Below are 72,089 nucleotides of genomic sequence, written 5' to 3'. Positions count from 1 at the left end.
GCCGGAATCCACCTGGCTTACTGTCTTCCCATTTCCCATGCACCGTATCTGATCCAATTAGGCCACCTGGCCTTTGCCTCGCTCTGGCAGTTCCCTACTTTCTCATAACAACTTCATCTCATCCCTCTGTTCTTGTGACCACGCTGCTGTAATTTTCCACCAAGGCAGCATAGGGAAGATGCAACCGGACATCTCCCCCCTATTCCTAAACACATAAAAAATTAACAATAACCAATTAAGCAAAACAAAACTAAAAGCCAAATAATGCTTCCTCAATATATAAGGCTTATCCATAACCATGCAATTCATAACATACAACACCAACAACATCAAACAAAACAAACATAAATACACAAATTCAAACACATAAATGGTATAAATTCTGCAGGGTTCCCCCAATCTCTATTGCACACCAAATCGTGACAAATTTCTATTACCAATCCATCCCCCATGTGTCAGGTGATCAAACTGACACTGGGGGGGGGGGGGGGGTCCTAGCAGGAAAAACACAACATAAACCACATAAACATTTTAACAAAATCACAATTCTTTCTGGCCAGAAACACATATCACAAACAAACATAAAACATGAAACATAAATTTAAACTCCATAAATAATTACATGGTACATTAAATGCTATGCAGCTAACACCAATTTTCTTTAATATCTAAAAAACAAAAACAAAACTACCCCTACTGGGCAATTAATCATTACTTAAAATATACCAAAACCCTATATAGCTAGCAGGCAAAACAAAAAAATTACTTCATCAAATAAATCATTTACATTAATACAATTGCTTCCTAGCTTACTCCTAAAATTCAAAGCTAATCACAGCTTAAAAGTTCTTACTATTAGCTTCTAATTTTAAACACTAAAAAAAAAAACCATCACCACTTATATGCCCTTAGCCTAATACAATTACAATTACATAGCACAATATACAATCTTCAACTAATGCAACAAATATTCATGGCCAAACAATTGCAAACTAATTTCTTGCCTAAATTTATTTACAAACATTTCAAAACACCAAAAACTTTTCTCTAAGCATTTTTACAAAATTCAACCTTTATTCCCTCTGGCAACCATAGAGTTAAACTTTTAGTCTCGCTACGCCCTCAAGAGTTTTTCAGCCAGCTTTCCAAGCCTTATCTGTTGCCTGTCCGCTTGGGCCCGATCCTGTTTTCCCTTCCAAATACGCTGTCTATTATAATATAAACCACATCTAATATCAAGCAGTCTACAACGGCCAATAATCAGCACATGACACAAAATTAACAAAAAGTCTAAATAAACTAACAAAGGCACTTTACATAAAAATTCTTAGGGTCACATAAATTCAAAGCCATTCTCCCAAATTACCTAAATTTATGCCTAAATAACACATAACTCCCCCCTTGAGAATACTCAACAAACCCTTTGGCTGAGTTTTCTCAAACTTGAAAAACAAAAAACAATTAAACTCTAAAAAGCTGGGGCAATTAATTCCACAATCATCCTCCCCATGAACCCGGCAGGGTTCGATATGTAAAAGCCCTCACCCCCCAACTCAACCGGTTTACATGCTGGGGAGGGGCACTGCAAATATTTACACTTTTACTTAAACAGTGTCTAAATATATTTTTACAACTCCAGATCAGATGGTACTCCTAATATATTTATAAGGGCAGTGGGCTATCCTGGTGCTCAAAATCACTCCGAATGGCCATCAGCTGGCCATTCAAAAATTCAAACATACTAGCTCCCACGGCAATGCTTTCTCAGCCTCAATAAAATAAGGACATATCATTTACAATCCAATTAGGGTGGGCTATACATACTGAAGGATTTATCCAAAACACAGGGCGCAGCCTGTAGAATAAACCCAAAATCCAATTAATATCACATTTCTCAGCAGGAGTCCCAAATTTCTTCCTGCCAGTGTACAATTCTTTGTCCCTTCACCAGGATCAGTTCTCAATGTCTTTTCTGGTCAGAAATTCCTGGACTTTGGCAATGTCAGTGGAGTAAATGTTTTTTTTCTTCTTTCCCAAAACAGATGTAGTTTAGCAGTCTACAGGGAAGAGATTATGAGTACATCACCCTGTAATGGTTTTGCTTCTTTTAAAAAAATTCAAAGGCACAATAGATTTGTCCGTGGACAAGGGAGAGGTTCAACCAGCACATTACCTTGTCCTTTTACCATGCTGTTCAGAAGCACAATAAGACTAAAAAATTACATAGGCCAATCATCAGTAAAAAAATTCTTCTGATGTGGAGGGGTCTTTCTGCAGTAAAAATCATGGGTCCAAGCAGTCAGTCTTTTTGTAGCATTTCTTTACCCATAAAAAAAAATCTAACACATTCCGGTAATGCCAGGCCGAGTTTTACAGCTATTCCAGCGGCCTGAGCACAGTCAAGCCCCCCCCTTTCTCTTGGCCGTTCGCCAAGTCTTAGTTGCAAGCAATGTCCTTGGCTGGGCCAAAAAAAAAGGAATGAGCTTTCTTGCCTTGTTAACTCATGCTGTTCCTTTTCCTTCCCTGCTTGGCTTCTTTTAATCTGTAAATCCTGTGTCAGCTATTGCTGCTCATACCGGAGAAGCATAATGATTTTCCCAGCACTGTCCCAGGCTCAAACCAGCCAGCGTGGGATGCCTTCTCCGGGCTTCTGTAGGTCCAAACGACCTCCGGGGCCCCGGCACAAGCCTCTACCTGCGCCGTGCACTCCAACGTCTTCCCGTCCAGGGCTCGCTTCCAGCGAAGCACCTCCTCGTCCTGTGCCCGAAGGCCGGTCAGGAGGAGCCTCCACAACTCCCCCTCTCTTCTTAATAAGTAAGATAGTGCAGCAGGGGAGATTCTTTTCCCCTGTCGGTTCATAATGTACAACAAAGGCTTCTGTGTTATCTTTTCTTCAGCTGATACAGCGGTACTCACGTTAGCTGCTCTGCCCTTATCCACCGCGGCTTATAGCCGCCCTTCTCCTCCGCGGCTTGTAGCCGCCGCTTATCTCCGCGACTTATAGCCGCCCCTCTCCTCCGCGGCTTATAGCCGCTCTCCTCAGGGCTCAGGTGCGTCTCTCTTTTCGGACGCTCGCGGGCTTCTCCGGCACTCCCCGCCGCAGCTCCTCCCCGCCTCTGGGCTCAGGCTCCCAGCCACTCGCCTCTGGGCTCAGGCTCCCGACACTATCATCATTCGATACGAATCACGTCGGAATCCGGGGGCTTCTCAAGCACTCCCCGCCGCGGCTCCCAGCCGCCCGCCTCTGGGCTCAGGCTCCTGGCCGTTCGCCTCTGGGCTCAAGCTCCCGACACTATCATCACTCGATACGAGTCACGTCGGAATCCAGGGGCTTCTCAAGCACTCCCCGCCGCGGCTCCCAGCCGCCCGCCTCTGGGCTCAGGCTCCTGGCCGTTCGCCTCTGGGCTTCTCCGCCTGGGTCAGGCCACCGACACTTTCATTCGATACGAATCACGTCGGGGTCACCATTTGTTGCAGCGCAGGCGTGCGTGGACAGAGCTCGACCATCAATATGATTTAAAGCAGAGTCCTTTTATTTCTCTCCAGCATACATCTTTATACACTTAAAGCAAGCAATCAAGCAATTGCTAATTGGTTAATAAGGTACAAACAAGCACAGCTGTAACTTCATTGGCTATTTAACATCCTGGCCAACCCTTTAATTTATTATTCTGTTATTGCCTCCCAGCAGATAAGAACGAGCCTCATCCTTGAGACTTGCATGTCAGTTTCCCACACTCTTATGCAAAACAATCCGACACACTGCTTTCCTTTTTTCCTTGTGTCAGGATCCTGAACTCGACCATCTCATGGTCACTGCCTCCTAGGTTCCCATCCACTATTGCTTCCTCTACTATTTCTTCCCTGTTTGTGAGCAGCAGGTCAAGAAGAGCTTTTCCCCTAGTTGGTTCCTCCAGCACTTGCACCAGGAAATTGTCCCCTACACTTTCCAGAAACTTCCTGGATTGTCTGTGCACCGCTGTATTGCTCTCCCAGCAGATATCAGGGTGATTAAAGTCACCCATGAGAACCAGGGCCTGTGATCTAGCAACTTCTGTTAGTTGCTGGAAGAAAGCCTCGTCCACCTCATCCCCCTGGTCTGGTGGTCTGTAGCAGATTCCCACCACAACATTACCCTTGTTGTTCATACTTCTAAATTTAATCCAGAGACTCTCAGGTTTTTCTGCAGTTTCATACCGGAGCTCTGAGCAGTCATACTGCTCTCTTACATACAACGCAACTCCCCCACCTTTTCTGCCCTGCCTGTTCTTCCTGAACAGTTTATATCCATCCATGACAGTACTCCAATCATGTGAGTTATCCCACCAAGTCTCTGTTATTCCAATTACATCATAATTCCCTGACTGTGCCAGGACTTCTAGTTCTCCGTGCTTGTTCCCCAGGCTTCTTGCATTTGTGTATAGGCACTTAAGATAACTCGCTGATTGTCCCGCTTTCTCGGTCTGAGACAGGAGTCCTCCCCTCTTGCAGTCTCCTGCTTGTGCTTCCTCCCGGTATCCCACTTCCCCACTTACCTCGGGGCTTTGGTCTCCTTCCCCCGGTGAACCTAGTTTAAAGCCCTCCTCACTAGGTTAGCCAGCCTGCTTGCAAAGATGCTCTTCCCTCTCTTTGTGAGGTGGAGCCCGTCTCTGCCTAGCAATCCTTCTTCTTGGAAGACCATCCCATTGTCAAAGAATCCAAACCCTTCTCTCCGACACCATCTGCGTAGCCATTCATTGATTTCCACGATTCGACGGTCTCTACCCTGGCCTTTTCCTGCCACAGGGAGGATAGACGAGAACACCACTTGTGCCTCAAACTCCTTTATCCTTCTTCCCAGAGCCACGTAGTCTGCAGTGATACGCTCAAGGTCATTCTTGGCAGTATCATTGGTGCCCACGTGGAGAAGCAGGAAGGGGTAGCGATCCGAGGGCTTGATGAGTCTCGGCAGTCTCTCCGTCACATCATGAATCCTAGCCCCTGGCAAGCAGCACACCTCTCGGTTTTCCTGGTCAGGGCGGCAGATAGATGACTCAGTCCCCCTGAGGAGAGAGTCCCCGACCACCACCACCCTCCTCCTCCTCCTGGGAGTGGTGGTCGTGGAACCCCCATCCCTAGGACGGCGCATCTCATGCCTTCCAATCAGTGGAGTCTCCTTCTGCTCTGTTCCCTCAGATGTATCATCCACTCCACTCTCTGCACTAGTACCTGCGGAGAGAACACGAAAACGGTTGCTCACCTGTATCTGTGTTTCTGGTACATGGACGTTTCTGGTACTCTTTCCTCTTCTGGATGTCACATGCCGCCAGTTATCCTCACTGGCCTTCTGTCCCCCCTGTGTAGCCTGCTCTGAATCTTCAGAACATTGTGCCCACTGAAGCTGATCCTGACGTCTATCCAGGAAATCCTCATTTTCTTTTATGGAACGCAGGGTTGATATCCGTTTCTCCAGACCTTGAATCTTCTCCTCCAATATGGAGATCACCTTGCACTTTGTACAGACAAAGTCGCTTCTATCCTGTGGAAGGAAGACAAACATGGCGCATCCTGTGCAGGTCACAACGGCAGATCGCTCAGCATCCATGGTCTCTTCCTTCTAAGAGCTCTCTCCAGGCAAACTCCTTCTGTTTGCCTCTCTGCTGTTCGCTGCTCAGCTGGTTCGCAGCTGACTGCCTTTTTATAACAATCAGGCCCAGCTGGAATGGCTTTGCTGCAATGGGATTCCCTAACTGTGGTGGGCTGAACGAACCCATATCCCTATCTTGCGATTGGACCACCAAGGCCGCCAGTACATAAACCGCAAGGGGTACTTTTCAATAGTGCTGCAAGTACTGGTGGATCACAAGAGATGTTTCACCAACATCAATGTGGGATGGTCGGGAAAGGTTCATAACACTCACGTCTTCAGGAACTCTGGTCTGTTTAAATGGGTGCAGGAAGGGATTTACTTCCCAGACCAGAAAATAACTCTTGGAGATGTTGAAATGCCTACAGTTATCCTTGGGGACCCAGCCATACCTTAATGCCCTGGCTCATGAAGCCGTACACAGGCACCCTGGACAGTAGTAAGGAGCTGTTCAACTATAGGCTGAGCAAGTGCAGAATGGTGGTGGAGTGTGCATTTGGATGTTTGAAGGGTCGCTGGTGCAGTTTACTGACTCGCTTAGACCTCAGCGAAACCAATATCCCCATTGTAATTGCTGTTTGCTGTGTGCTCCACAATCTCTGTGAGAGTAAGGAGGAGATATTAATGGCGGGGTGGGAGGTTGAGGCAAATCGCCTGACTGCTGATTACGCACAGCCAGATGCCAGGTGATTAGAAGAGCACATCAGGAAGCGCTGCACATCAGAGAAGCTTTGAAAACCAATTTCATGACAGGCCAGGGTACCGTGTAACAGTTCTATTTGTTTCTCCTTGATGAAAACCCACCCCCTTGGTTGACTCTAATTCCCTGTAATCAAACCGCCCTCCCCACTTCGATCACAGCTTGGAAATAAAGTCACTATCATTTAAAAAACATGTATTCTTTATTAATTGATTATAAAAATAGGGAGATAACTCACAAGGTAGTCCGGGAGGGGAGGAGGGAAGGAAAAGGCCACTTCAATACTTGCTGAATGACGGCCTTCTGTCCACTGGGGTGGAGTGGTTGGGTGCCCGGAGCCTCCTCCCTCCCCCCCCCGCATTCTTGGGCGTCTGAGGAGGCAGCTACAGAACTTGGGGAGGAGAGAGGGCGGTTAAACAGGGGCTGCAGCAGCAGTCTTTCCAGCTGATGTTCCTGAACCTCCACCAGATGCCAGATCATGTCCATTTGTTCCCACAGTAGCCCCAGCGTTGCATCGTGCCTCCTCTGATCTTCCTGCCGCCACCTCTCCTCACGTTCACTGGCCGCTTTCCTGTCCTGTGCTTTTGTGTCCCTCCACCCTTTCTGCTGATCTCTTTCAGTGCGGGACGCCTGCATGAGCTCAGAGAAAATTTCATCGCACGTGTATTTTTTTCGCTGCCTTATCTGAGATAGCCTTTGGGACGGAGGAGGGAGGCTTGAAACATTTGCAGCTGTGGGAGGAAGAAAAGGGAGAGAAGTATTTAAAAAGATAGATTTTACAGAACAATGAGTATACTCTTTCACGGTGAACAACACAGCATGTGATTTTGGTACAAGGTCATTTTTTGCATTTTATATTGAGTGCCTGCAGCTTTGGTGTTAGAGATCAAGCACGACGGGCAACAGAATTCAGCTTGCAGGAGGCCATGGTAAGCCATAGTCTTTTAGCTTCTGCAACCTTCATAATGGCAGCACCCTCCTTTCCCATACCAAGCAAAGCCCGTTGAGTTGTCCATTTAGGGCTGTGGTTTCCATGTTAACGTGCAGCAGCAGAAACCAAACTCCCCCACCCCCATCCTTTTCTCTAGGATGACCGCTTTAACCCTCCCCCCACGGCACTGCATGGCTGGTATCAGGGAATATCCCGGCTAGCCAAACACGAACAGCTCAGTGTGAAACCCCCCTTATCCTTTTCTCTGCGATGATTGTTTTAACCCTTCCCCCACTGCGAGGCTGGTATCAGGGAAGATTCCTGCTAGCCAAACACGAACAGCTCAGTGCCAATGCCCGTCCCGCCCCGTCGCCCACCACTTAGCTAATTGCAGGGAGGATTTCTTTTCAGCCACAGGCAAACAGCCCAGTAGGAATGGGCACCTATGAATGTCCCCTTAATTAAATTCCCGTATTTCAACCAAGTTACCATGAACGATATCACTTTCCTGAGGAGATAAAGAATGGATGTTGCTTGAATGCCAGCAAACACTGGGACCATACACTGCCAGGCTTTGTCGACTTTTTGACTCAAAATATTCAGGTTTTGGATGAAAACCAATTTTTTTTTTCAAATTTTGGGGCATTCGTTTTTTTGATAAAATATCAAAAAATTCTGTGCAACATAGACACTTTATATGAAAAAATGTTTAGTCAAAGACTCAATTTTTCTGTCAAAGAGTTTCAATGGAAATTTTTTGACCACCCCTACTTTCAATCCTTTCAACAAACATCCATATCACCTAATGTCATTTTTAATTTGTCAGTGTCTAAGCCAAAAGTACCACATGCAGCTATCCATTTCCAGTTTAGGAGTTCATCTAAGAAGAGGCAGTATTGAGCAAAAGAGTATTTGTCATACCTTCCTAGATTTTTAATCTTCTTTTGAGTTCCTTGGGATATGTGCTTAATGGTCAATGTCACATGGCCCTTTGAAAACCATCTTCTGTTTCTCCCAACTAACTGTAGATGGAAAAACTTGAACTCATGTGACCTTGGAGTATGCATCTGACATATGCATCCTTCATGCAGCATTTAATGAAATCACTGATTAATGAAAACACTTTTCGAACAATCCCAAATTAATTTAACTGTTATTACCTTCAGCAAATGTAATGATCTTTTCTTGTTTGACACCTGATGCCAAACTGCACATGATCCCCTCCTGCCTCTAGACCTGCCAAGTCTTACTCATCTGGAGAAGAAAAGCTCTCTCCATGGGTCTAATTTTAAGGTACTTTTGAAAGTCTTGCTATTTTGTTATGAAAGATTTAGCTGTGTGTTTCAATAAGAAATTTCAAATCTCCCTCATTTTCATCTCAACTACTGCAACTTCTGTCTTTTTGCATCTTAAATGCTATTGCTTCAACCATCTTCATTTCCCACCCTTCTAACCATTTCACTTTCCTCTTTGAATCATTTCACTGGCTTACTCATGCCTTCCACATCAAACTCAAACTTCTTATCCTCATCATATGTTGTCCATGTAGTTTAATAGGAAAAGTGTATAACTATCAAATATGGGAAGTTATGTGTGTATAGCCTTGCATTTTAAACTGACGAATATGTGTAATTTGTGTGTACCTTAATGTTGCTTTTTCAGAAGGATTTTGTGTTGTGTTTATATTTTGAGATTACTCATAGGCGAACAGTATTTACTTTGGATCTACTATTGTGATAAATATGCATTTCAAAGTTGTACCATTGTCATAATTACAAGCATTTCCTTTATAGTTGATATGGATAGAATTTGCTTATTATATAGGCAGCATAAAATTTATGATGTCCTTAACTATTCATTTCCTTGCTCTCAGGTGCTTGGGGTCTCAAAATGTTGTTATGCCACAATTTTATTATCAATTAGCAACCTTAATGGGTTTTTGAAGCAAAAATTTTGGATTTGGGAATTTATCAAAGGTATTTTATTTTTTTAAACTATTTTTTTCTTTTGTATAAGAAAATACAGAAATAGATTTAAAAATTTTCAATTCATGCAATAGAAAGTTCACCTGATTATTAAATCAACAAAGCGAGCAGCACTATTGAAGCTAATGAACCTCCTATGGAGCCCTGCTTCTTTCAATGCACAGTTGACATGATGCACTGATTCATAAGGCCCTGATCCTGCAAAGATTTATGCATATGCTTAATATTATGCATATGGGTAGTTCTGTTGAAGCCCAGTCTTAGCAGGATCATGAGCTAGGTATGCCTGCATAGCACAGCCTACCTTCAGTTTGAATCCTGAAAATCTGTATAGGTATTAGTAAAATATTTTTGAGCGACATTAGCTATATGTAAAAAATAAAATCAGGGTAATTTTAAATGGCCTATAATTCAAAACCTAATTTGTTAATTTTCTTCATGCTTCGCAGAAAAACACCCTTTTGCCTTCAGACTAAATGTGGCAATTTTCAGGCATAACACATTTTCATAACCAAAGTTATAGATGTGCTAGAATAAACTTTTATCACAGAGCTGTTCACTACCTTAATATATGGAGAGACTATCACCTCTCCGTACTATTATTCCAGTCTTTCCACAGACTCGAGAAGACACCATTACACTAGTTTATGTTTGGTTCACATTTGGAAGTTTTTCCAACCATAAGGGATATTAAAAAACAAACAAACAAACAAACCCGAATTAAAGTTTAGATTCTGCAGAATCAGATGGGTCCACTTGAAATGTACTGGTGCTGTGTACTGCACATTACTAACTTAATTAAAGCTGAACCTTGCATTCTTAATCTACAGGGCTAGACCCTCAACTAGTATAAATTATAGACGTTAAGGGCAGAAGGAACCATCATGATCATCTAGTCTGACCTCCCACACTCTTGTAATTGGTCTATAATTGAGTTATTCATGTCCTCAAATTCTGATTTAAAAGACTTCACGTTGCCGATAATTCACTATTTACTCTAGTTCAAACCTGCAGCACTTGCTGAGGAGACTGAAAATCCCCTACGGTGTCTGCCAGTCTGACCTAAGCCAAAATTCCTTTCTGATCCTAAATATAGTGATCAGTTAGACCCTGAGCATGTGGACAAGACCCACCAGCCAAATACCTGGCTTCATGGAAGAAGACATGTAGGCAAGGATGGAAGGACACAAAAAGTATGATCAGTTATCTGGCTTTGCCAGAAGACAGGAGGCAAGGAGAGGAATACAATACATGCAAAACAAACTTATACTCTGCCTTGCACACCACAGAATGCCATCTGGCAGTGAGACATTATCATCATGTCTCGCATGACCTTCTCATAACCAAACTAGAGAAATACAACCTAGGTGGAGCTACTATAAGGTGGGTGCATAACTGGTTGGAAAGTCATTGCCTGAGAGTAGTTATCTGTGGTTCCACAGTCATGCTGGAAAGGCATAATGAGTGGGGTCCCGCAGGGATCTGTTCTGAGTCCGGTTCTGTTCAATGTCGATATCAATGATTTAAATAATGGCATAGAGAGTACACTTATAAAGTTTGTGGACAATACCAAGCTGGAAGGGGTTGCAAGTGTTTTGGAGGATAGGATTAAAATTCAAAATGATTTGAACAAACTGGAGAAATGGTCTGAAGTAAATAGGATGAAATTCAATAAGGACGAATGCAAAGTACTCCACTTAGGAAGGAACAATCAGTTGTACACATACAAAATGGGAAATGACTGCCTAGGAATGAGTACTGTGGAAAGGGATCTGGGGGTCATCATGGATCACAAGCTAAATATGAGTCAACAGTGTCAGGGGTGGCTCTAGGTATTTTGCCGCCCCAAGCACAGCAGGCAGGCTGCCTTTGGTGGCTTGCCTGTGGGAGGTCCCTGGACCGGCGGATTCAGTGGCACGCCTGCGGGAGGTCCACCAAAGCCGCGGGACCAGCGGACCCTCCGCAGTCATGCCACCAAAGGCAACCTGCCTGCCACCCTCACGGCAACCAGCAGAGCGCCTCCCGTGGTTTGCCGCCCCAGGCACGCGCTTGGTGTGCTGGTGCCTGGAGCCACCCCTGAACAGTGTAACACGGTTGTAAAAAAAACCAAACAACAACAACAAAAACAAAACCCATCATTCTGGGATGTATTAGTAGGAGTATTGTAAGCAAGACACGAGAATTCTTCTGCTCTACTTCAAGCTGATTAGGCCTCAACTGGAGTATTGTGTCCAGTTCTGGGCACCACATTTCAGCAAAGATGTGGACAAATTGGAGAAAGTCCAGAGAAGAGCAACAAAAATGATTAAAGGTCTAGAAAACATCACCTATGAGGGAAGATTGAAAAAAATAGGGTTTGTGGTTTGTTTAGTCTGGAGAAGAGAAGACTGAGAGCGGACATGATAACAGTTTTCAAGAACATAAAAGGTTACAAGGAGGAGGGAGAAAAATTGTTCTTCTTAACCTCTGAGGATAGGACAAGAAGCAGTGGGCTTAAATTGCATCAAGAGTAGTTTAGGTTGGACATTAGGAAAAACTTCCTGTCAGAGTGGTTAAGCGCCAGAATAAATTGCCTAGGGAGGTTGTGGAATCTCCATCACTGGGGATTTTTAAGAGCAGGTTGGATAAACACCTGTCAGGGATGGTCTAGATAATACTTGGTCCTGCCTTGAGTGCAGGGGCCTGGACTACGTGACCTCTCAAGGTCCCTCCCAGTTCTATGAGTCTATGATTCTATGATCATCATCATCACTCCCAAAAACGCATTGGTCATTGGGGCACCAACACTAATGAGCAATCAACCAATTGTCTCCACCCCGAACGATTGTATGTCAGTGCTCAATTCTCCATGAAGACCATTCCTGTCCACTCTTTTATGTTGTCACTCCATCTCTTCTTCTGTCTACCTCTTCTTCTCTTCCCTTGTACTGGCCCTTGGAGGATGATCTTGGATAGGCCACATGAGCTTGTTACATGGTCATACCACTTCAGCTTGTGCTTCTTCACAGTCGAGTGAGTCATTATATCACATGCCAAATGTTATCATGCAGTCATGTTATTATGCATGCCATAGGGTACTGTATAATAATAATCTGCTGTCTTGTATGCCATATGGTGCCACAAGACAGTGATACATTATCTTCTATATCAAAAGGATACCATATAATAGTGATAATAGTATCTCACACACCACAATACTATACAATAGTGATATGCCTTCTCCCATACTGTAGGTAACATACAGTACTATAGGGATGCAGTATTTCCCATGATGAATGGTATACTGATGTACTATATTGCATGCTGTAAAACACCACATGATGGCAATTTGCTAGCCCCTATGCCATATGGTGTCCTATGGTATCTCGTACGCTGTGCAGTTGTATTAATCTGTTAGCTGTACATTAATTATACACTATATCCTGACATCCCTCTCTTCTCCACTCTCTCTGTCTCCAGACAGCCCAGCCTCCTCCACCACCCTTAGCTCTTTCATTGAAGACTTTGCGAGTCACGTGAAAGGAGCCTGCTAGAGCTGGGCCTGGGCGCTGATGTCACATCCTCCCGTGGGCCAATGGCAGGGTCTGTTTATGTTGGGCCTAGTTTCATATTCATAAGCGAAGACCGGTGGGGGCACTGGCTTTGCTGCGGGTGGTTGCCGCCGCCGGAGGCTCCAGCAGCAGCAGCTGTGATCGAGGCTGCTGTTCTCTCCGCGGGAGGAGGGAAGGAGCCGGCGCTTGGTAGCACGTTCGCTCGCAGCAGGAAGCAGCTCTGACTCCGTGTCTGTTCATTCAGCGCCCAGAGGAGTGAACGAGCAGAGCGGAAGCGCCCATCACCTCCTCCCTCCCGTCTGCAGCGGACGAGAATGAGAGAGAATGAGCCAGAGAGACACCCTGGTGCATCTGTTTGCTGGAGGGTAGGTGCAGCCACTCATTATATTACTCTGGCCTCATCTTGTGCCCCACTGGCATGTGCATGTGCAAACCCTTTGCAATGTGATCATCCAGGGGAGAGTCCGAGGGAAATGGGGCCTGTCAAGGACTAGAAGGAGGTGGGTGGGGGGAAGCAATTCGCTAGCGTTTTTCAGGGAGATCCCCTTTGTGCGAGATGTTTTCCCGTTCCTGGGTGTCAGCAAGGCCTGTACATGCAAAGCAGCACCTCTCCTAGCTCCTCCTCATTGCTGCAGCCACCAGGGAAATGGTTTCCAGATCTGCAGTCTGGTGCAGCCGCCGCTGTTGTGGGGGGTGAGATTGCTGGCGAGGCAAATCCTCCTTTGCTTTTTGGAGGAGATAGGTGGTTGGGCCTCGACAGCCCTCACTGTGGAGGGCCGAAGAGATCGCAATGAGCGGGGTAGTGGCAGCAGGGACACTTGTCTGGAGAGTGGATGGGAGGAGGCAGGGCCGGCTCTAGACCCCAGCGCGGCAAGCACGCGCGTGGGGCGGCCCTTTCGGGGGGGCGGCGGCAGGCTGGGCCGGCGGACCTCCCGCAGGCATGACTGCGGCAGCTCAAGCGGAGCCGCCAGACCTGCGAACCGTCCGCAGCTCCGGGAGGTCCAGCCGAGCCGCGCGACCAGCGGACCCTCGGCAGTCATGCCCGCGGGAGGTCCGCTGCTCCCCCGGCTCCGGGGCGCCTCCCGCGCATGACTGCTTGGGGCGGCCAAAAAGGTAGAGCCGCCCCTGGGAGGAGGCCACCCACTGCAATTCTCTCCAGGGGGAGGTGTGGGCAAAGGGTTGAGATGCTTGGGCTGAGAGTGACTTGGTTGGAGTTTGGGGGTGAACGAGCTGGCTGGCTGGCTGGCTGCCGTGAGCGATGCGGAGGGAGGGTTGGGATGGGGACCGTGGAAATCCCGGGGGCAGGGGGTAGTTTGGAGGGAGGGAAGTGGGTTTCAGGGCACTGCGAGCGGGGAAGTAAAAGGGGTGTCTTGGAGTGGCGGCGGCGTTTCAGGAGGAGGTGTCTGGGCTGCATGGCAGCAGGGGCTGTTTGCAGTGGGGAACGCGGCTGTCATGGTGCAGCTTGGCGGGCACTTTCGGGCAATGTCTTGCAGAGGTAGCTAGATGAGCAAGCGGGTGCCTGGGCCGAGGCTGGCATTGTTTGCGCAGATACCAGCGTTAAACACTTTCTCCCATCTCCGTCTTTCCTGTAAGGCGGCCCAGTTTATTCTACAAGCGGGTGGGTTCCCCTCTCCTCCCCCCGAGCCCTTCACCGCTGCAACACCCAGCCCCTGCCCGGAGTCCTCAGGCACAACCAGCAACTCCTCCCCTCTTGCAACTAGCTGTAGTTTCCGCCACGTAAACGTGACCATCTTGGCTACTGCTCAGGACTTGCTACCGCGTCGTCACACCGGGGGCCGTGAAGATGGCCTGAGCCTGCTGCATTTTCCTCTCCCATCTGCAACCGCGGTGTGGCTGCCTCAGCTCCGCACCCTGCTCACTCCCCTGCCGGTGTTATGCCGCGCTCTCCGGGCCCAGGCGCCGAGCCGGGACAGCGTCAGTGCCCAGCCCCGCAGAGCGAGGATCAGCCCTCAGCGCCTCCATTAGTTCCGCCCCTGTTCGTTCCGGGGAGGAGCCGGCACAAAATAGAGACCACCTGGGTCTTCGAGAGCCTCAAGGCAGAGACCGTAGGGTCTCCTGCCCCTCCCTTTTTATCCCTGCCAGGGGAGGAGCCTCTTCTGCCCTTCGCTGAAAGAGGACGCACCTTTCCCAGCTGGCCGCACGCCTCTGGCTGCAGCCGCAGGGAGCAGTAGGGAGGCAGCAAAGGTAGAGTCCCCCCCGCAGCTTGTGATTATCTAGACACAGAAATGCTCTCCGACCCGCCGCTGCTGCTAGAGAACAGCGTCCCTCCCGGAAATCCCTCTCCCCGTATGCTAGGAAATCTCCCCCAGGGAACACCCTCCGGCACCCCCTTCTCCATCTCACCCTTGCCGTGATCCACCCTTTCCTCCCCTCCCCGCTTCTCAGTGTGGAGGCAGGAGAGGAGGCTGTAGGGGGATCCTCGCCCCCAGCCGCCTGAGTTAACTCCCTTCTCTGCACCGCATCTCTCCAGCCTCTCCCCTCCCTGCGCGGCGCTGGTCATGTGAACGGTTCCAGCTGGAGCGGGGCGGCGATGTCACGTCCTGCCGGGGGCCAGTGGCTGTGTCTGTTGATGTTGGGCCCAGCTGCGTGTTCATAAGTCCAGGTCCCTGGTTTGCCGTGGCTGCAGCCGCGGGAGGACGCAGCAAGAGCAGCAACCCCGGCTGCCGTTGTCTGTGGCCTGGGGGGAGCGGGTGTGGCCTCGCTCTCCACGCGGGACGCAGCCGTCTCTGTCGCCGGATAGCTCCATGCTCAGCAGCAGTGAGGGACCTGGATGAGCACAAGCGCCCATTACCTCCTGTCTGCAGGGGCCAAGCATGAGAGGATGAGCCAGAGACACAGCCTGGTGCATCTCTTTGCTGGAGGGTAGGTGGTGGAGCCACTAGTTTCTCTCTCTATACTGCCGCATGGTGTGGGGGGGAGAGGCTCTGATGGTGGGGGTGAATCTCTCTGTTTTTATGTGGTCTCTTAATGGAAATTGGAGGTGTGCCTTGGGGGCCTACATGGCCATGGAGGTATTTTATAGTTGGTTTAATGGTATGTTTCTCAGGAGAGGAATGTGTCATGCACACACCTCCCTCCACCCCAAAGGCAGAAGGGATTGCAGAAGTGCTGCATGTAGAAGCATGTATCTGGCTGGCAGCAGGGCCTGTTGGCTGGGATGGTTTTTGAGCCGTTTACTGCATCATTGTATATCCTCGCATAGCGAATGATCTCGTCACTCTTGTTCTTCTGGGGGAGTTGGGGGCCAGGGGTTTGTCTTAATCTTCTCCGGAGCTGGAATGTGAGGAACCTCTTTAGATGGCCTGTCCATTGTAGTGTTGTTTGCAGGGCCTTCAGACAGTTCCTAGGGTAGGAAGAGGGACCTGGTGTAGGGGGAGGAGAGGAGGTGGTTCATCTAGACAGATCTTATAGAAAAGGAGGGCAACTTAACTGGGCTCTGTGTGTGTACATATGTACGGCTGTGTGTGTGTGTGTGCTCGTATGTACAGATGCAAAGGTGTGGGGAGGAGACGGGGATGGATTCTCAGGGTTAGTCATTTGGGCTTGGTGTTCTGGTACAGCTGGGAGAGGATATCTTAGCTGTGTTCTGTGAAGAATCATGAGGGTGGTCTATCTAGTTGCCCTGGTTTTTGAGGATTGGGAGTATGGCTTGGGGGAGGGCGGGTCTCTCTGATAAGAGATTGCAGATTCAGGCTGAAGCAAACTATAGGATTTGGGTGTGAGTACACACTCTAGGATCTTAATGAGCAGAATGTGTGTCTGATCCCCAGCACTTTCCTTGTAACAGTGCCTGGGCAGGTACAATTACTTCCAGTTTCTGCCCTCCAGATGTACAAGTGGAAGGAGAGGAGAAGTAATGCAGCAGCAGGGCCTATGACAGCGCCTCCTGGGTTTCAGCTCCTTGTAAATCTTCAGAAAAATGAGAGAGAGAGAGTCCCTGCTGCCTCTAACATTTTGAACCCTCATCTCAGCACCCTGACTTGACAGCTCCACAAAAGGAAGGCCAAGAGAGTGAGAGAAGCTTGCTTGAGAGTAAACACAAGGTTCAGGTCTGTAAACTGAATCAAGGCCAGATGGAGATTGTTAATCTCTGAAGCTAATGAATTTCCCTGCCCTTGATAAGAGGTCTGATCTATAAACTTTGTGATCTGGCTACCAGGCCCTTCAAATGAGTCAAAGGTTATGTTGTGTGGAAGATGCTGAGACACCTTATATTACCTTTTCACTGGGTGCTAGCCACAGATTTATTTCTAATCCTGGCTCAGCAAAGCCAGAAGTATATATTGATTCATTTAGCAGTGTGAAAATTATTTAGGGTAACTGAGAAACCCGTATGTCACTTTAGTTTATAGCATGAAGAGTGATCTTTCCTTGAATGATTCCTTTTATTTTAGAATTTGCTGAAGAGCAAATATAGAAGAGCACTTTAAAATATTGCTTTATATCAGGACTGTTACCATATCTAATGTGTGTGGTGGGAACAATATGGGAAGGTAGGAAAACAGGATTTTATTCACCTTATTGGGGTGAATGTAATGCTTATGAAATGTTCCAGATATGGGACCAAAACAGAAAGCTCCAACATCACTTGCTTTAGAGGTGAGGGGGACTAGCTTTAGGGGTGAGGGGGCAGTTCAGTCTTCATTTCCATTTAATTGTTGGCCTCTGTATTGAGACTACTGCTGAAGAAGTCAGTTGTAGTGACTTAATGATGCAGACACATCTTCTTAGAACTGAATTGTGATCGCTAGCTCATTTCATAATAGGCACCAAACAAATATCTGATTGTAACAGCTCGTGGCTGCTACCAGCTTGGTCTGGATTTTAAATTAAAGAACTAAAGTTGAAAGGATCCACATTCTATTTCTGATTGCCTTCCTCTCCCCACCCCCACCCCCACCCCTATGTACATGCCCCATACTCACGTAGCTCCCTTTATAGCAGGCTTGATTGATTTTGTAGCATACTGAACTTTAAACAGGTTGTAGTTGTTGCATAATTTTTCAGTGTTTTTAAATATTAAAGCCATTTTACTTTGGCAGTTTCATTTTATGAAAAATAAGCAAGTAAAGATGATGGTAAATATTATCAGTGTTTTATGACATCCAACCTAAAATAGAAATAATATTCAGCTATCTAAAATTATAAACAATTAGAGTACCTCTTCTTTCATGGGATTAGGTCCATTGAAATACCCTGTGTATATTGAAGTAACACAGACTTTTTCCTAGTAAACATTCAAGTTTTACTACATATTTCTACTGGAGTAATTTGACCACCAGTACATTTCTGCTCCCTCAGTAGCTTTATGAAAGTGTCTAAAAGGTAGATTTCACATAACAATAGTGACAACTATAGCTTCCAAAGGTGAGAATCTTTCAAAAATATATCAAAATATGGTAGAAGTCACATTTGGAGCTAGAAAGTCAATAGTGCAGGGAAACATCAAATAAGCATTGGCTCATTTTGATGTGTAGAAGACAGACAAGTAGGAGATTCAAAGGTGTTATTAAAACAAGAACTTGGCATTTTGTTCATTTGGTAACAGAGAACTTTGCAAATCATTTTTCTGCTATTGGAACATCTGGTCTTAAAAAAGAAAAGCAATTTCAATCAGTAATAACGTGCAAGGAAATATTGTTTTAAATAGCATATGCCTTTGGCCACTTTATGAATCCTTGCTTTACTATCTGTATACTGAAATACCAGTATTCGGACTTTTTTTATTGCAAAATAACAGTTACACAGTAGAACCATAATTCATAGATTGATAGATTTCAAGGCCAGAAGGGACCATTGGGATCATCTTGTCTGATCCAAAATAGAACTTTCCCAAAATAATTCCTACAACAGATCTTTTACAAAAATATCCAATCTTGATTTAAAAATTGCCAGCGATGGAGAATCCACCATGATCCTTCATAAGTTGTTCCAAGGGTTTATTACTCTCACTGATAAAAATTTATGCCTTATTTCTAGTCTGAATCTGTCTAGATTCAACTTCCATCCATTGGATCATCTTAGGCTTTTCAGTCTAACAGCAAAAGGTATATTATGAATATTTGTTTATCATCTAGTTACTTACAGTCTGTAATCAAGTCACTCCTTAACCTTCTCTTTGCTAAAATAAATAGATTTGGGCTCCTTGAGTCCTTGAGAAAAGCATGTTTTCTAGTCCTTTAATCTTTCTCATGGCTCTTCTCTGTTCCGTCTCCAATTTATCAACATCCTTCTTGAATTGTGGGCACCGGAATTTGATACAGAATTCCAGCAGTGGTCATACCAAGGCTGAATACAGAAGTAAAATAACCTCTCTACTCCTACTCAAGAGTCCCCTGCTTATGCATTAGCTGTTTTGGCCACAGTGTTGCACTGGGAGGTCATGTTCAGAAGATTATCCATCATGACCCCCAAATCTTTTTCAGAGTCCCTGTTTCCCAGGATAATAGCGTTCCCCATGATGTCAATATGGCCTACAGTCTTTGTTCCTAGGTGTATACATTGACATTTAGCCATATTAAAACACACATGTTTTGCTTTCACCCAGTTTACCACACTTAATCAGAAGCTCTTTTTAATATTCTATATCATAAGCACCAAAAGTTGATTAAAAGGATTTATACTTTTAGATATACTGTCAAGCCTGGGTAGGTGTTGTATTATGCTTGTGCAATCACTGATGCTGCTCACTTTCAACACAGCCAAAGTACTATATTCATACTACATTATTATATTAGTACTATATTCTAGCCATGCATCAGGATCCACAGTCACAAACCCATGTGCCCATGCAGAGTCCCACTAACTTTGCATTGAGGATTAGAAATCTGCACTACTGGATCTTGATCTAGGATCAGTGCCTTATGCGAAATTTCCAGTCACCTGAAGACTTGCTTGGATGCACTTCTTAGAACTCTTTGTGTAGTTCTTAATTTTTTATTTTTTTTTATCAGGGGTTAGCATGGGGCCCTCTGACTTCTGGTTGAGTCCATGCATTTGTATTCCCATGTAGTCTTGTGATGGGTACTAGATCGGGCATATTAACCCAGGCCAGGAAGGGGAAGGTACAGAAGATTTCCAATTTTAAGATTGGAGAATCATGTTAATGGATCTCTGTATTGGATAGCATCTAGATTAATATTTTAGTCCAGTCCAAGCATGTACATTAAATATATCTATTGATTATAGGACCTTCTGTGAAAAGGTTTGTAGCAAGAATCATTTAAAAAAAAAACTATACAGAAAAGAATGATGCCCCTTAGTAATTGGTTTTGGAATTCATTGGGGGTGGGGGCATCTTAGTAATTGACTTTGTAATTTGTGGGGAGGGAAGGGGTACTAGAAATTGGAGAGTCACAAATGAAAATTAGTTTAGTAACTAGCATCCATGCTGGAGTGACTTCCTTTCTGTTCCAGAAATGCCCAGGGCTTTGGGGTTGCACAGACTGAGTTTATCCTTAAAGCAGTAGGAACTCAGGCTGTGTTCTCGGGACCAGTCAAGGATAAGGCATTACATTACTACATAGGAGGTGGGAAACTTCTTTGCATGAGTGGTGTGGCTGAACTGTGCAGTTCCTTGACTTTCACTTTTTTTTTTTTAAAGCTGTTTGGTTCCCTGCAGCAAGTTGACCTTTCTCCTGAATAGGTAAACATGCTTCAACAACAGTCTCCAGGGGATTCTGCAATCTGTACAGCTAACCAGAAATCTTTGGAATCCTAAAAGTAACTGAAGTCATGCAGCAGTTTGTCTGCTTGTAGGTTTTTAGTGAATCTGTTTCAGTATTTTGCAGAGAGTTAAGTCTTTATAATTCATAGGATGAAGGTACACTGTACAGATTAACAGTGTTAGTGTCTGAAAGGGTGGATTCATGCACTGATAGTTTCAGTTTAAGATGTTAACTGGTAGCTAATTTAGGTGTGTGTGTGTTGGGGTTTTTTTAAGTTGTACAGGGCCAGTATAATTAGACTATTAGGAGGTAATTTATAACAATAAGGCAAAAAGTACTGTCAGGTTTACTTCAGTTGTCCTAACCGCAGGACCAAACCCACTTTCCCAAACTTAAGACTCTTGGCACAAATTAGTATACTTTGATATATTTCAGATTTAGTCCTGATCCTCTTCCTTTCCTAGGCCACCCCAATGTCTTCCCTCCTGCAGCTTCCCCTTCCTCTTTTGCCCAAATAATCCTCTCAGAAAAACCCAATGTTTGTTTAAAATTGAGACTCTGTAATTTGCTCCATGAATTGGGTGTTGCTACTTTGAACTTCTGTGCCTTTGGTAAAAATAGCTAATGATATTTTGAGAATTGTGGCATATCTAGAATTTTCTATTAGAAAGCTGATGTTATTTAAAGGATCACTGTCAACATAAAGATGAAGTTATAAACAAATTTATTTACTTCTGTTAGTAATAGAAACTCCAAAAACAAAGCATAAAGAGTAACACATAAATTGTTTTCTTTTCTTGTTTTTGCAGTTCTCTCAACTTGGATAATGAAAATCAGTTCAGTGTTACTGCCAGATTCTTAGTTTGAAACTCAAACACTGCAACATGATCAGAATTTTTTAAAAAATTAATTTTATTGCGATTTTATTTTTAAGTGGTAGAAATATTCCTTTTGGTCTTAGGTTTGTAAAAGAAGGTGTTGGCTTTTTTTTTTTTTTTGGTTAATACAAAAATTAAGTTTTGAGCTTTTAAAATAAACCAGTAAAACCTGAACAGCTGAATAATGAGCCTTTCTGCTGGCCAATATTGTTAGATCCCTTGCTATATTTTGTGGGTCAAGTGCATTCCCTGGATGATTTGCTGTTCTTAACTAGGGTTGCCAGGTGTCCATTTTTCAAATGGAACATCTTGTTGAAAAGGGACCCTGGCAGCTCCGGTTAGCACTGCTGACCGGGCCGTTAAAAGTCCGGTTGGCAGCGCAGCTGGGCTAAGGCTCCCTGCCTGCTATGGCTCCACACGGGTCCTGGAAGCAGAGGCATGTCCCCTCTCCGACTCTGACATGTAGGGGCAGCCAGGGGGCTCTGCACGCTGCCCCAGCCCCAGGCACCAGCTCTGCAGCCCCCATTGGCTGGGAACCATGGCCAATGGGAGCTGCAGGGGCAGCGCACAGAGCCACCTGGCCACGCTTCTGCGTAGGAGTTGGATGGGAGGGGGGACATGATGATGATGCTTCCAGGAACTGCTTAAGGTAAGCGCCGCCCTGAGCCTGCACCCATGACCCCCTCTCACGCCCCAACCCCCTGCCCAGGCCTGCTCCCCCTCCTATGTTCCAAACCCCTCGATCCCAGTCCAGAGCACTCTTCTGGACCCCAAACCCCTCATCTCCAGCCCCACCACAGAGTCCGCACCCACAGCCAGAGTCCTCACCATGCCCCAACCCCCTGCCCCAGTCCTGATCGCCCTCCCACCCTCTGAACCCCTCAGTTCCAGCCTGGAGCACCCTCCTGTACCCCAAATCCCTCATTTCTGGCCCCACCCCAGTGCCCGCACCCCCAGTACAGAGCCCATACTCCCTCCCACACCCCAACCCCCTGTCTCAGCCCAGAGCCCCCTCACATACTCCAAACTCCTTGGCTCCACCCCCTAGCCTGGAGCCCCCTCCTACACCCCAAATCCCTCATCCCTGGCTCCACCCCCGAGCCCTCACCCCCCAACCAGAGCCCTCATCCCCTCCCACACCCCAGCCGCCTGAGCCAGCCCGGTGAAAATGAGCAAGTGAGTGAGGGTGGGGAGAGCAAGTGACAGAGGGAGGGTGGGATGCAGTGAGCGGGGGGCACGGCTTCATAAAAGGGACAGGGCCTCAGGGGCAGGGCAAGGGTCTTTGGTTTTGTGGGAGTAGAAAATTGGCAACCCTATTCTGAACTAGTAGCTCCCATCAACTTTAAAAGTCTTTTTTTGTCTGAAAATTGTTTACCTGTTGCTGTCCCAAGTAACACCCAAGGCCGTACTCCTGAGAACACTTCCATGCACATGCTAGCTTTAAGCATGTGACTAATCCCAATCACATTAACACGACTCCTCATGTATTTATAATTGACATGCACGAGACTGCTTAGAGAATCGGGGCTTAAGAGTTCAATAGCTGGAAAAAAGATTAGGGGGAAAATCTAGTTTATTTACTGTGTTCTTTTGACAGCACTTTGCCTTTAGTCAGTTTCCCTTGTGCAGTCAGTCAGTTCCTTTGTTTTTGTGGGTTTTTCATATATTCTAAGGGAGAAGATGATTTTAGAAAATAAGTAAATGATGATAAAATTGCAAAATGGTCAGGTGGACCTGTGTGATATTTTAAGCCTTTTTTTTTCATCTTTTATACTAGATTTCAAATCTACTGTTTAAAGTGCAATGCTGCTCTGAATGTGACTCTAAAATGGCATAGTATGGGTCAGTGTATGTCTTTCTGGCCTTGTGTACACTCTAGCTCTAGGCCTGTATCTCTATCTTCAATGCAGCAGTGGAAGTGCTAATCCTGCTTGGGGCATATCTGGATGGCACAGTGGTTGAAACGACAATATCCTGTATACATTGGGTGTAGGTCCACTAGTGGTAGCACATAGTAGGAGATTTTAATAAAAATGGTAAAGTAGACAAGACCGGTTATTCCTTATCAAATGTAGTAGGTTTGCAAGTAAAAAAGCATCTTCTTTAGCTGCTGGCTCTACAAACTCAACCTGCGATCTGAAAATTAAGCTAGTTTTTTTTTTTTCCCCTTCTTGCACATCATCATGGGTAATAAAGTAGATGCAGGACAAATTAGGCCCTCAACTATTTCAATGCAACTTCATTACCTTTCTTGAGATTGTCTCTGTCTTAACTGTGCTGGTTTTGTGGTGCTAATGATAATTAAAAATGCAAACAAAGCCATACTCATTTTTTGTTACTAAAGTAAGCGGATAGCCCTTCGAACGCACACAGGGATCAGATCTGTTGTCATGGAGGTGCCATTTTTACACACTCCTTTTTTTAGAGTAGAACCACAGTTTAGAAAAGATGGATACATCTTCTGTGTTGAAACTCAGCAGAAACAGGCTGGAAAAGTGGCAGTTACTTGTTTTGTTCTTGTTATAAGTATACATAACTGATTACCGCTAGTTTGTTTTGTAAAATCTAGGCCTCAGTCCTATAAATTACAGTGTATGGACAGAGGAGCTTCTCTTGGTCTCAGGAGTCTGCCGGTACCCCATAATTTACAAATTATGGCCATAAACCTGCATATTAGGAGGAATAGTGATAGTCTTTCATCTTCATTTTTTACTTCTTTATTTTAAATATCTTCCCATCAGTTTTTGTCTTGTGTTTCAGTGAATTTACAGCAAGGTGCCAATTGTGCAGTCTTTAAATCATCGGGGCTGTCTGTGGGCACAGGAGTCGACTTCTGCAGATCAAACTGGTTCAGAACCCAAGATATAACACAAAATTACTAATCAGAGGCAAAGTTATAGTCTATAGGTGAAACATGTCACAAAACACTTGCTAAAGCTGATAAGGCTTGTGATAAATATGTGTTTAAAAATACCTGCCAGATTTAGGCCTTAATCTTGTGAATTGCTCTGAGTGAGTGCTGCGTTCAGCCTATGCAAAGCAGCTTTTAGATTGGGGTGTATGTATTAAATTCTCTAATTAGAAACCATTGGTTTTGATTTGCATTGTAACATGTTGGTAAGGTTCTGAGCTAGTACCTGATCCTTTCAAAAAGTTACACATGAGCAGTTTTACTCACCTGTGTCACAGTCACTGGGACTATTAATGCGAGTAAAATTACAGGCATGAGTGTTTGCAGGATCGAGCCTTGAAATAATTAACAAAATACACTTACTTCTCTGTAACAGAACAGTCAGGATCTCTTTTATTTTCATATTAGCTATCTAAATCATGACTTACGATTTGTGTTAAGCCATACACACACACAAGCCTCCACTCCAATCCCCTCAAAAAGAAGTTAAGTCTATGGGGAGGGTTCGGGGAGGGGAATGATGAAGTTCTAGAGCGGGGTTCTCAAACTGGGGGTTGTGAGGTTATTACATGGGGGGTCGTGAGCTGTCAGCCTCTACCCTAAACCCCGCTTTGCCTCCAGCATTTATAATAGTGTTAAAAAGCCAGTTTGTTCATAAGCTGACCCCCCCCTTAGATGGATAAGTAAAAATGGAAAATTTTTATAAGCCGACCCTGTAATTCAGGGGTCAGCAGACTTTGGCTCCCAGGCCATCAGGATAAGCCGCTGGTGAGCCGAGATGGTTTGTTTACCTCGAGCATCCGCAGGCACAGAGGTAAACCTAAGTAAGCAAAGTGTCCCGGCGCACCAGCGGCTTACCCTGATGGGCCGGGACAGCAACTGGTGGGGAAATTTTTTGGGGGGGAGAAGCTGGGGGTCAGGGAAGTAACCCCTGTGACCACTCCCCATGTAACCCCACCCCTAGGCTGGGACCCCACACTCTCCCCATCCCATCCCTTCCCACCTTATCTGGGGAGGGCCAGGGGAGGCTGTCTCTGACCTGGCTGGAGCTGCTCTGGCAGGCTGGGCTGGGTGGCCGCAGCCTGCTCCGGTGGGCCAGACTGGGCGGCGCGGCTGCAGCATGTTCCAGTGGGCTGGGCCAAGCGGCCGCAGCCTGCTCTGGGGGGCAGGGTCAATCAGCACGGCTCAGCCTGCTAGCCCCGGAGCTGCAGCTGCTTTGTAGGCTGGGGGGAGAGCAGCGTGGCCAGAAGCAGAGAGACTCTGGCCCCGCCTCTTCCCTTCTGGCTGTGCTGGCTCTCCTTACTCCCTCTGTTGGGAGGAGGGGCTGTCTTCCACCTCTCCCTCCCTAAACCATTCATAAGCCAACCCTCTTCTCTGGTGCTTCCCTTTTTGTACTAAAAATTCGGCTTATGAATGAGTATATGCGGTATATAAAAAAGTGGTTTCAATTTTTCGGGAGGGGGTCACCCTCAGAGGCTTGCTATGTGAAAGAGGTCACCAATACAAAAGTTTGAGAACCACTGTTATAGAGGAAGCTTTGGTGACAGGTTATAGTAGTAATACTCAGACCTCAGTGGTTCAGGAGCCAAATTAGCAATCCACATTACCCAAAAAAGCCACAGTGGTGTGAATTCATTTTTTTTTATATAGAAAAATCAGGATACACCTCTACCTCAATATAATGTGACCCGATAAAACACTAATTTGAATAGAACGCAGTAAAGCAGCGCTCCGGGGAGGCAGGGCTGCGCACTCTAGCAGATCAAAGCAAGTTCGATATAATGTGGTAAGATTTTTTTTGGCTCCTGAGGACAGCGTTATATCGAGGTAGAGGTGTACTTTTACTATGTTAACCAATTGTAATTGATAAATACTAGTAATATTATTCTCACCATGAAATGGCTGAGCAGGTATTATTATTATTATTTTATTTATTAGGGACAAAATTAGAAAGGCCAAGGCACAAAATAAGATCAAACTAGCTAGAGACATAAAAGGTAACAAGAAAAGTTTCTAAAAATACATTAGAACCAAGAGGAAGACCAAGAGGGTGGACCCGTTACTCAGTGAGGGAGGGGGAAACAATAATAGGAAATGTGGAAACGGCAGAAGTGCTTCATGACTTCTTTATTTCGGTTTTCACCAAGAAGGTTGGTGGTGATTGGATGTCTAACATACTGAATACCAGTGAAAATGAGGTAGGATCAGAAGAGGCTAAAATAGGGAAAGAAGTTAAAAATTACTTAGACATATTAGATGTCTTCAAGTCACCAGGGCCTGATGAAATGCATTCTAGAATACTCAAGGAGCTGACTGAGGAGATATCTGAACCATTAGCGATTATCTTTGAAAAGTCGTGGAAGACGGGAGAGATTCCAGAGAATTGGAAAATGGCACTATATTTGCCCATCTATAAAAAGGGAAATAAGGACAACCCAGGAAATTACAGACCAGTCAGCTTAACTTCTGTACTGGGAAAGATAATAGAGCAAATAATTAAGCAATCAGTTTGCAAACATCTAGAAGATAATAAGGTGATAAGTAACAGTCAGCGTGGATTTGTCAAGAACAAATCATCTCAAACCAATCTGATAGCTTTCTTTGGCAGGGTAGCAAGTCTTGTGGATGGGGGGGGGACGTGGTAGACGCGGTATATCTTGACTTTTTAGTAAAGCTCTTGATACTGTCTCACACGACCTTCTCATAAACAAACTAGGGAAATGCAACCTAGATTGAGCTACATTAAGGTGGGTGCAAAACTGACTAGAAAGCGTTTCCCAGAAGCTAGTTATCAGTGGTTTCACAGTTATGCTGGAAGGACATAACAAGTGGGATCCTGCAGGAATGAGTTGTGGGTCCAGTACTGTTCAATATCTTCATCAATGATTTAGATTACAGAATCTCTTTTTAGTAAACTGTAGTAGTTTGTCCATCTATTAATGATATGCCAGAATTATAAACACAAAGAAGTGGGTGTTTTTCTATGTATTTTTGGTGTCAGTCTTAGTAAATAAACTGTGTACAACAAATATTGAAGATTAATATTAGGAATTGACTGATACACAGGGATAACACGTGTTTCCTATTCAAATGCACTTTGGTCTCATGCTACTGCCAGAGTTACTGACCTACTTGTACAGACATACAAGGAACTTTATTTACAAATTATGTTTAGCAGCGTGTCTGATATTTTAGTTCTTTACCCACAGATTCTGTCTACTGAATCATGGTGGAGGGACATGCACAGATTGGATTTTTTTTTTTGGTCAGTACTAACGATTCAAGTTAAAATTCAATTTTTATTTTATATATTATATTTACAATACATTCATTTTCAAGATCAGGGCTTCACTTAGTGTTTTGGTGCCTGTTCAATAAATCTTGTGACTACAGTTAATCACTGCATTGTATTCAGTTCCTCAATGTCTGGGAATTTTCCTTCTATCCAGACAAGTAAACAGCTGATGCATTATTACAAAATCTCTATTGCACCTTCCCTTCCCTACACCATTCTGTGAGCTGACAAGTTAAGTGCAAATTCTAGAGAAGTTGATTGTGTGTGGTAGTGGTGGTTTTTGTTTTGTTTAAAAATACTAAAATAAATATTTTTCACAATTTCCCCCCCCCCCCTCCTCCTTATAATATGTAAGTAAAATAAATCCTGAGCTATAATCTAACTCCATTGTGCCACTTTGGCACAGGAGAAAAGTGAGAAAGCACATAGATCTTCCACACTGATTCCTGTCATTTATAAGGCTTTACGTCAGTCTGGCAATGTAGGGGCCTTAAAACTCCTACAGATTTTGTGCTCCTGCAGGAATTGACTGAGAATGGGAATAGCTAACTAACAATAGGAACATTAACAAAATGTTACTAAGCAGATAGGCTGCTACATTTTTGCCTCAGAGAATGAAATGAATTAACTAGCAGGCAGGCTGCTACATTTCTGCCTGGGAGAAAGAGCTTTCCTTGTGCATAATAAAAAACCCTACCCCTCCATGCCCCCAGTGAGCTGCAGTAGCAAGCGAGAGGGACAGAGTTTCGCACTTGTTGTCGGGCACACATGCCCAGCCCCACCCCTGACTGATCAAGGTTTCCGCGCACATCCACGCCCAGCCCCCCACAGTGATTTGCATTTTTTAGGGTGCCTGGGCTGCCAGGGAAGAGGCGCGTGTCCCACTGCAGATTTCTTTTGCACTTTTCTGTGCAGGGGGCACAGAAATATGCAGGCTATATGAATTCTGCGCCCCTACAGGGGTGCAGAATTCTGTCAGGAGTAGCATATGCATAGGAAGTGAGCTTCTTATTTCCATATACCTGTACTCTCAGCTACTGTAAGCAGGTGATTAAATGAAATATTATAATCCGAACAGATGGGCTGTACTGGTATTTTTTTTTCTTAATATAGTGAAACATGGTTCACACTGGTTCAGTTGTTGCTGGAGGGAAATGGAAATGCTGCAAGAATCAAGCCCAAAGAGAGTTCATTTTGAACTCTACAAAATTATCCCACACAGAGTAAGTGGGGAATGGGTGGAAATAAGGACACCAAATGTAATACCCTAATGAAAGAAATGGGTCTGGTGTTTTTTGTTTTTGTTTTTTGGTAATGTCTGTTTACTTGAAAGCAATGGCTGAAACTCCATCTCTGTGTCTTGTTGGATGTCAGTGTCACAGTCTGCAGAGCTTGTATGGTATCAAATAGCATGCTACTAACAAGGGTCACTTTCAGGTGGCCTCAAATCACTTCTAACAGCAGCCAAAGAATGAGGTGATGATTTTAGCCTTAACTTTGTGTGTTTCCTTTAACAGTTTTTAAATATATTTGTACCTTAAGATGAGAGATGGTGATGGGAATGAATCTTTTCTGTGAATGTGTACTGAGACCTCTTTAACATGCCATTAGCTTATTTTATCAGTGCAGCTGGCACATCTGTATACTAAGAGTTAGTGTTTGTACAAAGAAAATTGTACACAGTTGCTGTTTTTGTAGCTTTCATAAGACATGCAGCTCTCTCTTTTATGTACTTCTATGTACACAACCATCCTAACATATGTTGGCAGCTGTGGAGGAGAACTCTTAATGTGATACAAAATAGAAGTTTTCAGTTTAAAGAGCCTCCTCCTATTCAACAGGACTAAAGAGAAAGAGAGGATAGTTTTGTGACTAATGCACAGTCTGTGAGTCAGAAAATCACACCTCTGTTTCTAGCTGTGTCATGTACTTCTGGTATGATCTTGGCTAGTCACCTAATACCGCCATGCCTCAGTTTTCCTGTCTATAGAAGTTAATACTTGCATCTCTCCTAATGGTGCTGAGACTTAACGATTGTGTAGTTCTTTGATAAAGAATAGCATGCCCTGCATCAGCAATAATTCATATGCAGAGTGTTTAAAAATCTACATTGCAGACTATGGCATAGGTTATATGAGTTTATTATGTCAAGCATTCATCATATATGCTATAATTTTAGAAATGCACTCTACTGTTTGTTTGTTTTTTGATCCTACATCCATGTAACTGCAAGAGGAGAAAATACTGAGATTTGTCTCATTAACAAGTAAAATTCAAAAAGCTTCTTTTAAAATAATTCACAGTAATAGTTCTTGTCTGTTCCCCTTTCCTGTACCCACTTCTAAATTTCTAAAAATATTTGCCTACTCTGCATTTAAATGATTGCCTACACAGTTCCACTTAATCTAAAAAGAGGCACTTTTGCTGTATATTGCTTAAAAAAAAAAAAAAGCACCTCAAACCACAATACCTAAATATTGAAATAGCTATATTTGTTTTTTCCCCTTATTTTGAAAATAACTTAATAGATCAGTGGTTCTCAACCTTTCCAGACTACTGTATTCCTTTCAGGAGTCTGATTTGTCTAGCATACCCTAAGTTTCACCTCACTTAAAAACTTGGGCTTTGGCTTCAGCCCCATGTAGCAGAGCTTGGGCTTGGCTCTGGCAACCTCATTAAAACAAACTTGCCCACAGTTTGAGAACCACTGATATAGAATATGGAACAGTATAAAAAATCATTGTGTGAAATTTTAGTTTGTACTGAGTTTGCTAGTGCTTTTTATGTAGCCTGTTGTAAAACCAGGCAAATAGATGAGTTGATGTACCCCCTGGAAGACCTCTACATACCCCCAGGGGTACATGTACCCCTGCTTGAGAACCACTGGAATAGATGATTTGAACAGGGGGTAAAAGATTTTCTAGGCAGGTGCTTTGAATATCAAGTTTCATTACATTTAATTTCTTTTCCTCTTCAGCAGATAATTTTAAAAAAATTGAATCGACATAGTCTAAACTTATTTGAACAAATGTGTACTAGTTCCTAATTTAAATTACTGAAATCTTCACAGATTAATGACTTGAACTTGGTAAAAGTTCATAGTAACAATAAAGAATCCTTTGTTTTGAATTTTCTAAAGCCTGCAACTTTAACTTTTTGGGATTATTTTTTTTTTTTTAAATTACTTCAAATGTGTACTGCAAGGTATTTTTGAAAACCTTTTTAAAAATCACTGCACAAATTTTGAAAGGTAAGACAGGATATTTTACAGCTAACCTTTGATTGGGGGCTGGCACAGATTTTCACATTTTCCACTTTTCCAGATTTTTAATTAAGTAGTGAAATGACAAATAATTTCTCCAATCTTGTAAAACTGAAAGTTTTACATAGTTAACAAAAAGATTGGGCAAAAATAGTATGAAGTATGTGGCATCCAAACATTAAAATCACTATAGCAGCCTTACAAAGTCCCAGGGATAGAGAGTAATGCTTAATAGTGTTTGGAGGAAAGGCTACCAGACTTTCATATGTCATCACATAACATCCCTGTGTGAACTACAGAAATTGTTTACATGTAGAAGTAGTATTTGCTACAAATATATTCAATATTTTCTTATCTTTTAGTGCAACTTGACAACTTTGACACCTGGAAAGTGTCAAGTTGCACTAAAAGATAAGAAAATATTGAATATATTTGTAGCTAATACTATTTCTACATGTAAACAACTTCTGTAGTTCACACAGGGATGTTATGTGGTGACAAATGGGACAGGGGTCCTCCATATGATTGTGGATGAGAGGGGAAGGGATTCAGAAGACAGTCTCCTAATGTGATCCACAAGAGGAAAGTCTGACAATGCCTGGTGTATAGCCCTGGTGCATGCTCTAACTGTGTGAAATAACCAACTGTAAAACCAGGCTGGAATGAAGTTTGTGTGGGAGAGATCAAGAGGGCTTCTCATTAGTGGGGTGTGTGTGTGTTTGTTTGTTTGTTTGTTTGTTTGTTTGTTTTAAATATTTGGTATCTTAAGGACCAACAAGTGTGGAATCAAATGCTGTATTACCAGCTTAGTTTTCTACTGGTGAATAATATTCATAGGTAGCCTTTGTGGTTGATAAGATAATGGATCTGTGTTTGAACCTGGGCCACTATTTAGCAAAGCAAATCCCAGACCTTGGACCTGCAAAACATTTGCTCCCTGAAAGTATAGCCCTGTTGTTTTACTCATTCGCATCTTAATATTCTGCCCCTCTTCTCCTGCATCCAAGAAAACGCTATGTTTCTTTTTCTTACAAATTGAAAGTACCCAGCAAGCAAAAAATCTATGGGATAGAAAGCATAAGTACTCATTCCTTTGTCCTGGCAACGTGAATCTGAAGCCAGTGTTAGAAATAAATGTATTACTATGACTGTAATGAACATTGTATCTTTAAAAGCAGCAAAGAGTCCTGTGGCACCTTATAGACTAACAGACGTATTGGAGCATGAGCTTTCGTGGGTGAATACCCACGGACATGCATCCGACGAAGTGGGTATTCACCCACGAAAGCTCATGCTCCAATATGTCTGTTAGTCTATAAGGTGCCACAGGACTCTTTGCTGCTTTTACAGATCCAGACTAACACGGCTACCCCTCTGATAATTGTATCTTTAGTGTTCTAATACTTTGCCCTAGCTAATGTTGTGTACATACCACAAATGGAAAAACAATTCAGGCATTTATTGTATACGTCTTTTTTTAACACGGTAAAAGCAGCAGTTTCATATATTTTTGATAATTTGATTGTATATCGCTTTGCGTAAAGACAACACGTTAGTTAACATTTTGTAGCATTTAAAATATATTCAGGCTATGGATGGAAAATGTTCCAAATGGCATGAAGTAGAGAATCAGTGCGAAATAAATTGCACTTCCTTTGTAAAGTGCTTTGAAATCTAATGATGAAAAGCATATATAAAAGCTGGGATAGAACAGGTCTGTTAATGTGTATATATTTGTATGGCTGTAAATAAGTTTTAGTTTTAGAATTACTTTCACTACCAAATGAAGATATGTGAAGTTACTTTAGTAAGCTAATATTCTATCATACTTCCCTAGGCCAATGGTTTCCAACCTGTGGTCCGTGGACCACTGGAGGTCCGTGGATGGTCTAAGATTCCCAAGGGGTCCACACCTCCATTCCAAATTTTAGAGGCGCACAAATGAAAAAAGGTTAAAAACCACTGCCCTAGGCTATTTTAACTTTTCTGTGCGTGAAAGTGCTTATATGGTCCCATCACTATATTATTTGAACTCCAATTTTGGAATCTATGTAGTATTTAATACACAGACACTCTTTGTTAGTATGTTGACTCCTAATCCCTTAGTGACTGTGTAGTGACTCAGGGTGCTGAGAATAGACATGATCAAGAAAAATGTGCTTCTATTTAAAACTTGGAAGTGAATTCACTTTAGAGTAATCTTGGAGTTGGAGAAGAGACTGATTGGCTCTTGGGATTGGTAATGAGGTATTTCTGGGTCACTCATTTAAATGTAGCCTGGGTGAAGATGACCAAACTTTTATTATTCCCTGTATAGCTGTTTGTGAATTGAGTCTAGTGGGATGCAATACACAAACCATAATCCTAGTTGGCATGAATTTTGTGGCCTTCTGTGCAACAGGAAAGAGTTTCTGTATGAATCCTCAATCAAACTGCATTTGGGTGGGAAGTATGTCAGTACTGCAGGATAGTGGCAGGGTGACGAAACTCTCACTGCTATCTGCTCTTTGGATAGAGTGGATTTCGTTCTTCTGGGTTCTGGCACCTTTCATGAGCATTACATTATTATTTTTTAGAATCACTATCTAGTACAGAAAAGTTTTAATTCCTAACGTGAAATCCTGGCCCTATTGAACTGAATGGGGCCAGGTTTTTACCTCTAATCGTTAACTGGAACATTATATGGTAATAATAGCAGGTAGATGAAAAGAGCTGTTAAATCAGCAGAATTTTTAAACAATAACAATTACCAGTTTTGAGACTCTCCTTGTCTTTCAACAGAAAATATTTGATGGTTAGACTCTTATTCTGAAACTGTTTAAATTCCAAGCAGTTCCCTCAGTTGTGTCTTCAATAAGCAAGCACCACTTCTGTTGAATTCAGTGGGAGTTCCACAAGCGTAGCTGCAAGTAGAATTGGGATCATTATATATAATTAACAGTAAGGTTCTGATTCAAATCTTCAAAAATTAGAATGATCAGAGTGAAGTCTAGAACTCTGGATTTATCAATTGGGGGATTGTTTATATAAACTCATCTGGGAAGTGGAATAGTATTTAATCCTTTTTTGAGGTTTTGAGGCATGTACTTTTTCAGCAGTGGTAGCAGTAAAGAAACATTAGTGTTCTTCATGCCCTAATCATGATTCATGGACTTTCAATTTTTACTTATTTTCCCTGAGAGGTTTTTTTTTTTTTGTGCCGTGTGCAATGAGCAGATGAGTATGTAGATATTGGTTAAATCAATTATTAGCACCACACACTAGGATGACTCCTTTACAAAACTGTCAAAATGCCAATTACTTGGCTGTGTTGTGCTGCAGAAGGGAGGAGGAGGAGTGGTGCACCACTTCTCAAAGCTGATTGGCAGGACTGTACAGTGAAACTTGAAAAGACCATGTTTCTTTCCATTTCTAACCAGATAAGAAGACTTTTTTTTTTTTTCATTTTTCCAGATTCAGGTCCATTGTGGTCTATTCTCTGAACAGTAAATCTACTTCCTTGCCTTGAAGAAGCGAGCCAGTAAATTGTCAGACGACTATTGCTTTTCCTGCTACCATTGCCAAAATTTAAAGCGGAGTTTTGAAATAATCTGGAATAACATAGCTCTTAACATTTTGCCTTACTGCTTTCTTTACCTCCCCTCCAATTATCTGTATATAGTGCTAATGTATTATGTACATATCCTCATATACACCCTCCAGTTTTTCACACTGGGAATGTTAACAGCTTTGTTTTGATCAGGAATGCACCAAAAATTAAGAAGAGAAGGTTAAGTTTCAACCATAAGAAGCTAAACATTTTAGACACCTTCCAGAGCAGAGTTGAACTGCATGCACTAAAGGTAGTGCATTTTTGCACCAATCTGAGTTACTTGTTTTGGCAGTTAAAATTTTCACTCTTAGTTGTGGGATTAACAAAGAGAAATTGATTAACCAATGTCACTAGTTCAAGGGCACATAGTAATAACTACACTACTATCATGAATTCAGATAATTGTTAGCTTCTCCATCGCCATGATCCTGAGCCATCTTCTGTTTAGGTAATGTAATGACCTTTCTAGTTCTTTCAAGGCTTAGAATCTTATTTCTTTTTGCAGATGTGGGGGTACTGTTGGTGCAATTCTTACGTGTCCACTAGAAGTTGTGAAAACACGGCTGCAGTCCTCCTCTATTACTCTCTACATCTCCGAAGTTCATCTCAGCACTGTGAATGGTGCTAGTGTCAATCGAGTAACTAGAGTATCTCCTGGGCCTCTCCATTGTTTGAAGTGAGTACTATCTGCATGTTCCTGTTCTTCTGATCCTTTTTAATTTTCATGGGGCATTATTGTTTTTTCTTTAGAGATAATGTCAGACAACCCCTAACTTTTTGCCTTCTAAAACGTAGTTGATTTGTGCGCTGAGGTCTTTGAATGTAAGTTCTTTACAATGTAGTCATGCTACAGTCTCCGCTCCATAAATAGTTATCTGAATGTAACGTTTGATCACACTGTGAGAGAATAAGATCAGACTGGAACTTCAGCCCCAGAAGAGCTGATTCTTATACCTAAGGAATGCCAAACTGTATCAAATGGTACAGAATGCTCCTAAATATGCATTTTATTCTTATGACATTCTGTTGGCACAAGAATGTTTTCAATGACCTTGATAGCCAGTCAGAACCCTTGTTTCCCTGTAATTTTTCAGTTGACTTTGATAGCCAAAGAGCTTCTGACCCAGAGAGGAGTCCAGGACCTTAATACAACATGACTTAGGACAAGGGATAACCATGTTTCCTTCTCCTCTGCTTATCTCTGATAACCAAAAACTTCATGGTGGTTAGAGAGCAGCTGAAGAATCTCTACCCTGCTTCTGCCAAGATCTGGAAAGCTGCTATTCAATTTCCCAACACTTTCTGTTATAGGTGTATTATTGAGGTTGCCTGACACTTCCCTTTCTTTGATCCTGTTTTCACTTGCTTACAGCTTTGCAAAATTTTAACTACTTGTGCTGAATTTTCCACACTTGGGTGTCTGTCTCAGGTTGGGAAAAATATGTTGTTTTGCACACGTTAAAAAATAAAAATAAAAAATTCTGGAAAACTTTTCTAGCGACCTCACATTGTGGAGCAAGAACTTCAAATTTGGTAGGGAATGGGTGGCATTTGTGTCAAGGATGTGCCTTACATTTATTACTTTAAATTTCAGAATAGCAGTATTTTTTTTATCCCTGCCTACAAATCAGTTTATCAAAAGATGGCTATACGTACCTGAAAGGGATCATACCTGGAAGGTTCCACTCTTTTAGCAAGAAAACCCAAGTTCTGAATGAACAAATAGGGTGAAACAACATAGGACCCAAACCCTGAATCTAACCTCGGGCAGCAGAGTAGTCTCTAGCATCAAATGGTGGTGGTGCTGCTGCTATTGGATGAGTGATAGCAGTGTTCCAGTTTGATAGACTGGGCCTCTGATACTGTCCAGTTGTTAATTATTTTATAAATGAATGATGTTCCTTCCTTGATTATTGGTCTAAATATTACAGGTGAAATTGTAGCTTCATTGAAGACCATGGGAGTCTTGCCACTGACTTCAGTGAGGCCAGAGTTTCACCCTTCATGTCTTAGGCTAGTAACAGGTAGGCTGCATCTAAATCTTACTCCTGGGGACATTCTGTGCCAAAAAACTAAAAATTCTGCACACAATATTTTAAAATTCTGCTAAATTCTGCAGATCTTATTTGTCAAAATAACACTATGTAATCAAACCAGTTTCAGTTTATTTTGGTAATTTATTTCAAAATATCTGTCAGCAAGTATGTCTTTAACCACACACACCCACACCCACCCCAGAAGTAGAGAGTTAAAAAAAAAAATGACAACCCAGTTTCTGTTTCTCTGCTCCCTTTCTCCCTGCCTTCCCCCCCAAGCCCAGCTATGGTGCCCCCCCAGCCAGTACACCCATGTCCCCTCTTCCCCCAGAGCTCAGTCGTGGGGTCCCCCTTTGGCCAGATATCCGCATCCCCTCTCCCTCTGAGCCCAGCCATGCCCCCCCCCCCCCGAGCCCAGACATTCGTGCCCAGGGATCCAGAGAGAGAAACAGCCAGATGCTTGGTCCCAGGTTTGCATGGAGTTTCCTGCACACCACCATCTCCCTCCCTCAGTGTGTGCTGGGAACTACAGCTTCCAGGAACCCTCTAGCTCCCTCCTCATCCCACTGGTAGTGCCTTCTATGTGTGAGCTGGGCTCTGCTGGGTCCAGTGACCCCTAGTGGCGGCCAGCAGCACTGCAGGCCATTTCTGTGGGGGGGAAGGAAATTCTGCACACACTAGGTTAATTTCTGCAAAATTCTGCGTTGCACAGTGGCGCAGAATTCCTCCAGGGGTAAAATCTAGAGCTTTCAGCTTCTTAGGTGGGTTATGTGGCAGAGTCTCAATTTAAGGATAATTCCATGGAAAAGTTGTAATTGACGCTAATGTTCATAAGTTGCATAGAAACAACAATTCTGGGACTGAGGTGTGGACAAGAAGGGATGAACTGCTGTCCTCTGTAAAGCCTTGCAACCTGACCTGAACCCAATGGTATCCAACTATTAGTATTGTGATTGGGTTGGGTCAGGTCATCTCTGATCATCTGCTCCTGCCTGTGGGCTCGCCATAGTGGCAGCTGCTTGCCCCACTCCTGCCAGCCACCACCAGCTCATTGTGCTCTACATGTGTACTCCATCACTCCATAGCGCGCACACGGTGCAGTGACGTGTCAGTGGCAGCCAGGATCAAAGCATGCAGCTGTCACTGTACCAACCCCCCAGGCAGGAGGTGTTTGGAGACAGATTGTGGCTATAGGGTGTGGGGAGTGGGAAGGCCCCACCAGGCTGAGCCCCAAGGTCGTGCAGGTTCGGGGGAAGGCTGTTGAGTTTGGGTTGGTCTGAAAATGACTCAACACTCTTGGGTCAGGTATGGGTTGGTTGTGCTCAGGTCAGCGTTGGGTGCACCTTGGGCTTTAAAATTAGGCTTGAGCAGAGCTCTAGTGCTGTAGTCTTTCTCTTAGCACCTTGAGAAGGTGGGCAAAGGAGTGTTAAGTGGGAGACTCACAAAAGATTGTTCCTGTCTTGTACCTCTGAGAGATTTCAACAAACCCGTTTCTGACAATATAGTACATCTGAAGTCTCACGAGTCTGAGATGTTAATCCTAGATCATCCATCAGTAGAAGGAATTATATAAAATATATTCTTAGCTTGGCTATGTATATGGTTAAATTAATTGAGTTCACTCTGTCAAGCAATATGACAATATTTACAAACTACTCAACTCAATTTTCAAAAGAACCTCCATGTCTAACGTGTACTTTTAAATAGTTTGGCATCTGCACGTATACAGCCAACAGATTCTACATGTCCATAACCCATTGCTCCCAATGAGTTTTCTGGATGTGACAAACGGTATCATAGGCAAACTACTTTTTGACTATTAATTGCATAGCTATTAGCAATGCATTTTTTTCACATTTATCATTCAAAGAGTTAACCTCCTCTTTTGTTCGCTGTCAGCAATTAAGTTAATGCAATAGTTCTTACATGCTTTACATGAGCTTGCTTCTCTTTAGAACAGTAGTTCTCAACCAAAGGTCCGAGCAGGTTTCAAGAGGTCCTCCAAGCAGGGCCAGTGTTAGAATTGCTGGGGGCCAGGGCAGAAAGCCAAAGCCCCATCATATGGGGCTGAAGTCTGGGGCCCTGAGGCCCGCCACCTGGGGCTGAAGCCAAAGCCTGAGCATCTTAGCTTCATAGTTATTCCTGTGGCAAGGGGCTCCGGGCAATTGCCCTGCTTGTACCCCCTAATGCCAGCCCTGGCTTTTATATACAGAAAATCAGTTGTCATGGCATAGCTGATCCATGGAGTTTTTATAGCATGTTTAGGGGAGGGGGCTCAGAAAGAAAAAGGTTGCGAACTGCTGCTTTAGAACATGTTGAACTTATCCTGATCTATAGGGAATAAAATCTAAAAATTGTTGCCAAATTTAAAATGGATAATAGCAGATTTTTAAAAGGTACTGTCATAGGTCTCACCCCCACTTGGAGCTGTTGGGTTCCAATGTGGGGACCTGCACTGGTTTCCCTCTAAACTAAAATCCTAGTTTAGATCTAGTAAAAGCTGCCACCACTCAATCAGGTATGTGGATTGAGACACAGTCCTTCCCCAAAATCCTAGGGGATTCCAAGAGCCCCAAATCCATGGAGTTCTTACACCCAGGAGAAATAAACCATTCCCTCCTGCTTCCTCCCCCCTCCCTTTTCCTTGGAGAGATACCGGGATTTAACTACAGAGGGATACCTCCCCCTCCCCTTTCCCTGAGAATCCACCCAAAGAAAGATTAACCAAGTCCTTAATAGAAAAGAATTTATTAAAGAATAAAAAGAAAGTAACTTGTCTCTGTAATCCAAGATAGAACAATACAGGGTCTAAATTTATCAATCTCTGGAGAGAATCCCCCCTCCTTTTTCTTTCTCAGTAAAAGCAAAGTAACAGCAAACAAGAATAAAGAATTTCCTTTAGCAAACACACAATTGCAAATGTAGAAAGCAACTCAAAAGACTAATCCGCCTTTCTAATTAATACTCACTATTAAATAGTAGAAACTACTCCAGGAGAACTTGGAGACATGACTGACCTCTCTTAGATCCAAAGAGAGCTCTGAGCAAACAAGGAACACAGACAAAGGCTTCGCTCCACAGAGATTTGAAATTATCCTGTTCCTTGATTGGTCCTCTGGTCAGGTGTTTCTCAGGTTACTGAGCTTGTTAACCCTTTCCAGGGAAAAGAGACCTTAACCCTGATCTGTTTATTTATGACAGGTACCTTAAAGTGCGATCAGTACTGGAATAATTTGGGTTACATTTTATAGATGTATCAATTCAATTTAGCATACTTAGTTTCTTTTTGTGCCTAGCACACACAGCTAGTGAACTTGGAGCCTCACTTGTGATTTCCCATATTTAATAAACCTAGGTATGTTTGTTCTTGAGCCTGATTGCCCCAAGAAAGCACCAATGTATACTGGAGCTTCTTTGTGTGTTGTCAGAAGTCTTAAGACATTAAAATATTTAACATGTGGTTACTTTTTCTTTTATTTAAAATTTCCTTCTAGTTTTAGGGGTTGATTTCTGTCTTCTGTTCTGCTAGCATGCTATGTCTGGTAGACATAAAGTCTGATTATTATCTGATACCTGTGGGGAAAAAAACTGGTGTAATGCAGTTGCTCAATACACTTACTTGTGAGTTAAGTGACATCAGATGCAGATTACTCTTGGGGGAATTCTTCACCACTGCGCATGTGCAGAATTTATGTCCCCTCCCCCCCTGCAGATTTCTTTGCTTCCCCGCAGAAAAAGGGAATCCGCAAGAGCAGTCATGCGACCCTCCCCAGCAATATGTTTCAGGTGCCCAGGGCAGCCAGCAGAGAGGTAAATCACTGTGGGGCAGGGTGCTGGACTGGGGAAGACCTAGCTGGTGACTTCAGCTCTGCCCCAGGCTCAGCTGCTAGTCCCAGCTGGGCTGGCGAGGACAGGACTTCCTCTTCCCTTGCATGGCATCTGGGGCCAGATTTCTTCCCCAGCTGCAGGAACCTCTTCAAACCCTTTCCCCTTCTCTCTACCCCCCCCCCCCACGCTTCCTGCACCCATCGCTCCTCAGCTGCAGGGGGAGGGATCATTGTACAAGGCGCTGCTGCCTCATCCGCCCAGCCGCCATGCATCTGGACCTCAAACCCAGACCCTCCTGTCTAGCCTCACTCCCTCCTCCCACACTCAGAACCCCCCTGACGAGCCCCACTCCCCCTGCACCTGGACGACCACAATGAGCCACCCAGACCCCACCCTACCAAGCCCCAACCAGCTGCACCTGGATCCCCCTTCTGTGGCCCCCACACCCAGACCCCCTGCTGAGCTCTATTCCCCCCCCACTGACCCCCAATCACCTTCATCTGCCCCCCCCGAAGAGTGCCATTACCATTGCACCCAGAATCCCCCCAACAAGCCCCTGTGCACACAGAACCCTCTCAATCCACATCTGGACCCCTCCCCCAACTCTAAGTCCCTCCACACTTGGATCCTGCCTTGCTGAGCCTGCCTGCCCATACCTGGTGCACCTGGCACAGAGGGGCAGGGCCCTGGAAAGTTTCAGGGGCAGGCCCAGTCCTTGCACTGTGTCAGGGTTGGGTGCAGCTTACTGCTGAGTCTGTGTCCTGGGGGGTGGGGTAGGAGGTGCACAGGGATATCCCACCTCTGAGCAGCCAGTGGCCTGTGCTTCCCAATGCCATGCTGGAGCCTCCACATTTATTTGACAAATTTTGCAGAATTTTAAAATATTGTGCGCAGAATTTTTAATTTTTTGGCACAGAATGCCCTCAGGAGTAGCAGATGCATAGGTTGTGATGTCAAGAAGTTCTGTGCACCCTCCATTTTCATTGACTTCTGTACTTTACAGCAGTTGTTCTCAACCTTTCTTTTGCTGGCCCTTAAATTTCAATTGGAGGTGTGGACCCTGTTGGAAACCTGTTATCTGTATATATAGTTGAATTCTTCCATCAATTTTCAGTCTGTTTTTCGCACACACCCCTTAGAAATGGTCCCTAGGCCACAGGTTGAGAACCGCTGCCTTACATAATGAGCCCATAGTGCCACAGTTACTCAAGATCTCTGCTAAAATTTGAAAGTGCTATAAATATTGAAACTTTACCTTTAGCTTTAGTTTTGCTAGTAACTCATATTTTGTGGGATTGTTCACTCTGCTTTTGTAAACCTCACCTGGCTGGATGTTAAGAGATACAGTCAACTTGAAATCTAATCATTTTTTTTTAAAATTGGGTTACAAGTAGTTTAAGTTATTATAACTGTCCCTGAGTACTTTTGTCTTCCAATTTTTTAACGTTTTTTTGTTTGGTTTTTTCCCCCCTCTCCCCAATTGCGATGTGAAAAGCCCACACAAACAATGGGGAAAACTGACAAACTGTGTTTCAAGGAAACAGTAAAACTGACTAGACACAATGTGATGTCATTTGCATAAATTAAATAAAAATTAATAATGAAATATTTCCCTCCCCTCATTTCAATGATTGTCATCTTAAGGTTACAAATAACTGTAGTGGGTAGTTAAAAATTTCAGCAAGAAATGTGAGTTAAGTTGACAATATTCCTTAAAGGTCATCCCTGATGTAGCTCTCTAAAATTTGCTTTTTCCCAAAATATTTTAAGCTGATTTTTATCAATGGATGACAAGAGCAGTTTGAATCTAGCTTTAGTTAGTGTTTTTCCAAATGCACCCATTTCCCACTGGGGGTGTGTGTGTGTGTATATAAGTAATTGAATTTAGACTCCCAGGATAGCTCTCCAGAGATCCTATTCTTGCTCTCCTCAGATGAAAGCCTGAGTAAAAGCCAGAGAAGCACTACCGAGTGGGAAATTTAAAGAGATATTGTCAACTTTATTAATTTTTTAAAATTAACTAAAAAAAATCCAGTTTCTGATGGGACAGCCTTTTAAAATAATATGCTGTTCTTGGTTTGTATTCAAGTAGTATCTACACACACACAATGAGGCAGTCCCTGACCTACAGAGCTGCCAGTTTTAAATGGGTAAAGGATAGGAAGGGAACAGAGGCACAGAGAGATAAATTGACTTACCCAAGGTTACAGAGCAAGTTGGTGGAAGTCATCGAACCTGGGTCTCCTGATTTCCCATCTTATGCTATAGCCACTAAACTATTCTGCCTACCAACATGCTGTGTGGTGGGATTTTTTTTTAATAATCCTGTTACCAGTTTATAGTGGATTTCTTGTTAATATTTATAAGGGTCCCTTATGTAGAGCAATGACGAAGGCCCTGACTCTGCATTTTGGTCTCTGGGCAGACCCCCACACCTGTCTAGTGCCCCATTGGCTTCAGTGGGACTCTCTACAGGAGTAAGGGTCTGTCTGTACAGATGAGATTGCAGAACCTGGCCCTGAGTATACAGGCAAAACCATGACTTGCTCAAATGCATGAAGTAAACAAACTAAAAAAGGAGAGAAATGTGTGTAGTCTTTTCCTTTTAGTGGCTATAACCTATTCAGACAGAAGTATTTTTTTCTCAAATTCATGATGTCCTTTAAATGCAACTAGCATGGCCGACCTTGTGTTGTGAAAAAATTAGTCAGAATCATGTACAAACTAATCTACACCCCTGCCTGACACTCTACAGATCTTCCCAGGCTCCTGCAGCTGTAAGAGGCAGCCATAGAGGCCAATGCATATGTGCCTCCTCTCTCTGGGGTTATCTCATCAGCAAGGATGGGACTTCCTGTTAGAACCTGGGGGGAGGGGGAGGGAGAAGGAGAACATGGCCTCATTTTACAGATGAGATTAAAATAAAATAGCTTATGTTTTGATTTTAAATAACTGGTCAACTCCCTATGACTCTGTCTTTCAGCAAGTGAGGCCAATCATGCTGTAGGCCAGGGGTAGGCAACCTATGGCATGGGTGCCAAAGGCGGCACACAAGCTGATTTTCTGTGGCACTCACACTGGTCCTGGCCACCAGTCCGAGGAGCTCTGCATTTTAATTTAATTTAATTTTAAATGAAGCTTCTTAAACATTTTAAAAACCTTATTTATTTTACATGCAACAATAGTTCAGTTATATATTATAGACTTATAGAAAGAGACCCTCTAAAAATGTTAAAATGTATTCCTGGCACGCGAAACCTTAAATTAAAGTGAATAAATGAAGACTCGGCACACCACTTGTGAAAGGTTGCTGACCCCTGCTGTAGGCTGAGATCCTTCCATCTGTCCTTTACTGATGAATGCGTGCAGAGCCACTTCAGGAGGACTTTGCATGACCACAAGTGTTGGTCCATGCAGACCAGCTTGTAGGAATAGAAATCCTTCAATGTGTTTGGAAATTCTTTTAACATGGCAAATTTGTTTAAGTATATGTTGTTGTTGTGGTTTGCAAAGTATTTTTGGAAAGTGGCTAGCACTCCAGTCATTTCAGTTGATCACTTAGATGTGATTTCACAATCTCTTAACTTACTCCTGGGGAAATTCTGCGGAACACCCCCCACCCCGGCAGAATGCCCATGCTTCCCTGCAGAAAACATCAGGAAAGCACAATTGCCCCTTCTAACAGGCAAGGCATGGGCTGGCACACGAGGTTACCTGCCACTCTCCCTGGCCCCCTTCATTTCTGCAAGTGCACAGTTGCCCAGCTGAAGGAGGCTGCGTCTGGGCTCTGCTGACTCTGCAGCTGAACGCCGCCTCCTGGGTCCTAGTGTCAGTCGAGTTACACTTCTGGGTGCTGGGATCCTTCCTGTTTTCTGTGCAACAGTGAGTGCCCATGGTGGGGCTAGGTAAGGGGGTTGGGGAGGAGGTGTGGGGAAGAGGCAGTGGGGAAGGAAGAGGGGGGTGAAATAGGGGAATGTAGGAGTGAAGGGAGGGGGAGGGGGCATGAGGCAGTGGGGGAGGGTGATGAGATGGGGAAGAAAAGGAGACAGGAATCGCGGGGGGAAGCAGGAACCTGGCATGCGGTGTCCCCTTGGCAGCAGCTGGGTCTCCCCGTTAAGAGGCCCATTGAACAGTCATCCTGACAAACCCTATCCCCCTACACCTGGACCCCCCCCCCCCGGATGAGTCCTGCACACCCAGACCCACACCCCACTGAGCCTCAACCAGCTGCACCTGGACCCCCACCCCATCAAGTCCTACTCCCCTAGCACCCAGACCCCTCCTCTGAGCCCCTGAGACTCCTCACCAAACCCCATGACCCCACACCCAACCCCCCCACTGAGCTCCCACACCCATATCCCCCCTGCTGAACCCCATCTCCCCACACCAGACCCCTCCCCCCCACTGAGCGCCAATCACTCTCACTTGGCTCCCCTGCAGAGACCCATTGCCCCTGCACCTTCAACCCCCTCAGTGAGCACTTGTGCACCCAGGCCCCCCAACGAGCCGCCCACACAGAAACCTCTCACAGCACACCTGGATCCCCCCACACTAAGCCCCTCCACACTTTGATCCTACTGGGATGAGCCTGCCCAACCACACCTAATTCGCCTGGATTTGCAGAATTTTAAAATACTGTGCACATAATTTTTATTTTTTTGGCACAGAACTTTAAATTTTTGGGGGCAGAATTTCCGCAGGAGAACTAACTGTTTTGGGCATGAAGCTGAAATGTTGTCAAACATCTAGGAATGCTCGTATACCTCATAACCAAGAGATATTGTGATTATATAATGCCATTATAAATTTATGGAACACAGATGCTTATTTTTATAAACTTTTTAATCTAAATGTTTGGTTCTGTTTTGTAGCAGAAGTTGGATGATTCGATAGCAAGGGTGAAAAATTGGGAAAGGGGGTGGCGGGTAATAGGCACCTATATAAGACAAAGCCCTAAATATTGGGATGGTCCCCATAAAATCGGGACATCGGTCATCCTAACCAGAAGAGTGTGATGGAGTGGACACACTTGCTCAGAATTCGACTGTTTTCAAATGTTGGTATTCAGAATAGATTTGAAATCCACTTGAGCACTGTACTTAGTCTAACCATGCACATTCAACTAATCTTTTGAAACCTTTCCAGACAGGGTCATTTTACGCAACAGGTGAGTTTGCAGAATTGACTAATTCTCTTGTTGTTAACCTGGCTGTCAGTTTTGAACAGGAAATGTTCCTGAAAAGTGTTGTCTATATTGAACCTCATATCTAAACTGATAAGCTTGATGTCCTATATTGCAACATCGAGTTGGCGGTTTAAAAAAAAAATCATTTAAAAATGTGAACCTCCAGGGGGGTTTGCAGTGGCTCTGAGGTTATACTTGCATCTTCCCTGCTTTTTTTAAAGCAAGCCCTGAAATTAGCATCAAGGTTTAGGCTTAAATAGTTTTGGTATGGTCAACAATATGGAGGTTCAGAGATATATTACCATGTCAAGAGATCAGGACAAATCCTGTGCTATCCTACACTTTGTGTCATTTGGCCTGCCTTAAAAGTCACAACCCTATGGGACAAGTATTCAAAATTCTTATATATTGACATTAATTAATTTGAAGTATCACTTTATTGCTCAGTATTTTTTGTCCATTCCTTTGCAAGTCCATCAAAAAACTGTGGTGGTCTCCCTCCACCAACACTATTCCCAAAGCTGTGCTGATAATGAGCTCAATCCTGCAAGATGCTGAATGCCTTGCTCCCAATCTAACAAAACTCTCTTGTGCCTCTGGTTAATTTTAAATCTGAATAGTCCCATTGCAGTCAGTGTGATTACCTATGTGATTAAAGTTTAGTACATGCTAAAAGACTTTCCTGGGTTGGGGTCAAAATGCTGAGCATCTTGCAGGAATGATCCTAATGGTAGGAGAAATGGCTCCTATTTAACCTGGCTTTACACCCCAGTAACTTCATTGGGAATACTTGGGATATACAAATCAAAGAAGAATCTGGCCCCACAACTGCTGAGCCTTAACCCTGCAGTATGGTAGGAGAGGAGTTTCTGGAGACTGAGGGAAGGGAATAGGGTATGCAGAAGAGCTGCATGCTCTCCAGCGTATCTGCCCTATCTGTCTCTGTTCATATTATGGCAGGGGAGCCCCAGGCCCAAAATTAGTATTTGTCATTTTCCAAACACAAAGTTAAGTTAAAAATAGACTGAACAGCTCTGAATCTTTTGAGCGCTAACAATATTTTTTTCACACTTTAGACAACTTGTATTTTGTTAGCAATCCTGTTGTGCTAATGAAACATATAATACATTTTTTAAAAAATACTATTTTAAGTTGTATGCTGGAGGGAAGGAGGTGTTAGCATTTTTGTATGTAATGTGATATTTTCCTGTAAGCTTCCGCATATATTTTAATTTATAGTTTGAACATACTATGCTGTTGTGTGTCTTGCAAAATTTTGTTGAAATAACCAGAGATGGTAGGTTGGTGTTTGCTTGTTTGTTTTTGTGGTGAGTTTTTTGTTTGTCTGTTTGAGGAGCAGCGAGTGGCTTGCATCTGATTTTTGCCTTGGTTAGATTGGTGATATTAACTAGAGTTAATTTATCCCTAAAATCAGAACCTTTTGGCTGTTGGGAATTGCTATGTCAAACTCTTCTAGAGTGTATTTTTCTCAAGAACCTCCCCAGGCGTAGTATTTTGTTTGGGGATAGGGGTTTGTGGGAGAAAAGAACAATAAAATTAAATGTTTGGTCCCACATTCTTAAAACGATACACAGGAATCTACAGCAAGGTGAATAGTCCAGCAGTAATAATAGACGGTAGACATTTGGATTCATTTACTGAAAGGACCCTTTTGTAGCTGGAAGAAAACATTATATGTTGCTGAGCCTCTAGGATGATCTGTGTTCTTTACATATGAAAATGAGAAGTGCAACTGAGAAGTGTATGTGTAATATAGCAATGATGGTATAAAGAATTGAAGTCACTTTTTGTGCATATTTTAGGAAAATTTGATTCGTTTGCAGTTACAGTATTAAATTGTTAAAAAGAATAATTAGTTTGTACATAAAACATGAGCAAACCTTAAATTTAACTAAACTATAGCACTAATATGTAGGCCAGTTATACACTTCTAATGTATATTTTAATGTTTCAAAATCACTTTTTGTTTTCCAGGATGATCTTGCAAAAGGAAGGTCCTCGTTCTCTGTTTAGAGGGCTAGGTCCTAATTTGGTAGGCGTTGCTCCTTCCAGGTAAAATCTACCAATATGTTCAATAAGTGAAGTAATTTTAGTCTAGTGTTTAAACATGTATATGTCAAGATTTAAGGCATGGGGGACTTCCTTCAAGTGAACTGTTACATCTGATATGGAAATATTTAGTAGTAAGAGCACTTTTTTCCCCCTTTGTATAACTTCTAAATTTGAGAGAAACCAGTTAGGCCACTCCTCTACAGAGCAACTGCCAAACCCTACCGAGCAACTTCCAGATCTGCATCTCTGTATCCACAGCAGTATTTGATAGTGCCTGTTTCTGAACGTTTCTGCTGTCCAGTTTTGTGCACAGTGAGGTATACAGTATTCTCACCTCCAGTTTGCAGGGATGTACATGTGCATTATGATGAGTATGTGACTTGGAGATAAAAACAAGGGCACCATTTCCTATGATGTAAGGTAGTAACTAAATATACATTTGAAATCTTCAGTTAACCTGTTCTCTTCAAGAGGACAATGGGAAAAAATACTCCTAATACATTGGGCCTGACTCACTCCCTGAGATCTGCTAGTGAAACACAGGTTTTGGGCCTCCTGCAATGGAAAGTCCACTGAGGGAAAGGCACAATAATGCAAACTGTCTGCAACCCCCATTTCACCTGGTCCAAGAGCCAGCTAAAGCAGCCAAGGAATTGGTGGGCCCTGCCAATGCAGGAGCAGTGTCAGGGCACACAGCCAAAACCTGTTGAGCCTCTGTTGGAACTTAAATCTACCCTACCCATTGGAATCTGATGGGAGGGCAGTAGTGATGCTGACATTTGCCTTCTTCAGGGGTGAATGCTTCTGCTGAGGTACCTGTCTTGGTAGGCACAGCATTGTGCAGTTGCACCTGCTGGAGAGACTCACGCCCCATATTTTGAGTAAGCTTAAACAGAAGCTGAGATTCTTTTAAAATGTTTATTAATAATAATTAATGGATGGAAAAGACCCTAATATCATTTCAAAATAGATGGTAGGCTGTGTGGTTAACCCATATGGCTGCTTTCAGTATATGTACCCTATGTATTTACAATTGCATCTTCCTAGTGTTGTCTTATAGTCCACTCCACATATTAATTCCCTTTTGGATAAAGATGCTTCTCCTAAACTCCATTCCTTTTTAGCTTCAGCTCATCTCTTCTGTCTATTTTTGAGCCTGCTACCCTCCTATAGTTTATGGAGTCCCCTTTTTGTATACTTTCCAACATTTTAGGGGAAGATTTCCAAAGTTGCGTACGGAATTTAGGAGCACAGTCCCTTTAGGTGTGTTTGAAAATCTAGTCATTAAGCCCTAACCCTTTCTCAGAGTTTATAACCCTGCAGACAGTTTATTATCCTTACTGCCCTTGCTTGTACCACTGTCAGACACATGAGTTGCTGTCATGTGAATAAATACTTGCGTAGATCTTTGGCATGCTGCATGTGGAATGTGGATGTGGTATCTTTCATGACCTGTCAAAATGAACCCAGATGAATAAGCTATTCTTTCTAATTCACTATTTAGTATAGCTAAGGATCATAATAATACTGCTGTAAATGTGTTAGGTAAAATTTATCCTTTGTGTGACTTCATGCTTTTACCCCAAGAATAAACTTAGCACATTGTGCTAATTTGGCTTCCATTGTGAGTTACTAGTTCCCAAAATCCTTTTAGGGACTTTGTCATGCAGTCTCCTGGAACAAGAAGTTAAAAGAGCAATTCGTTTCCTACTCTTGCAAAGTTAAACAAATTTAAAAAAATCAGAGGACACTTTGTAATGTATATTTTGCTTCATAGCTATTAAAATGACTTTAAACATTTTGAAAACTTGCAGAAAAAAGTCTATTTAATGCAGAATACTATGTGGTTTTGTTCTGATCACAAATTCAGCACCAGTGCTTGCAAAAGTTTACAAATCCCGTAAGGACTCTTACTGGTCTTTGCATTCCTTATCCAGACAGGTTGTGAGATACTGGAATGTAAAATTGCATCATTCTGATTATGACCTTGATTGCCCTCACTTAATTTCTGACAAGATTATTGGGAGCAGAATTCTCTTCATCTGCTTGGGTGCAAACTTATAGCTGATAAGTTTTTAGCTCCAGCTGTTTTCAAGATACCAACTGCTAAAATTTGTATAAGAATTCAAAAGAGGGGAGAATGAAGATTTGTAATTAGAACTGTACAAACTGGAGATTGAAAGTCTCTTTAAGTCCTGAAGTCACCCTGAAAATGTCGGGGAGGTTGTCTTGTCCCTAAACGCTCACTCGTGCCTCATGGGAAAGCTTTGGATGTCATTCTGTTAACAAGCTGATGTGTGGGAACAGTTCACTTTATTTCCTTTTACTTTATTTTGTTGCTGGGTATCTGTACAAGAACAGAATCTGTTCTGTTGCTTATTTTTCCACTTGATGTCATGAATGACCATGTAATTGGCTTCCGTTGTCATGAGCAATGTCCTAATCAGCTACAGGGGTAGATCAGCATTGCAGAAACAGACTCTGTTTTCATGCAAATATCCCTCATAAGACATGAGAAATTAAAATTTGACAATATCACACATACAGGAAAGAGTTGTTTCTAAATTGAATTGTTTCATCATGTTTTCATGAGACACTAGCAACTCTTTGAAGGTACTCTGGTCTTATCATTTTAATTAAATGCTTAGATTTTGCTTGAATAGATTAATTCTTCCACACTTTCAAAAATTTCCCTTCACAGACCGATCTAATTAAAAAGTTTTTGCTCTACCCAATAGGAATCCCTACTAAATAGCTATTGCACACTGTAGAGTAAATGGCTGATCACCTCACAATCCTTAATGGAATTATCCTCACAACACCACTGTGTTTAGGGAAATGCTATAAACCAATATTATAGATGAGGAATTGACACAACTCTCTGCCCAACATTACTCAAGAAGTTTGTGATAGAGTAGAGAATTGAATTCAAGTCTCTAAGTCCCAGGCTGGCATCCCAACCCCTGGACTGTCCTTCCCTGCACAATTTTTAGTGGCATATTTTCGATCTGACCTTATTGTACAGACCCAACATGTACACCACTCATATACCATAAATTCTGTTAGGCAGTAATGGAGCCTGTAGTGTTAATTACTTTCACACCCCAACCTGAAAAGTATTATAAAACTATTTCATGTGTTCACAAAATTAATTCTAAATGCATCTCCGCTATACATTAATTTTGTTACATGGGTTACTTTGCAAAGTTCTCTTTTTCAAAAAGGGGCTCAAATACGGTAGCTTGTTTTTTCCAGTGCTCTCGCTAGAATTGTCCACTTGGTAATGTGCTTAGCTTTATAAATTAGCACATCATGTTTTTTTCCAGTCATCTGCTTTGATCAAATACTGTTTGTTTCAATTAAGCATTTGGTAAGTGGCTTTAACAGCAGTTCTTTGTTTGAATAAGCTGTAAAGAAGTTTGTTTCATAACATATACAGCATACTCAACTGGGTTCAAATCCCATTTAAAAAAATTACACCGCATAAAGCAAGCACTTTATCATTTTGCTGGGAAGAAAAACATGTTTGCATAACTAATGAGGTTAAATTAATGTTTATATTTTCACTCCTGTAGATTTTATGTATTTATTTAAAAATGCACAAGCCTTATCACCAACCTAAAAATGTCAGTAAGCATGTGTTTTCTATTCTTTTACAAAATAAGTTTTGTAGTTGTAACAAGCGAACAGCAACTTTTTAATTGATAAAGAAATTAGTTTAGATGCTAATAAACACAGTTATATATAACTTTGTATTTGATGCAAATTTACAAAAAATCTTTGCCACTCTTCATTTCTTTTACACGTATTCAGTTAGAAAGTTAAAACACTTATTCTGAGAGGTTAAAACAAAACTGAACAAGGAGAGAAGATTGGAAGCTGGAAAGGTGGTATTTCCAGTTTACCATGTAAAATTAATGCATTTTAATAAAGCAACTCAAAGCCAGAAATAAACTTGTATCTTGCCACCCTGAGGCAAATCTTACATGTCAATTACAAACGTTTTACTTGTTCTGCCGGCAGAGCGGCAAAAAAAAAAAAAAAAAAATGCTGTGTGCTGCTGGCGGAGCGAAACATCGGGACAGATTTGTGTCCCGACCAAAGATCGGTCAGGATGCAGGACAAACACCTAAATATCAGGACGTCTGGTCACCCTGTTTGGTAATGCCTTTAAAATGGGTTTATGGACAGCATTGCTTGACACTGCATTGTTAGGGGCGTCTACAGTAACAACTCCATCTGCAAATTAAGCAAAGCATTGCCACTCAGCATGACCCAGAGACTTTAGTACTCCAGGTTCACAAACTCTTCTTATGCGCACTCACCTCCTCACTCTTTGAAGTCCATGGAGACTGGATGCATTACAGAAGTAATGAGATATGAAGATTGTAAACTGACCCCGTTCCTTTAATTTTTTTCTTAATTCTGTTTCATCATTCCTAAATATTCTAACTGCTTTGCAGAATTATGGTTTGAACAGCTTTTTGTATAGCAAGTATATTTTAGTGATTAGCTAACATCTGTTTGCAGTAAATAGTATAGTGAAGCCTGTGTCTCTCATGCATTAGCACTACTTGTAGGTACATCTGAGTATAAGATACAATAATATAACTTGAATCTTATTCTAATTTTAGAGCAATATACTTTGCTGCTTACTCAAATTGCAAGGAAAAGTTGAACAATATTTTTGAGCCAGACTCTACCCAGGTACACATGATTTCAGCTGGAGTGGCAGGTAAGGATCTGTAACTTTTTGCCCTCTTTTTCTAGAGGCTTGCTAATGATTGAGAGGCTATGATGAATGTGAAATTGTAAAAATAAGAAGTGCCTGAATGATTCTGGATGTAGTAGCTAGATAATCTGTGCAGGTGCCTCTTCCCCTCCCCCCCCCCCCCAGTGTTAAATAGGGAAGCCAGCTTGAAAACAAATGCATAAAACTTGCCCTTTATGTTAATGGGTGTCTGTAACTGTGTATGCGTGAACAAGCTTCTCTAGGAAAACTGGGATGCATTTGGTAATTATTTTTGCTTAGCAAACTAGAAACAATGTTTTCTACATTACTGTAAAATTATGGAGACAAAAATGTATTCTTTCCCCCTTCCCTTGCTTTTTTTGTTACAACTTTTTTAATATGCTACATGTTTTGACTTCTCTGAAATATGCTCATAGGTCCTGGTAAAGTGTACATCTGTCCCATGTTCAAATGCTAAAATATTTCAAGTTTACGTTAGTGTTAAATAATCCAGATTGTGGTTTGGAAGAGGGATTAGAAATTAGATTGCAGAGTACATTAATATATTGGCCTAGCACCTCTGAAACTATAGAATCAGACGTGGATAGATCCAAAATGAAATGGATCAGTCATTTAAATGTAGTCCCTAAAGTATTTCCACCAGCGCAACAGAGCTGCCCTCAGTGTTACTTGGTTGTAATCTCTATTTGGGGGTAGTAAACCAGGGTTATGAAAAGTCAGGTTGGCAAAATTGTGTTGGGGAAGCACAAATATCACCTGCCAGACCATACCTGCTGCTCATGATGCCCCTCATATTTACATGTAGTAAAAAAAAATATTTTAAAAATACTATTTATTCTATGCATATTTTAGGGCTGAACTTTGGCTGCTTAAGCATAACAGAAATGAAATTGGCTAACTCACACCAAACTATGTAACCAATATATGATACTGCTTGTCTATGTTTTGGGCTTTAAGAATATCAAATGTGCAGTTAAATGTGTAGTTAATAGACCAGTGGATCAATGTGGAAAACCCTGGCATGTCCTAAAGCAGATAATTGACTGTGGCACATAGAATTCAGTATCTAGATGGGAGACCAAAGTGGCATTAGATCTGTGCTTATGTAATACAGTGATGGGTGCCACACAGAAATCCAAGAGAGATAAATAGTAGTGAAGTTTAATCTTCCCATTATAGAATGAGGTGCCCCCTAAGGCCAGTAGTTTGAGGTTTTTTAAAAATAGAAAAGGCATGGAACTAATGCCTTCCTGGAGGTAATAAAGTATCTCTGCATCACTTCACTGTGGGTTTTATGGGTGAGGAGGATTGAAAAGGAAGAGAGAACAAAGAAAACTTAACTTAATTACAGTTCATCCCAATCAATTAACTGCTTCAGAGACCCTCCTTATGTTAAAGCTTTTTCGATTACCTGTGTTCTTTTTTTCTTCAGAATTTTAAAGAAATGTTATTTTTCTCTTGACAAGGAGCTGAAGACATGAAAATGGATTAGCAATCTTTTTTTTTCTTTTTAATTGAAGACCACATATATAATGTATGCAATCCTGCAAATAAATGTAGGTTCTGAATATCCTTTATCTTTGGATGTTCTTGTACTCATTGCTTCCTGATGAAAAGAACCTCTGTAAATATATACAGTAGCAATTTTCCCAATCCGCATACAGATACTGATTCTGGGTTTGTCAGTTAGTTTTGTATCTGTTCATTGACTTTGTTTCCTACCCCAAAGGCTGATACTGTGATTTGCCTTCATGATTATCGGGTGCTGGATGAACATCTTTGAGCCTTAATAACCGTCTGCCTCTTTGTGGTTACATTTGGAGGTGCATATTGTACACCAGTTTAATTACTGAGAACACTTTCTCCCATTTCTGTGGCTGTTTTCTTGACATTATTGTATCAGCGTACTTACTCATGCAGTACTGATGAGCATTAACATTTAGCTTTGCAGTTATGCACCTAAACCACATGGTTGGTGAAACTGAATGCCCCATGCAGATTCATACTGAAGGTAGCAAATTTTCTTTCTTTCTTGAAATAGCCTAGTTCAGTATGCTCTAGAAATTCTCTAGAAGCCATGTAAAACAAAGTTCTTTGCTAAATATGAATAATCTCTAGTACATTAGGCATTAGTCAGATAACTACTATAAAGGGCCATAGTTAAAATTTAACATAGCTGCTAGAAAAATGCTAACCTTGTCATTTTGTAATTCTAATAATGTCTCTGAGAAAATGCACTAAAATCACTATTAACAATTTTGCCTGCAAGATTTGTATTGCCGTACAATGCAGAGTAACTTGAAAATTAAGAATGCAGTAAATCCTAGGGATAGAGAGAGGTTTACAATTCTAAGTACTAATTTGTTAGCCTCTTGAAATTGTCTCATATTAAAAACTTATTATTTTCTTAAATTATATGATAATCAGAGAAATTACTTGTTCCACCAAATATTAAAATTGATCAACTTAGATATATACGTTTTTTTGTAGCTGTCATTGGTTTCAGTAGTAAACTGAATTAAGCGATTTCACATACAGTAACTCCTCGCTTAACGTTTTCATTATGTTCCTGAAAAATGCTACTTTAAGCGAAATAATGTTGTGAATCCAATTTCCCCATAAGAATTAATGTAAATGGGAAGATTAGGGAAAAAAAATTTTCCAGACAAAATGTGTGTACACACACACGATAAGTTTTAAACAAACAATCATCACAAACAATGATGATTGTGAAGCTTGGTTGAGATGGTGAAGTGAGAGGGTGGGATATTTCCCAGGGAATGCCTTGCTGCTAAATGATGAACTAGCACTCGGCTGAGCCCTCAAGGGTTAACACGTTGTTAATGTAGCCTCACACTCTACAAGGCAGCATGAATGGAGGGAGTGGGGAGACAGCATGGCAGAGAGAGTCAGAGAGACACACCCTGTGTGTGTGTGTGTGTGTGTGAGAGAGAGAGAGAGAGAGAGAGAGAGAGACGCGTGTTGCCCCTTTAAGTACGCTGACACCACTCTAAATACATTGCCTTTTTTAAGTAGATTAGCAAATTGAGAAAGCATCTACTACCAGCAAGCTCCCTCAGTCCTGAGCCCTATAGTGCCCTCCTGTGATTGCCTGCTGGGCGGCTGCCCCACAGGGAACTTAGGGGAGCAGGGAGCGGATAGTGTGGCTGCCTGTCCATCCTGGTTCCAAGCCCCCACCAACTAGCTCCAATGGGCTGCTCTTTCTGCAAGCAGTGAACAAAGCTGGCAGCTGCCAAATGACTTTATAAGGGAGCATTGCACAACTTTAAACGAGCATGTTCTCTATTGATCAGCAACGAAACAACTTTAACCAGGATGACTAAGTGAGGAGTTACTGTAGTACACTTTTTCTGTTCAGGTGGTACTTCTTTGTACAAAAAGCTTCTAAAATTTAAAGACCCACATGCTGCTTTTGTACCGTGCAGCTTGTCTTCTGAAATGATGATGTATCCATTGATTTGTCATAGATAATAATAATTAATAATAAATAATAAAAAACCAATGGTTTGGTATCTATATCCTCCTTTAAGGAGAATTCAAGACACTTGTCTTTAATTTTCCTTGAATATAACCTCTAGCTGTGGCTCAAGAAAAGAACTTTATTCATTGCTTAACAGTATATTGCGCAGTACAAAATTTGATAAGTACCTAGATCTTTTAATCATGGGACTTATGATGATTTCTGTGAAGCCCTTTGTCTCACCGGGGCCTAGAGCCTTGATTTGGCAAAGCATTTTAAGCATGTGTTTATGTTCCAGTGATTTCAAATAAAGTTGTGTGCACGTAGCTGAGGTTAGAATTTGATCCTAAAAGTTTAAACAAGGAGTGGAAGAATTGTCCTCTGTACATGCTATTTTAGGAGCAAGAAGAAGTTAAGGTACCTTCTTCACTCTTTAAGAAAATGTTCAATATAACTTAAAGCTTATGATTCCTAGGCCTGACTCTCCCTTTACAAGATACAAGTAACTCACTGAAATCAACTGCAGTCGCTTTTAAATTGTGCCAGGGCCTCTATTAGTAATGGAAATAGTATACAAGTGGAAATTGACACATGTTTAGGCTTTCAGGGAGATCCTCCTTGTTACTGTATACAGGCTTCCAACATACAGTTCACTCACTTTCATTCCTAAAATATTACACTTCTGTATGAACAAAGATTTTTATAACATACAACTGTACTGCATTCTTTCCAATCCAGTGAATCATGAGGTTTTTGTTTTCATACTTAGACTGTGACTGTATAGAAAACATTCCTTAATGGAAACAAAATAAGGATATTTTTGTGTCTGTAAAGATGTTTGTTAGTTCCAAAGTTAGTTCCTTCTCTGTTCTAAGGTTGTACCTAAGGATTTAGCACACCATATAAATTCTGCTCTCGGTTACACTTGTGCAACCCTGTTGACGTAACTGAGGCTAGAATCCTCCTTGGTTTTTGTCTGTTGGTCTGTCTGTTTTGCATTTTTTAATTTAAAAATGATCCACAAGTTAGTTTAAATGGAGTACACTTGCAAATCTTGGCACAGTTGAGGAACAGAGTCAGTAAACCTTGTTTGAGCCTGGAATGCAGGAGCAAAATGCAGTTTGTAATAAATTTTTGTGTCCAATTGGATATTAATTGACTACAGTAGGAGAAACATTTTGGTTTTGTGATTTAAACTAAGCAGTATGGACAAAATATTGCTGAATGAATAGCAAATAAATAAATATATTTGTAGGTCATTAACCCATTGATGTCAGTGACTTCTGGCAATACGAAGCCTGGCCCTGATGTCAAAAGACATCTAACTATGTTTTCTCAGCTCTATGTGACAAGGTTAGCATTTTTTAACTGAATTTTTGTTTGTGTTTTGTTTTTTTTTCTTTTTTTTTAAATATGTGATTATAGGTAAGTATTTACAAGCTGTAAATTTGGACTGCTGCAAATGGCAGAAATTTCAGTACTCAGTGCATTTTACAAAAATATTTTAATATCTGTGGCCTGTTCTGGTTTTTTTTTCTTTTTTTTCCCCTAAACTTTTAACCTGAAAAAGTTAGATCTCACATTAACTAATTCACAAATCCTTCCAATGGGATTCAATTTGTACACATGTGTCTAATGAGGTCACTGCTTGTTGTTATGATACAGAAAAGCCTGTGTCTATTTTAGGCATTTACTGTACATTTCTCCCGTGAAAAGAGTGAGATCGTGTCATCTCATGCTCCCCATCCGCAGGTCACTTCCTGCAGAAATATGGACTAACTTAAACCTCGTGAGTACTGAACTGAGCGTCTCTTGCAGCCTCTAGTGTAAGAACCACACTTTGGGTTTGTAATATCTATTAAATACACAAAATAAGGGGAATGCACTTTTGTTATCTGAATTCCAATTTATGTGCACTGTGCGAAAACGTAACTCTACTCCAGAGTTATAGAAGTAAATTTTTTTTTCAGTGCAGTTCAGGGAAAGGTAGAAAATATCTTTCACTGATAGCTGCGATTTACTTAGCCATGTTGGCTAATTAAAGGTCCCTTGTTGACTATAGCCAGGACATTTGATTTTTTTCAAAGTATTTCATAGCTGCATTTAAAATGCTGCAGCTGATATCCTATGTTGCCATAATGTATCAAAGACGTCCTCCTCTTTTACCTCTTTCTTTTTTGGTTGGTTAGTTTGTTTTATTTTACTACTATGGATTTTTAATCCAGCATTACATATTCACGTGCATCTGTGTCAATTGCAATTGTCTTATGGATAAAGCCAAACTTTCAAAGATAATGCATAATAGGAATACCTGGGATCTTACCTGTTTTTAGTTCTTGGTCAATTGTTTGGCTCCAGAGAGAAACTTAAATAATTGTTTCAATCTGAAATTCAGATATAATTTGCAAAACGCACTAGACAGCAGGCAACAAAATTTAAGAGTGTTATGTTGATCAGCACCTCTGATCTGTCCATTTAGTATTCTCTTACAAAACTAACGTAAAACTAAAATACAGGATATTTTATCAAGCAACAACATGCTAACTTATGAATCACTCAGTTAAAACTTTGCTACTATAACATTTTATACTGTTTAGGTTTTGAGAGTAAAAGCCACATGAGAGAATGGAGAACACTAGGCCTAGGGAGTCGCACACAACACGCTCACCTACCCACCTTCCTCACTCTGGCACAGAGAGGGAGTTGGAGCTGTCTTGTTCTTAACAGAAGCTCTGCCACAGGCTTCCTTTGTGACATAAGACAAATTATTTAGGCCTGTATTATCAAGTGTTCACTAATTTTGAATGCTTCCATTTTTGGGTGCTTTACTTGAGGCCCACAGGGTCTGATTTTTCAGAAGTACCCCCTACCCTCAGTACCTTGTGAAAATCAGACCTCAAATTGGACACCCACAATTATTGGACAATTATTGCAAGGTTGGGCCTTAAACCTCTCTGTACCTCTATTTCCCAATTATTGCAAGGTTGGGCCTTAAACCTCTCTGTACCTCAATTTCCCATTCTTTAAAATAGGAATGATGCTTCCTTACCGCACAGGGCTGTTGTAAGGCTAAGTTAATTAATGATTTGAGGTGCTTTAATACTGTGGTGATGAGTATAGGAAAGCCCATAAGCTAAATACAACAACATTAGAATGGGCATTCCTAGGCAGGATGGGACCTAGCTTTGTCTCATCTCAGCCTGCATGTATTGACAATGGACAGAGGTCAGCAGTGGGTGGAATAAAACTGCATCTTTTCCAAATGACTAACAAGGGCCATGCCTGCTTCTGCCCTAGGGGGAGGTACAGTGACTCCAGCCCCTCCTACTCAGATGTTGCACCTCCATCTCCACTACCTCCTCCATATGGGTCTGAGGCCAAGAACTTTACCTGAACCCAGTGAGATTGATCATCTTGGGTCAATAGGACAGGAGGAATAAATAATTATTACAAATACAATCTAGTGGTAACACAGGCATATCCTTTTTATTATAGAAGCATTTAATTAAATAGGAAAATAAATAAATACGAGGGGCAAGTGAAATACCTTTTTGTCTTGCTGTCTGATTTTAAAATTTAGTGTGTAAGTGAAAGGTTATAAATCTGAGTCACTGGACCAGAATCTGCTCTCACATTAGTAGGGCCCTACCAATTTCATGACTATGAAAAATAGGTCATGGACCATGAAATAAGCCCTTCCCATGAAATCTGATCTCCCCAAAATCAGCCAGGCTGGGGAGGGACAGGACTTGTCCTTCCCCTGCATGGCTGTTATGGGGGGAGATCAGACTCACCTCCACAGGCAGCACAGAAGTGAGGGTGATACACTTCTGCGCTGCAGCAGCCCCAGAGCTGGGCTCCAGGCTGCTGACACCCCTCCACCCCCAACCCCCACGGCTCTTGCTGGAGCTCAGGATGCCTGGGTTTGGGGCTGTCACTTCCTGCGGTTCCTGCTATGGCTCAAGGCATCCTAGCACTGGGGCTTCCACCCGCTACCACCTCCATGCTCCCCCCACCCCAATCCCCCGTGTGGCTCCTGCTGGGGCTCTGGGCGCCCAGGCTGCTCCTGCCACCTGTGGCTTCTGCTGGGGCTGGGGGTGTAGTGGCTGCGGCTCCTGCCCAGGCTCAGGACCTGGACTGGGAGCTGCCAGCCCCTGCAGATCCTGCCTGGCTCGGGGCTGCCTGCCCCCTCTTCCTGTCCAGGCTATGGGTGCCTGGGCTTGGAGCTGCTGCCCACAACACCATGGCTCCTGCTGGGGGTGTAATGACTGAGGTTCCTGCCCAGGCTCAGGGACCTGGGCTGGGGGCTGCCATTCCCCACAGATCCAGCTGGGACTCGGGGCTTTCACTCTCCGAGCTCCAGGCTTCCCTGCCCTGCACCCAACCCCTGGTGGCTCCAGATGGGGATCAGGGTGCCTGAACTCAGGGCTGCTGCCCCCCATGGTTCCTGCCTGGGTCCTGGGCTGCCCGAGCTTGGGGCTTCAGCTCCTGCCAGGGTTGTGGCACCCATTTTTCAAATTGTCTGTGGCCCCATGGGCCTGTACGTTAATCCACCACTGCCCCTCACTGGCAGCTAGGAGCCCCTGGGTGGGACACTCCCAGCAGCACTGGGTAGATGAGACCTACCTCCTCCTTCAGAAGCCTCCTCCAGCTGCAGGAAACTCTGATGTGAGTATGGCAATCCTGCAACCCCCCTACAACAGCTTTGGGACCTCCTCACAATCCCCTTTTGAATCAGGACCCCCATGATTACACCACCATGAAATTTCAGATATAAACTGAATTTTAAGACCTCGTAGCGGTGAAATTGACTAACATGAACCATGAATTTGGTAGGGTCCTACACATTCATATATATCTCCTATTTTAGTGCAGATGCTTCAGATGAACAGTGGCATAACTAAGAGCAGAATTTGGCCCTGTGTTTTACTGTTTAGTGTTTCTTTTAACTGAAAGTATTTTTCTGGAAAAGAGATTTTTTTTTCCTGAAAGTTGACGTGCTCCTGCTTTTATTTCTCCATCTTAAATCAAAATCTTTGGCTTAAAAATGAATTCCTTTCTACCACAACCCATTGTGATGTTCTTGTGGAAGGATTATGATTTAAGGTAGTGAATAAGCAAATTCTGTTAGTGATTAATAAATAGTGTTATAGAAATTAAGAATATATAGAATCACAGAATATCAGGGTTGGAAGGGACCTCAGGAGGGATTGGTTACCCTCCACTTCTTACATTAGCATGAGGAGTAACTCCAGTGAAATCTGTGAAGTTGCACTTGTGTAAAATTGGTATAAGAGGCACATACTCTTGTAATAAGAGTTGTTTCTAAGGGGATTTTCTTTTTTACAGATATTTTACACCGTGCCCTTTTAGGGACATTCTGACCCATCACTAAAGCTAACTGGGTCTAATTCTCCATTGCCTTCTATATTGTGTAGTTATTTACAGATGTGCAAACGGGGTGTAAAATACTACCATTCTGTTTCGATAACATTTGACACTTCCTGCACAGGTTTAAAGTACTGTGCATACAGCAACCCCAAGGCACTTGCGCTTTTTTAGTTAAACAGAAAATCAAACTATCCTCATAAAAGTACTCTTATGATCTATGTTTTAGGTATATGCACTAGTAGCTTTCAAAATGCAAGTTAATATGAAGATCTTTAATTGGGAGGGCATTGAAGGAGTTTGTTTAAACACATTGACTTCTAAGTGAGAGATTAAATTGTGTTTATTAGTTTTCTACAACTTTGGCACAGCACTGCAGCTGTATCTTTGGAGGTATTTGAATGATCGTAGCTGTTAAGAAGCATAGATAGTTAAGGTTATTTTTGTAGTGTAATTTGAGATCTCAAATTAGTATTTAATAATCCATTTTAAAAATGTAAAAAAAACTCCAGAATAATTTTCTAAAACAGTTAAGATCCTTTGGCATTTCTGTTTTTGAGTACTTCAGTCATTTGTGTGCAAGTTTTCAGTGTAAACGTAGATGGTGATTGAACAGAAGTAACTGGTATGCAAGCGGGTCTGCTTAAATAAGTGTAATTGTAAATGATCTTCTTAAACAAACTTATCAAAGCCCTGTTTTGTATAGCTGAGGTGTGCATCAGAAATGCACTGAACAAGATACTCTTTGACACTTTCCCAGACCCTTGAGTCTGCAGGTGGGCAGGAGACTGTTTAGTGATATGCAAGTAGTGTGTGTCACTCAGGAAGCACAAAGTATCATAATTATCTTTTGCTGCTTGGCAAATGTTCAGCTCTTCCCTTTCTCTGTTCCCTCCTGCAGACATGTTACCTGATTAATGGTGCATGTATGGTACTACAAAAGTAAATTTATCCAGAGTTACCTCTGACTCTGCTTGGGTGTGCAGGAGCAAGAGAAGCTTTTTTTTTTTGGGTGGATAGAAAACAAAAACTTTTAGAATTAGCCCTAATGCAAACCCAAATAGTTGCTGTCTGACTAGTTAGTAGTAGATATGCAATCCATTTTTTAAAACAATTTTAACGTTTGTGTGCTTGTACAAGTATTCCTGGGGCCAACCAACAGTCCTTGCTTTTGAATTCTAAATAAAACATTGGACTATTAATAAACTCCAATTTAACTATTCGTTATAGGTCAATATTAAAAGGTCTTTAATATACAGTAATTTTATGCCTTTTAGCTGCATCGTAGTAGACATTATTCAGTTTGCATGCTTTTAAACTCAGATTGTATTTCAGGTAGTAAATTAAGTCTGCAGAGAATGTTTTTATACTATTTCAATTCACTTCAGTTACATTTGCAATATGTTTTAATAAAAACTTTTTTCCAAATTAATTGACTAATATCAGTTTAGCTAGCTAGTCTTGCTGTTCAAAGGTGTCAAAAAGGGATGTGTATAAATAGATTGGCAGAGAAATATGCACGATTGGGAAATTTTTTTATATGGAGAACCTTTTTTGCTAAGAATTGAACATATGAAATGTCAGTGTAAAATTAAAAAGGGGTGGGAGAGTTTATTGGCTCTGTGGACTTGTAAAAGTAATAAAATATCAGTAGAGGCCTACAATAGAAACATTTTTAAAAATCAGTATAGTCTGAGGTTTTGTTTTGTTTTTTTTCCTCTCATGGACTGTACCTTATTGTGTACATTTAACTTTTAACTAAGTTTTTGTTTTTCACGACATTATCAAACCTAATTTTCTTTAAATATTTGTTTAGGTTTTACTGCAATCACAGCAACCAATCCTATTTGGCTAATAAAGACGCGATTACAGCTCGATGCAAGGTAAAGAACCTTTTTTATACTAGGATTGCTTACCAATTTTATTGTCTAATAATTGGAATAGAAGGATGCTATAAAATTGATTCTCTCCTCTAAACTGAGAGTGGTTTTTCTAGTCAGGATTTCAGTTGGTAAGGCCACACGTTAACCTGATTCTGAGATACACACTGTCCTTGTCCCAGTAGTTTAATTGGATGGTGGTAATGATGTTGCCTGGAGGTGCTACAGTATTCTGGTGGCTAGCACTCTTTGACCGTTTCCAAAACTAACAGTGCTTTAAATAATCTCAATCTGATTAATGAAACGTTTGCTTACTTAATTGAATCCCTGACGCAGGTAGTTTTGTATTCTTTTTATTAATCTTTTGTATCATGAGCTTGCTTATAAAAGGGAAAAATTGGTTTCAATGGTCCAGAAGCGGTTCTGCAGCAGACTGCTCAATTGAAATTGGCTGGATTCTGGTTTATATCATCAATAGATACTGTGATAAAGGATGGCTTATTTTATATTATTTAGTTAGGCTGGAACATAACACGCATCTCTTTCCTGCCCCATATCCACTTAGAACAGCTGGGAGAGACTTGGCTTGATCTGATATGACACTCTCTAGCCACTTTGACTGTTTTACAACCTTGCCCCACCCCTTCCCCAAGGCCACACCCTGCTCACTCCATCCCCCCTCCCTCCATTGCTTGCTCTCCCTCCCTCCCTCATTTTCACCAGGCTAGGGCAGGAAGTTGGGGTGTGTTGTGGGGGGAGGGAAGGGGGAAAGGAGAGTGGGCTCTGGGATAAGGGGCTTGGGGTGCAGGAGGGGGCTCTGGGCTGGAAGGTGGAGCCGCGGGGTTCGGAAGATGGGAGGGGGCTCCAGGATGAGGCAGGGGGTTGAGGAGTGGAAGGGGGCATGGGCTCTGGGCTGAGAGTGCAGGCTCCAGGGTGGTACCAGGGATGAGGGATTTGGGGTGCAGGAGGGGTTCCGGGTTTGGGCCGAGGTATGTCCAAGCTGGGGTGGCTAGACCAAGCTGCCACCCATGCTGCAGTGTCCACAGTGATATTTTTAGTCTGTCTGCCCAGGCTGGGATGCTGGCTCCTTGCTTTAGTGTAGCTGTACGCTTAGACAGCGCCCTCATCTCTTTATGACAGTAAGCAAGGTAGTTAAAAGACAAGCATATCTAAATGGATTACACAGTGTATTTCTATCTGACACCAAATGGCAGGAGCACCCCTTCCTCCTAACATCAAGACTCGCTCCACTAAAGCCCAGGCCGCAGCCTCTATATGTTTCAGAAATATCCCTGTATCTGAAACATGCAAAGCAGCCACCTGGAGTAATCCTCTTGTTTTTATTAAACATCATTGACCTGGCCTCCAGATCAGAAGCAAAATTTGAGTCATCAATTTTACATTAAGTCTTTAGCTAGTGGCAGTTAAATTCTACCTTGCATGTGGGCCTGCTTGCTAGCCTCCTGAAGTGGAGAGCCACACAGACAAAACCTTTGGAAGAATAACAGTTACTGTAAGGTAAGGAACTGTTCTATATAGGCCAGAGTTCATATGCCTTAATTCAGAAAGGCGTTGGGGCAACATAAAACAAAATATAGTCCCAAATGCCTCTAGCAGTAGTGAAAGGGCAATGTCCTGCATTATTTTGTATAATTTACTCAATCCTACAAGAGACCTCTGGTGGAATTGTGGATTCATGCTCATTCTGTATAACTCCATGTTCAGTGTTTTTTCTCCACTTGTACCTTGTGAAACATCAGCAAGTGGGAACAAGTTTATTAAATTTAATCCATTATTAACTGATTCATGTGGTATATACACATACACATTGTTTTATTTTCTAATATAAATGATCAGCTGAACTTACATTTGCAAGTTGGGGATGTTGAGGACTAAAACTTTCTTTTTGTGTCCTACAGGTACAAAATCTGCTCAACCCAATGTGCACAATTATTTGACCTCAATTGTGGCTTAATTGGATCAGTTTATATAATGAACTACTGTTCAGTGGCTTGTTTGCTCACTCCCTTTGAACGTTAAGCTATTGTCCTGTAATGAGTAACATACTGTAGGCAACTAGGGCTTTCAGCTCCTTAGTCTTAACTTTCTAATGGTCACACATTTTATATACCTTGATTGGCTCTGGTGCAGGCTGATTTTTGAACCTTGAAGATGAGGAGGGCTGGAGATTTGTCTGAGACTCCACAATCCTTTAAGTGTTCAGTACATCCTTTGGTTCTGATTCAGCAGAGTACTTAAGCATGTAATACTGAAGTCAGTGAAACAACTTGTGTGCTGAAATTGTGCATGTTCATAAAACACTTTTGAATTGGAGCACCTTTGCATTGTTTTACCAGCTATTTCCAAAGGACTCATGTTTATAGCAAAACATTGTGTAATTAATCATTTAAAATGATTATTGTGAACCAGCTAAATGTTCCTTCTCTTTCAGGAATCGTGGAGAAAAGCAAATGAGTGCTTTCGAATGTGTCCGAAAAGTCTATCATTCAGATGGAATTAAAGGCTTTTACAGAGGAATGTCGGCCTCCTACGCAGGCATATCTGAAACTGTTATTCATTTTGTTATTTACGAGAGTATTAAGCGAAAACTATTGGAATTTAAGACTGCTTCTAGTATGGACAGTGAGGATGAATCTGTAAAAGAAGCTTCAGACTTTGTTGGAATGATGATGGCTGCTGCCACTTCCAAAACCTGTGCCACATCTATAGCATATCCACATGGTAAGGGCAAGCATGTTCCTTAAGATCCTGAGCCAAAGCCCAAAGAAGTCAGCAGGAGCCTTTTGATTTCTATCATTCTCTGGATCGGGTCCCAATAAAAGAGTACTTTTTGCTACACTTCTGTCTGTTGTTCGATTTAGCAAATTGGCATGGCCAATTTCTGATTCAGCAAGTCAACCAGAGGCTACAGTATTTCTAAACAGATATTTAGTCTGACCCCTTTGGACAATAACAGTAATTTATACCAGGGAACTGCTCTAATCCAGTCCATACAGGTTCAGGGAAATATGGCTTCATTTGGACCCCTATATTATGCTCATTATTTGTGTAAGTTTCGAGTAAGTAACCAACAGAGCTCTTGCTTTTCCTTTTTAATGTTTAGGGAGATATGTCAGCAAGATCTCCTCCAATCTTTCACTGTGCTGTTCTTTTGCTCAGTTTTCCCCAGTAATGCTGCTTACTATGTCTCAATCTAGCAATGTACTTAAGAATATGCTTAATTTGAAGGTGAAACAAGTGTGATTACTCACATGCTTAAGTGGTTTGTTGGACCTGGGCCACTCAAAGCACCATCACTTCACCTCATTAACTGGGCATCTGGAAATAGCTAAACGTTTAGGTTATTTTGCTCTTAAAAGGACGTGGCTTGTCTTTTTCTTCCAGATTCCCAACCCCGGTAATTGCCATGTTGGCTCTTTTACCTACTATCTAAAGAGTGTACGGTGTTGAGGGTTTTATGCTTGCTTAATCTGTCGGCTAAATTAATTAATTTGTTTTCATTACATTTTTTGCAATGTGATGACCAAAATAACCAAGTGTTACTTTCTTTACACAGAGGTTGTACGAACAAGACTACGTGAAGAGGGAACAAAATACAGAGCTTTCTTCCAGACACTATCTTTGCTTGTGCGAGAAGAAGGGTATGGATCCCTCTACCGTGGTCTAACTACACATCTGATCAGACAGATTCCAAACACAGCTATAATGATGTCAACCTATGAAGTGGTAGTCTACTTACTGAATGGATAGCAAAGTTACAAGGCTATCTCTAGGAAGGTGGAAGACCAAAAGATTGCAGTGGACCACCAAATATCAGTGCCAATGTGGTGGGCAGAAGAAAATTATCTATCAGGAACAGGCAGCTATGGACGAAATAGAAGATTGATTATAGGCAACCATGAGCAATTTGCTGCCTTATTGTATGGTTCTTTTGTGACCATGTGACAAAGGAGCTGCCCCCAGGGGAATGCCTTTAAACACATCTTACTTCAAAATTGCTATTTTCTCGCCATGTGTTAATTTACATGATGCAAAACCATGAGCTTCAGTGATTTGGAGGGAGGGGGTTATATATTGTATTCGATTGCAAAGGATAGCCTTGTTCCACTCATCATGTTTGGTCTTCAATACATTTTGTTTCAATGTACAATAACCTCTTAGGGTGAGGAGGATGAAAGCATAGATTCATAACTTTGTATGTCTGAAACTTGTATTCAACTCCATCTGAAGTCTCAAATGATGAGACTGAGGTAGTAGTCGCAGCATGCAACTTCCATGATACTATCTGAAGGAATGTGGCACAGGGACCTAAAATAGAATGTATTTCAATCTCACCTTTTGTAGCGACAATACAGTTCAAAGTTGTGTGAGAAGCTCTCATTGCTTAACTTTGCAGGATACCGGTCTCTTAGCAGAACTGGAAATCCAAGCATTCCCATACTGAGTCCTCTTGCATTCATTATCATAGATCTCTGCTCCCTTTTAGAATTTAAGGAAGACCATAAGATGTACTGTTAAAATAGATCATGGAGTCTCCTCACCTGATCTGTAATGTGACCCACACTACTAACACTGGAATTTCAGAACAGTCTTTAAGGAGTCTTAATGAAGTGTTAAATTCTAACAAGTGAACCTGCTGTACATGATGCAGGATATATAATGTTCAGTCAAACATAGCTTTATGCAAGCTAGTGACTAGAGTACCAACACTTCTCCTGGATTAAAGGAGGAGGGCACATACTTCACCATGTGTAAAGCTATAGGAAAGCACATAGATTAAATTCCTGTGTAGTAACAAGTTGGGAGTTGCTGTAGATCATTTTCAGGGAAACCCCAGCCACTTGCAGAATGATGGTGAAGATGGTAATTGAGAATATTTTGTTTAAACATTCCCCTTAAAAGTTGCCGTATCTCTTGTTTTTCAACCTAAAGTTGGGTGCAGAACTGCAGATAACCATATAACTCTGCCCTTTCAGTTATCTGAATATTCAGGCATTGATTTTTAATTGATGTTTTGTAATACTAGTTACAGAATAATGCATTATGTTTGACAGCATATCTTAGCTAGTTCGGTTACTTGTTCTGCCATAACTTATCAAGTTTTCCAGATCCAGAGTATGAGAAATAAGTTTCACGCTCTGCGTAGCTTTTCAAACTCACACGTAGACCTTGAATACTTCCAAGATTAAATCTGCTGCCCTTCGGATGAGATGTTCACAGTTATTTTCGTGGCAGTAGCTTTCTATCTATAAATGCCACTACACTGGTATAACAAAGCAGTGCAATTAACTCCTCCAGTGTGGTACTTCAGTATACATTAAACTGTATGTTTGCGTGCAATGGCTTTATCTTACAAATGACTCCTTATGCACTTTGTGGCCTTTTTTGGCTTGTGATTTTTCTCCCGTTTAAGATTTTAAATAGTAGTCATGTGCAGTTAGAAACAGTGTTTGACGCACACAGATTCTTTTGAAGCTAAGTGTATGGTTTGATTTCCAAACACCTATGCAGAAAAAGACATTGTTTGCAGTAGATCGCTAGGATCGATGTCCAGATAGTTTTGGAGACTTTTATACATAAAAGTTAGATGCATACTGAACAACCAGTTTGTCTTGTTTTTATTTTCCTTTGAGCATTGTAGTGTCCATCATACTATGGCAGAAATCTTTTAATATAGACTTGCAAGCCTTGGTGTTAGTAATACTCCGTAATAACTGCCTCTCCTTTTCAGGGCCACCGTAGAGCACAGAGCACCACTGCTATGCCCGTTCAGTAGGGGCTTGGCTGCATTGATGTGCTTTCTGTAGAAACTGAGTATTCTTACCTGTTTTTTAATACTAGAAGTGTTCTCAGTATAGCCTGTGTTGCGCATATTTAGACTAACCTTGGCAATCTTTGTATTCTTATTAGTACAAGGAGATTATTTAAAAAGGAAAAAAAAATACCTCAGTTAAGAGGTTTTCCCAGTCACCTCTCTATGGGAAATCTGCTAATGCTGTATTACTCACAACTAGCCTTCCTGCTTCCAAACATTAGTGGCCAGACTCCTCAGATCTTGCTGCTGACACCAGCATTTAACTAACAGCAAAAGTTTAAGCGTAGGAACGTGAAAGCCAAAAGTGGTTATAAAGTAAAAACTATGTTACAGAAGCTAATTATGGGGAATGAGTTACATTAAAAACATATTTCTCTTCAGGAGATATCCAGGCAATTCAGCTATAGCTGAATTTTAGATTTAGCAAGCGCACAGGCCCAAATTCATCCCTGGAGTTAATGGATATAATTCCCACAGTTTCATTGGGAATTGTACCTGTGTATTCCAGGGATAAATTTGGCCGACTAGATCCGGTCTGCTTTCAGTGCACATGCATCTGTTACCCTACAAGGTTGTGCGTGCGTGCATGCCTCGCAGGGAGAAGCAGTGAATCTTGCTTCCAAAGGCGAGATATCTCAGTAGAAAGTTCTATCTTTTGTGCTTTACACTCCTTGTTATCGGCTGAAGAGAGACAATCAACCTCTTGTTCCAATTCTTCATGGAGTTTTAATCCTTCAAAGATAAAACCTTTTAAATTTCTTCAGGGGTGAACTTTTACTGTAACAAAGAAACAAACCAAATTGTGTGTTTTGTTTTGTTTATAAAGCTACCACAATGTACAAAGATACCTCTGAATTATTTCCCAAAGATATTGAAATTCTTTACATAGTTTTCTTGTTATCTATTTTGAAAACATACAGAGGCAAACAGATGCAACATTCAATTATACATTTATTACAAAATTGAAAGAGGAGTGTACTTTGATGTTGTTATGGGTCGTCATCTCTTACTTGATTCTTTTAATGTAGTTTTACATTAAGTTATACCGCCATGATTTTCTGTCTAACAGAGGTTAAATCTCAGTTTTCTGGAAAGGGTAACATTTGAGAATGACTTTACATATCCATCTAATTTATATATAAACCAACATCCATTCTTATTTAAATATGATATATTTTATTTGACTTTACTCAACACCTGGTTAAGAGTCAAGAATCATTGTATAATCCTGCAGATGTCCACTTTAGTCAGAAGGTGGCACTATAGTGTGATATGCTCAGCAGAAGTGGATCCATGTTCCACTTAAACTTGTATCTGGTCTTAAACAATTCTCAGTCTTTCTACAGTATAGTATATAACAAGAATATTTATAAAATAATGGCATATCACTGTAAATTTTTGTGGCTGGAACTTGGAAAGCCATGACAAAGTCTTCAGTGGATAGGTCTGTATTTTATATCCCTCTCAATCAATATCGTGGATTTAGAAATCCTAACGTGCAATGTGAAATGTTACAAAGCAAGGTGAGTTTTGGTGTACCAAATGGAAACTTCTTCCTAATCTTAAACTGACTGCAAGATCTATGTTTATTTTTTCCCAATCTTTGATTTGTTAGCATACGTTGTTCTTTGTAGGATCACTCTAGTGATTTATGATTGGTTTTTATTTTTCTTTATACTGAATGACTGAAACATCAGCCAATCCATAGGTCTATTGACATTGTACCTATATAATTCTCCGATTTATATGAGACACTCCACATATTTACTCTTTATTCAAAGACGTTCAAGAATGACAGTTTGTGCTTTATTGCTGTTTTTATTTTTGCCTCCTGATAGTCAGATCTGAAACATTCCTTAGATTGTAGCATTTTAAAAAAATTACTTGCAGAGAATTCAGATTGAAGACACTTTAAAAAAATGTTGCTTCCCAAGTGTTTTTTATTCTAGAAACAAGCAAAACACTGAAGTGTGCTAGTTAAATGTATTACTTTCCAATTTTTTGTAATACAGTTCTCTCTCTGTAAAAACTGAAGTCATGTAAGTTTTCAATTGTTCTATTTAAGAGAGTCTGCAAACCCTGCATATGTGAACATAATTATGCCGTAGGAGTTGTAGCTAAACACTCACAAATGACCATCTGAGAATCCTTTAACGCTCATGTGAGGTTTGCTGCTATTCTTGCATACATGTAGTTGGCTGTAAACTATGTGCATTTACTCTGTATTTATATTATATGGCTAACTTTTTTGTTTGGATTATTTTAAACTTAAAAAAATAAAATGATGTGCTTATATTCAAAGATGGCTGTCTGTGGTGTTGGACCAAGATTTAAAATAAATAAATAAATACAAAACTGAGACTTGATACCTAGCTGAAGAGCTCAGGTTAAAAATAAGAGACTAGCTGGGAAATCCCCATGAATCCTTTCATCATGTGTCAGTATAAATATAGCTGAAAGCTACAATGCATTTAAATTGTGATCTCTCTCTGAAAATGTCTGGGTTCTGCCTAGTTACTCCTAAGTGGGGCTTTTGGATGAGATTTAGATAAGACCCAAGCTCTTGTCTAAATCTACATGGACATTCAAAGTTCTTTATAGCACTTTTTGAAGAGCAAGCATTTGACCTGGAATCCTTGGTCAACATTTCCTCATCCTCCACTGTTTTGCAGCATGCTGGCTGTCCATTTAGACAATTTTCCATACCACACATGACTGCAATTCCCTGGTGCAATGTGTGCCGTCTATAGTATATAGATCCTGCAGGATAATACGTACTACAGGAGAGTGCTCTAGCAATATAAGCTGTTATATCGTTTATCTAGTAGATAGCTTATGCAAAGCAATGCTACAATACAACCTTCTACAGTTCTATAACGCAGAACACTACAAAAGCCTAGAACTAATAGAAATGTAAAGTGGATAATTTATTTGTTATATAAAATATTTTCAATCTGAGTCTGTAACTTGACTCCTGCAGCAAGTGTATAGTTACAACACCTGATGGTGCAAATCTATCTCTTGCTTAGTCCATCACATTAACCCAGCACAACGTACTTAGTGACGGGTTGTGTCCAGATGCTTCCTAGCTGCACGGAATAGAAAGGGTCACCCATTATGAAGCACAGGAACTGCTCCCTACACATGACCCTTGGAGTGCAAGACAGCCCAAAAGAGGCAAAGATGATTGTGCAGGTTTGGCTCTTTACC

General features: G+C 42.0%; 1 protein-coding gene across 3 annotated transcripts; it reads left to right on the top strand.

Moving 5' to 3' along the window:
- The first annotated feature begins 12,970 nt into the window (after positions 1 to 12,970).
- Positions 12,971 to 71,180, top strand: SLC25A36 (solute carrier family 25 member 36). Of its 3 annotated transcripts, none has more exons than XM_045030940.1 (7): positions 12,971 to 13,158; positions 34,925 to 35,095; positions 47,464 to 47,541; positions 52,176 to 52,276; positions 62,980 to 63,046; positions 65,496 to 65,785; positions 66,621 to 71,180. In XM_045030940.1, the coding sequence occupies exons 1-7, from the start codon at positions 13,118 to 13,120 to the stop codon at positions 66,812 to 66,814; spliced, it is 942 nt and encodes a 313-aa protein (XP_044886875.1). In that variant the 5' UTR covers positions 12,971 to 13,117; the 3' UTR covers positions 66,815 to 71,180. The 3 variants fall into 3 exon arrangements, with proteins under 3 accessions (XP_044886875.1, XP_044886873.1, XP_044886872.1); XM_045030938.1 differs by lacking the exon at positions 12,971 to 13,158 and adding an exon at positions 13,372 to 13,486; XM_045030937.1 differs by lacking the exon at positions 12,971 to 13,158 and adding an exon at positions 15,015 to 15,676.
- The last annotated feature ends 909 nt before the right edge of the window (positions 71,181 to 72,089 follow it).

This window comes from Mauremys mutica, chromosome 9 (assembly GCF_020497125.1).
Source record: "Mauremys mutica isolate MM-2020 ecotype Southern chromosome 9, ASM2049712v1, whole genome shotgun sequence".
Lineage (NCBI taxonomy): Eukaryota > Metazoa > Chordata > Testudines > Geoemydidae > Mauremys > Mauremys mutica.
Note: the sequence above shows the minus strand (reverse complement) of the source record. Positions and strands in the feature narration are given on the sequence as shown.

What these genes read in the sequence shown, in the direction of transcription:
- SLC25A36 (XM_045030937.1), top strand. Translation starts at nt 15,585, where the DNA reads ATGAGCACAAGCGCCCATTACCTCCTGTCTGCAGGGGCCAAGCATGAG. An exon ending in GGGCCTCTCCATTGTTTGAA is followed by an intron (nt 35,096 to 47,463) that starts GTGAGTACTATC and finishes TTTGTTTTCCAG; the next exon opens with GATGATCTTGCAAAAGGAAG. An exon ending in GTAGGCGTTGCTCCTTCCAG is followed by an intron (nt 47,542 to 52,175) that starts GTAAAATCTACC and finishes TTCTAATTTTAG; the next exon opens with AGCAATATACTTTGCTGCTT.